At 45.3% G+C, this 70,355-nt stretch overlaps 4 protein-coding genes across 5 annotated transcripts; 3 read left to right on the top strand and 1 right to left on the bottom strand.

The window, feature by feature from the left end:
• The first annotated feature begins 21,339 nt into the window (after positions 1 to 21,339).
• LOC101825570 (transmembrane epididymal protein 1A-like) lies at positions 21,340 to 22,879 on the top strand. The gene has a single exon (XM_005071448.2). The coding sequence runs from the start codon at positions 21,418 to 21,420 to the stop codon at positions 22,330 to 22,332; it is 915 nt and encodes a 304-aa protein (XP_005071505.1). The 5' UTR covers positions 21,340 to 21,417; the 3' UTR covers positions 22,333 to 22,879.
• A 10,499-nt stretch (positions 22,880 to 33,378) lies between these two features.
• Positions 33,379 to 34,904, top strand: Teddm1 (transmembrane epididymal protein 1). Its single transcript, XM_005071300.4, has one exon. The coding sequence runs from the start codon at positions 33,450 to 33,452 to the stop codon at positions 34,344 to 34,346; it is 897 nt and encodes a 298-aa protein (XP_005071357.3). The 5' UTR covers positions 33,379 to 33,449; the 3' UTR covers positions 34,347 to 34,904.
• A 3,305-nt stretch (positions 34,905 to 38,209) lies between these two features.
• On the bottom strand, positions 38,210 to 43,318 carry LOC121137199 (cleavage and polyadenylation specificity factor subunit 6-like). Its single transcript, XM_040739159.1, has 3 exons — positions 42,964 to 43,318; positions 42,085 to 42,585; positions 38,210 to 38,660 (listed from the first exon to the last, which is right to left on the bottom strand). Exons 1-3 carry the CDS (start codon positions 43,316 to 43,318, stop codon positions 38,596 to 38,598), a joined length of 921 nt encoding a protein of 306 aa, XP_040595093.1. The 3' UTR covers positions 38,210 to 38,595.
• On the top strand, positions 42,002 to 51,758 carry Glul (glutamate-ammonia ligase). Of its 2 annotated transcripts, none has more exons than XM_040738926.1 (7): positions 42,002 to 42,159; positions 44,964 to 45,142; positions 46,859 to 47,020; positions 48,494 to 48,640; positions 49,027 to 49,154; positions 49,335 to 49,534; positions 50,007 to 51,758. In XM_040738926.1, exons 2-7 carry the CDS (start codon positions 44,977 to 44,979, stop codon positions 50,323 to 50,325), a joined length of 1,122 nt encoding a protein of 373 aa, XP_040594860.1. In that variant the 5' UTR covers positions 42,002 to 42,159; positions 44,964 to 44,976; the 3' UTR covers positions 50,326 to 51,758. The 2 variants fall into 2 exon arrangements, with proteins under 2 accessions (XP_040594860.1, XP_040594859.1); XM_040738925.1 differs by lacking the exon at positions 42,002 to 42,159 and adding an exon at positions 42,665 to 43,224.
• Positions 51,759 to 70,355: the final 18,597 nt, after the last annotated feature.

Raw genomic sequence — 70,355 nt, 5'->3', positions numbered from 1 at the left:
ATGCAAGCAAATGTTGATATCTAGTAAGTCTAGAGCAAGAGAGAAGAAAGAGAACTTCAGAATATCAAAATGTGTTTGTTCTAGGGCATGAGCTGTTACTATGTCACTTCCAATAGTCTTTCTCTGTTTTATTCCCTTTTATCCATCCATATACAACTCATTTGAGAAAGAACCATGATAAATGGAATTTTCCTCTTTCTCACCCCTCACCCTTGTGCTTATCACATGCTAAGTGCTCTACTGCTGAGTTACATGCCCAGCCCGAGAATTTGATGCCTTCTGTTCCTTGAACGGGATCACTTTAGCCAATGTTGATTTGATGAAAGTGTTGGCGGCTTACTAGTCACTTTTTTTTTTATGTTTTTTTTTCCACTTCGGTTTGATGCTCAGCCCAGACTGGCCTTGAACTCTTAATGGACCTGCTTTGGACACCCATGTCCAGTATTTGCCGGCAGACGCCATCTTGCCCAGCTCCTCACAGTCTATTAATCAACATGTTTTCCTTTCCAAATAACTCTGTTCAGTTTCTTCTGCTTCATCCTCACTTACTTCCCTTGTTTAGGCATCAATGACTCTGTTGTTAAAATATCTCCCAACCAGATTCAAGCCTCCTTTATTCTTACCTCTTGCTGCAGCCAGGTAAGCTTCATGGAAAGAAAGCTAATCATGCCAGCAGCTGATTTGGATTCTCCAGTAGCATCCTATGGCTTCACAGGTAAGATCCACTCCTGAGTAACCTTCAAGGCCCAGGAGGCTTTGACTGGGTCTCATTTCCTGTCTCTTTCCACGTGTGTCTGAAGCGTGAGGTCGGCTTGTTTATTTCTGTCCCTAATTCATTCTGCATTTGGGAAGCTCCTCTTCCTCATTTGTCCTTCAAGACTCAGCTTAAGCTCCACCTCCTCCCAGCCGGACAGCGTGCTTCCCTGTGCAGATTATAGGTGTCTGCATCAGTGCCTTTGTCTCACCATTTCACACTGTGTGTGAGCATCCTCTTGGGCTCTTTAGAATCTACGTCTGGAGGTGCTCATGAATGATGTAAGTAACTCGTCAGGTGGGAACACGTGGCCCCTACCGTAAAGTACCTTGTAGTGCGGGTATAAAGACAGACAAGACGCGTGCATACGGAAACCGGTGGGAAGCTGGCTAGCGGCCGTCCAGGAACCCTGATCCTTAAACAGCAAGAACTTATCTGACTTTGCCTAGTGCTGCCTAAGCAGAGATGCTTTATTCGGGAAAAAATAAGTTCTGTACCACAGAAGTACACTCTTTTTCACAGAAGAGACGATGTGCCAAGCTGTCTTTCATCTGCTGTAGCCCTTCCGTGGGGGCATCCACTTATTTGTATTCCAAGGCAGCATAGACGGATGGGACTATTTAAATTATCCCTGCAATCAAAAGGACAAAGTTAAAATGAATTTAGACGTCTCAGCCAGCTTTTGTTGAGTCTAGAATCTGGGAACATCTCATTCTATAAAGTGGAATGGGTATGCTGGTGAACGAAGCAGATGAAAGGGCTGAGAACAGCAGAAATAGAACAAAAATGGGATTAGTTATTGCATAGTCACTTTGTAAACTTCAGAGAGAAAAAGATCCATTATCATGTTGGCTTAAATTGGTAACGTTTGGCAGTTATTTCTCCAGATCTCTTGGGATATCAGACAGCTTGATGGCATGGAACTTCAGTATCAGTTGACTCCATTTCTGTTTGGTCTGTTGGGCCTGGTGTACTGACTCAGTCCAAACCAGCGGCCTCCTATATGTTGTATTTAATGGTAGTAACCTTGACCCAGGATTTGAGGAGAAGGAAAAAAAGTGTATGGGTATAGGCGACAGGAATTCTCCTAAGCAGTCAGGAGTATTCAACCACTGGAAAAGCATCCTTACTGCTTACAGCCAGTCCCTGTGGGACATAAATAGAGTAATGCTGTAGGGTTTCTGGATCTGTCAAGCAACTGTGCTGATTTTGCTTAAAATTTATGTTGCTCTTGAGAACCCAAACCAGCCTTCAGTCTGACTTTCTGCCGACTCAGTGTAGGAACACGCTGATGCTGTTCAAATAATATATTTTCTTTTAAAAGGGACACTGCAACTCAGCAAAGATGGGCGAGTCACCTGCCATTGGCCAGCACTATGTTGAAAGCTGGTAGTAGACACAGAAGATGTTCCACTTGCCTTTAAAGGAACTCAAAAACTGTAATCTCACCAGGCAAAGAGGTCCATAGGCCTCCAGTGTCGGTATTACCCAGGGTGTGTGGGATATGTAGAATTGCAGACTTAACTGACTCCAAACCTATGTTTGACCAAGTTCTCTAGTTGATTCAGGTATGTAACAAATTTGAAAAGCATTGGTTTACACTGAGTTAAATTAGTCTTGATTTAGATTTTATGGTGGTGGTACATTCAGAACATACAAGAGTGATTAACGCTGATGGTAGGACTCAGGATGATCTTAATGGGTATCTGGTAAGTGGGGAGCAGTTAGGGTTGTTGGGGATGGTACAGGGGCAACAGGTCATGTTGGCAGAATGGGACAAAAGTCTTTCAAGAGCTCCCAGTCGCTCTCTGGCATAGACAGCCCTGCCCAACCCGCCCATATATCCTTGGCACTGACCTGTGTGTTAAGTCCCTCCAGACCTTGTCACCCGACTTCCTCTCTAGTTGCCCACTAGGGTGTGGACAAGGAGAGGCCTCCCAGGTCCTCACCCTCGGTGACCCTTCAGGGATAAGGGACTAATATTCGAAATCAGCCAAGGTACTGAGTCTCAGATCTCATGCCAGGCTATCTGGTCTCTGGCAGCAGCTCTGAAGATGTGGTAAGATGTGGGTGCAGGATCGACGTGCATTCCAGGCAATCCAAAAAAGCCTACGGGGAGAAGACCCTAAGGGAAGGCTGGCCCCAGAGAAGTGTAAAAGAATGAAAAAACATGGGAAAGGGATGTTTGCCTGGGCCCTTGGGACCCTTCCAGGCCCCAGAGCCTAGAGTTTTGGCATCACCTAGACAATTTAGAAAAGGCCTGCCATTTTTTATATTTCCTTTGAATTCATTTATCAGTGCCAAAATTGAAACATTCTCCTTGGGGATGTGATCTCTATCCATGTCACAAGGGTAATGTGTGCAGTGGGGTGTCCATCATGGTCCTCTGTGGGGTGGGATAGTCTATTGGCCAATGATAGGTTTGTTGTTAACTGTCTTGTGAGCAAATCTATTACTTTTCTTCATAAAACTAAAAAAGAAACCCACCATAGTGCATGGAAACTGAGTATGTTCTGGCCAAGTGTTCTGATGCATATTTTTTGGACAGTCTGATACTTATTAGTAAAGAAGCAGTGAAAAATTCCAAAATAAAGTGTTTTATTAATGATTTTAACATTTCACAAAGCTAAACACTTTACAGGAAATGCTTCATTTGTTCCATACAAATCAATGAGATTATTCATTGTGGATGATTTGGGCTATAAATAATAGGAAATCTGATTTCACTGAAGTTTTGTTGTTGTTGTTGTTGTTGTTTTCTTGGGACAGAGTTTTTCTATATAGCCCTGGCTGTCTTGGAACCTGTTTTTTTCTTGAGACATAGTTTTTCTATATAGCCCTGGCTGTCTTGGAACCTGTTTTTTTTCTTGGGACAGAGTTTTTCTATATAGCCCCAGCTGTCTTAGAACCTGTTTTTTCTTGGAGACAGAGTTTTTCTATATAGCCCTGGCTGTCTTGGAACCTGTTTTTTTCTTGAGACAGAGTTTTTCTATATAGCCCTGGCTGTCTTGGAACCTGTTTTTTCCTTGGGGACAGAGTTTTTCTATATAGCCCCAGCTGTCTTGGAACCTGTTTTGAGTGTCCTCAGAGATCCACCTGGCTTTGCCTCCTGGTGGGATTAAAGGCATGAAAACTTTTTTAAAAACAAACATTAATCTTACTCTAACAGGAATTCCAGAGGGAACAAACCACTTGAGCTGGCTAATCTGATGGGAGAAGTGGTTAGGACCCTGGTTATTTTCTGTTTTCTCTCAGAGGTTCATACTGGCCTTTGTCCTCAGATTAGCAAGCATCAGAGTTTCAAGATGGCTGTCACACTTGTAGATACCACAGTCTCACATCTTTATCTTACATATGCTAAGCTGGCTCTATATGGATGCATGTTTCTTCATGTTCCTCATATGTATGATAGGGGAAGACCTCATCCAGAGGCCCTTTAGCAAACTACAATTTCTCTGACAGCATTTTCCTCTTATACCTGTCCCTGAATTCAAACACCAGCTAGGGAAATCACAGGACTGACCTGGTGAGGCTCTTCCTCACCATAATATGTATAGGGTCATCATAGTGCTAAGTAAACGGATATTAGTACTTTCGATGAACTAAATTTAAAATTAAAATCTTGCATCCCGTAAATCGCCGTTTTCAAGGTGCTGGCATGGATTTTGTCAGATCTGATCTTTGTAACAATTGCACCGAGTGAAGGATGCTCCCTCTCCACGACAGCTTAGGAAACTGAGCCTGAGCCCGAGTGTCAGAGACTGACCTTATTCAGATTGCTGCCTTTCTTGCCTGCGGAGTTTCTTTCCCATTTGGGTGTATGCCACCTAACCCTCCTTGAGGATTCACTCTGCCATGGGGGCAGGGAGGAGGGGCGGTGAATTGTATATTCATATACTGAAGTCTCCAGCACTACAGAGGATAATCTTATTTGGAAAAAAAAAAGACTACTACAGATGGGATCATCTAAATTGAGGTCCTATTGGGGTAAGGTGGGTCCCTGATCCAATTTTGAGTGTCCTTATTAAAAGAGAAGAAATGGACATACATCCAGCACACCTGGGCCAGGACACAAACAATCCGGGTAATATTTCTGTAACCTTCAGGAGTCAGGGTGCTGATGCCTTGATCTCTTCATCTTTGCCCCTAGAGCTAAGAGTCATTTCCTGTTGTTTAGGTCACTCTGTCTTTTGTACTTTGTTACAGTGGCCTTCACGAACTCAGTAGGTCGGAGTTGTGATGCTGATCAGGATACCACAGCAGCTGAGGATGTTTTGTCCTCTGGGAGGCTTCTCCATTTCCACAAGGCACCCCAAAATTCCACCAATTAGGCTTTTTATTGTGTCAGATTTTACATCAATATCGATCACGGTTGGGAGTTGTGCACTGCCTGAACTGGACTAGCATGAGTTTGGAGAAGTCCCAGATTCTCACAGAAGCCTGCTCTGTTAGCTTCTTGTTTCCCCTCTTTGATCTTGCTGTGCCTCCAAGGACGACTCTGAACTTCTGCCTCCACCTCTGCAGTGCTGGAATTAGAGGTGTGTGTGTTACTGTGCCGGATTGTTTGTGGAGCTGGGCATGGAACCCAGGGCTTCATGCCTTCTGGGTAAACAAACTACCAACCGAGCTGTCAACCTAGTCCCTTGTTTTGTTTTCTATCTTGAACTAGCAGAGAGAAGCTTCCTTGTCTTTTGTGAGCACATAGGTTTGTTTAGTCTTTCTCATGCTGACTGGCCCACACTTCCAAGCTTCCAAATCCAGCCTTTATGTAGGAATAGTGTTCCCATTCACTAAGACTGTACCTGCTATCTACAGCATTAAACTCCTGGACTTGTCCTGCTCCATTCTATGGAATGGACTCTGGAAAGCGGCAGTGACGAGAGCAGAATAGGGGTGTTCTGTCATTAGCTACACAAAATTCCAAACTTTTAGTAATATTTAGATTTTGTTCTGCTTGTCAGTTTATTCTTTTGTCAGTATATATCTAACTCTTCCTGCTGTAAATTTCAATTTTATTCTTCAATTAATATGCATCTCACAAGTCCCCTAATCTTGGAAATGAATCAGTTGGCTTAACTGGTTAACACTGTCTAAAGAGTCATGTGGTTATCTCTCCGAGTTTCATAGCACTGAAGAACACTGAAGTTTGTTAAGGGTGACCTTCTGTCCTTTCAGACATCCTCAATATTCTGAATAGCTTCCTCTAAAGGGTCTATCAGTTCACAGTAGCAGATAACTGCATTTTCCCTCAAATGCCCCACTATTTAACATCCAATTCTAAGTGCACGAGTACAAATTTGGGATACCTTTTCATTTTCTCTTTCTGTGTGCAATCTATCTTCCCCCTAACACTGCCCCATTCTCTATCATGGTGACATCATAAAATTGGCTATCAAGTTCGGACCATGAAATCCAATTGCTAATCTTTTTTCACTATGTACACAGAAAGCAACATAGCTGGTTTGAATGTCATAGTCACCATCGATTTAAAACGAGTGCTAACTCTTAGTCACTAGGGCATTGTGAAAACTGAGATAGCAGTGCTCACAAAAGCACGGTAAAGATGCTGTGCTCACCTCTTGGTGCCTCGGTGGGCTGTGCACTTAAGAAAGACACACCCAACTGCACTGTGAACAATGGGGCATGGCATTTAAAATTAAATGGTCTGGGCAGTGTGGGTGTAGAGATGACTCTGTGGCCAAAAGTGCTTGTGGCTCTTGCAGAGGACCTGAGTTTGAGTCCCAGCACCCATGTTGGGAAGCTCACAACTACCTGTAACTCCATATATTTTGTGCTTGTGGATTAGTATAATAGTGACAACTACAAATGTCTCAGTCAAACAACTGCTATAGCAGTGTTAGCTCTTCCTCTGCTTCTCATTTAAACAAATCCCCAACAGAACACTCAGACCTTGTGTGGGGCATGAAAGATTGATTCCCTTTGCCTGATACTGTCTCACACATTATGGAATGTTCAATACCTCTAGCCTTGGTCCGTGTAACAGCAGTAACATTTCCCATCATTATGAAACTCAAAATGTCCCTTAAAGCTTTCAAAGGGTAAAATGTTGGGAGACAGTTCCCCACAGCGCCTGTTTATTTCTTTTTTTTAACACACACACACACATACATACACACACATGCACACACACACACACTATATAACAATATGATATATGTATGCAAATATAGGCTCCGCCAATCAAAGAATGCTTGTCATCCTGAGTCTGACTTATTTTACTATAATCATTTCCATTTCTATCCATGTTCCTACAAATGTCATGACTTCATTTTTCTTTTGAAAATGTTTGTTATCACATTTGTTTTGTGTATGTGGATTATGTGCATGTAGAGGCCAGAGGACAGCTTGAGGGAGTTGGTTTTTTCCTTTTACCATCTGTGGCCTTTTCATTAGGTGATTATCTCCTTTGTTGTATGGAAGCTCTCTATTGTTATTTGTTGCTGGAATTTTCTTGTCCCACCAGGTCCTGCTACCACTTCATCCCCAAATAAGAACACAAATAGTTATATTAATTATAAAGCTGTTGGCCGATGGCCAGGACTTCTTATTGGCTAGCTTTGTCTTAATTACTAACCCATTTCTATAAATCTGTGTGTTTCCACGTGGTCTTGGCTTACCGGAGGATGCCTGGACCTATTACTCCTTTGATATCTACATAGTGCCTCTCTGCCTACCTTTCCCAGAATTCTCCTTGGCTCCTAGTCCCACCTATCTTCCTGCCTCTATCGGTCAGACAGTGTTTTATTCATCAAGCAATAAGAGAAACATATTGGATATTCCCAATCAGTTCTTTTGTTTGTTTATGTTCAAGACAGGGTTTCTCTGTGTAATCCTTGCTGTCCTGGAACTCACTCTGTAGACCAGATTGGCCTTGAACTCAGAGAGCTGCCTGCCTCTGCTTCCTGAGAGCTGAGATAAAGGCATGTGTCACCACAACCAGTTAAAACTTTTTTTTTTCGAGACAGGGTTTCTCTGTGGCTTTGGAGCCTTTTCTGGAAATAATGACCTCAGAGCAAACGACAGCATGCTGCTTGCTATTGCAAAAGATCCAGTCTTGCTAAGCTTGGAGTTGCTTTGCGTGCAGCCTCTCGGGTGGTTAAGTGTCTTCTGATGCTCTTCACACTGGCCTGAGAACTGAGGCTGGGAAGTGGGGCAGGAAAATGTGGGTGCTCTGGTTTCTGCTGTTGGCATAAATAAAGTTCATAGTTTGTAAACTAGGAGCCTCTTGTCACCTACAAACACACACAAGAGGGCAGGGCTAATTTTCACTAGGACACAGGGTAAAGCTTCATTCTTTTACACTTCTTGACAACTGCCCCCTCGAAGATCTCCAGAGCCAGTTGTGGTGGCACACACCTGCAGTCCCATATGCAGGAGCCACAAACTGTAAGATCAATGCCAGTTAGAGGTCAGCGTGGCCTATATGGCAAGACCCTGTCTCAGAAAGTCAAAACCTAATAAACAACAAGCAAAAGGAACTCATCAGAAGTATAGTTAACTCCCCCAAGTATATCTTAGTATATCTGTTCCCAAGTTCCAGGCATTCATAGTAGATAGCCATCAAAGCCTGAATGTCAGACTTAGAATATCTCAGGTAACTGGTCTATTTTATAACCTTCCAAATTTTATCATTCTATATTTGTCCCATTTCAATGAAATGCAGATTCATCTTTCCAATTTCTTGCCCTAAAGGCTTTGCCATTTCTTTCCTGTTGTTCTGTCTCCCATACCAAACACGAATTCATTGACACTGCCTTCAAAACACACAAAATTTGAGCACTTCTCTTCCTCATTTCCCTCATCTTGGGTCTTCCTACCCCCAATTCCCTTCTAGATAATTGCCAACACCTCCTAACTGTTCTGCTGTTTCCTCCCCAGCTCACTTAATGCCTTTAAAAATTAAATATAAGTTTTTAGATTTATTTGTTATATTATGTGTATGAGTACAGTGTCTGCATGCGTGTCTGTGCACCACCTGTACGTCTGGTGCTTGCAGAGGCCAGAAGATGCATTGGATCTCCTGGAACTAGAGTCATGGCTGGTTGTGCGCTATGATAAAGCTCGAGGGGAACCTTGGCGGATTCCATGGCAGGCAAAGGTGACCGAGGCGGAGGACAAACACGCCAGGCAGACAGAGCTTAAGTGAGAAGTTTTATTAGAAAGGGAAGGGAGGAGGAAAGAGAAGAGAGGCAGAGAGAGGACAGAAGAGGGAGACAGGAAAAGTCCTGTCTGCCCCAAGCAGGAACAGCAGGAAACAGAGAGTTGGGCCGGGTTCTGTCTTTTAAAGAAAGCATCTGGGCTTGTGTTTACATGTGTAAAGCTCCTACTTGGCATTTTTATTCTGTCACAATAGGAAGCCTCAGGGCCACCTGGAAAGCAACTCACCTGCCCTTCAGTGGTGCTTAGCTGGATACTAGATGGACTGACAAGCCAGCTCTGAGATGAATTTTCGAGCACTATGGCAGAAGGTCTTACTAGAAAGCAGACACAGATATCTTGTGACATGTAAATCTAGTCAGTTGCTTGTATTTTAATGAAAGTTACCATCTCAACTTTGTTCTCTCTGTAACAACTATTGCTATGGGTGTAATGCATAAGGGCAGAAAGCCCTGGGCACTAGATGTCAGCTAGCTGCATACATGGGATTTCATACTTGTTGTCTTCTTTTGTTCTTGATGTAGAGTCTCACAGCATGTCCCTCACCTGGTACATTGACTCAACAGATTCTATATTCTTAAGAGGTAGTGCTCATCTGACTTCCTGCATAGAACTGTCCCAGTCCTCCTAAGTGTGTGTGACTGTGCATTCCTCTACCGAATGGAAGCCTGAATCTCTCTTATGACATACCACAGCCCCCTCTTCTTTGGGAATTATGTGCTATTTGTGCACATACTATTGTCTTTCCTGAACACGGGATTCTTGAGAGCTGAGACAGTGTCTTCCTCATTAAGCACTACCTGCATCACATAGGAGGGGCACTAGATCAAGTTTCTTGCTTGAAGCAGATGTCTGGCTCTTGTTTGCTGAATGCGGCACACAGAGGCATTGCAAAAGATGGAATCCAGTATTCTGGTACCACAGCCCCTTGTTTTCAGCTCAGATGGATGAGATCTGAGGGTTTGCTGTCATCAAAAGCAAACGCTGGTCGACTGCCAGAGGGCATCTACCCCATCCTGGCTTCTGCTTCAAAGGTCCCCCAAGTCCCAGCCGCAGCCCTCTTGATCTTTCTTTGTTTGCTCATTAAAGTTAATTTGGGACATGAAAAGATCCAGGACTGAATATTTCATTAAGGCCAGGTCTTCCTAATTCAGGAACTGCAGACAAAACAGGTAGAAATAGGGCAAAAGTTGCACTCAAGGCCGGTCACTTTAGCCCTCTGTTCAAAGGCTTCATCTTCAGGGATGCTAAGGACAAGGACACTGAGGAACATACTTGTGTCTTCACAGAGACACTATCAGTTTTCAGGGAGCCTCACACTGTCCTTCTTGGGGAACTTCTGTGAAAATGGTCGTGTCCAGCATCCTGGGCTTGGGCTAACATGCTGAATGTTGATTATTGGTCACCATTTCTGGACTTCTTACTATGTGCCAAGGGTTTTGCTGAGTGTTTTGTTTGTTTACAGAGTTTCTGTGATAGAATTGGGATTCCAGCACATGGGCAGACACTCAGAGTATCCACAACTCACTGCCTCACTCCATTGCTTCTTAGGGTGTCTTTCTTAGTGACAGGAAAGACACAAGTGATGGCTGTAAACTGTGCTGTTGCTCTGAGGTGACATAATCTTTCATTTTATTGTTTAAAATCATTCTAAAATCGTAGGTGTGTGAAAGTGAAAGAAAGAAGAAATGAGAAGAGATGGGGAGAGATAGGGACAGAGAGGTGGAAGGGACAGGGAGAGGGAGGGACTGGGGGAGAGAGAGAATGGGGATGTCAAGGATCCTGCTTTATCACTCTCCAACTTATCTCCTAGAGGCAATATCTCTCACTGAATCTGGAGCTAGGCTGATAGCCAACAAGACAGAGATCTTGTCTCCTTTTCCCTAACTCCAAAGTGTTCCTGCTTTTTACAGGGATGATGGGTAGTTGAACTCACATTTGCATATCAACTGCTTATGTCTGCTGAACCGTTTCTGAAGTCCTAAAACTGCATTTGAGGAATGAAAGAAGAGAGACTGTCACACAAATTACTGGTGTTCTGAGAAACCAAGGATAGCTCTGCCTATGGGACATGTCATATAATCTTGAGTGACATGAAGCTTTACACAGATGAGAAGTGATGAACATAAAAAGGCAATATACATAATCTAAACTTACTACACTTTCTTTCAGTGTGTGTGTGTGTGTGTGTGTGTGTGTGTGTGTGTGTGTGTGTGTGTGTGTGTAACTCTGGCTGTCCTGGAACTGCTATGTAGATCAGGCCAGGCTGGTCTTAAAAACTGAGAGGCTGGTTTGTCCCTGCCTCCCATTGCTGGGATTAAAAGAATGAACTAACATGCCCTACCTGGTTTTGTTGTTGTTGTTTTAGTTTTTGTTTGTTTGTCTTGCTTGTTTGTTTGTTTTGGTTTTTCGAGACAGGGTTTCTCTGTATTGTTTTGGAGCCTGTCCTGGAACTCGCTTTGTAGACCAGGGCTGGCCTCGAACTCACAGAGATCCACCTGCCTCTGACTCCCAAGTGCTGGGATTAAAGGCATGCGCCACCAACACCCAGCTTCCACTTGTTTTTTAAAGGAATAATTAGGACTTAAAATTCAACAGTAAATCCAAATGCACAATAATTTAAATAACTTAAATTCTGCCAAAGTAACACACTTGTTTAGAACAAGGAAAAAAATCTCTAAGTCAAAATATATAGTATTTGTGAGATATATGCGTAAAACAATGGAACACACAAGACAGTAGAAATGTAAGCTTTTTAGAAAAATAAAGATATTGCTGCAGCCGGGCGTTGGTGGTGCATGCCTTTAATTCCAGCACTCGGGAGGCAGAGGCAGGCGGATCTCTGTGAGTTCGAGGCCAGCTTGGTCTACAAGAGCTAGTTCCAGGACAGCCTTCAAAGCCACAGAGAAACCCTGTCTCGAAAAAGCAAAAAAAAAAAAAAAGTTATTGCTGCAATAATACTATAAGACAAAAGAAAAATGCAAGGTAAGGACATTAACAATAAAGAAGGACAAAGGCATCATCTTTTTCTATTATGTTCACTCACCAAGAAGATATAACAATTATTAACCTTAATAAATTAACAATCTGGTATGATATTTAAGTACATATGCAGAAAATAAAAATGATAGAAATGGAGGGAATAACCGAGGGTTTATATATATCAGGTTAAAGTAGAAATGAATATAGATGATTTGACTATTGCTCAAGGAACAGATATAATGAAAAGCAATATGTATATCTCAAAAAACCCCAAAGAAATAACATCAACATAAAAAGATTTGAAAAAACAGATGGTGCACTTTATTCTGAAATTAAATATCTCCCTAGGATCTTTCACTGCCTCAGTGGGAAAGGCACCAAGTTTGACCATCTGAATCTGTTCCCCGGGCCTCACATTGTGAGAGGAGAATCAAGTCCCTCAACATGTTCTTTGACCTCCACAAGTGATCTGCAGCATGTGCATACATGCATGTGCACACACGCTTGTGTAGCTCTTATACACACAATCGTGCGTGTATGAGTGCGTGCACACACACACACTAAAAACTAATAAAAAAGACATTCTTCTAGATAGTTTTGGGGTTAAAGAGAAAATACAAACAGAAATGGAAAAACCACCCCTCCCAAAAGAAAGAGAAGAACTCCATGTATCAACACCTACATGCCTACAGAATTGCTCCTCTAACTATACAGAGATGTACATACTATGGGTCTGAGTAATTTTGCTGTGTAATTTTTTTGTGTTTGTGAGCTCTTTATAAGAAATTAAAAAAAAAAACAAGAATCAACCTGTCAGATAAAGTCAGAGTGGGGTCAGAAGAAAAAGTACTACAAGTCCCTTGGGGTGGGGTGAGTGTTGGCTAAGCAGCTTATGTCTTGTAGGCCCCGTCTTCTGAACCTTCCCACTCCTTAAACCACACTGTCACTATCCAGCATTGTAGCTGCTAGACACAGGTGGTAAGAAAATATATTAAGATAAAATAAAATACAAAACGCAATCCCTTAGATGTAATGGCTGCTTTTCACTTGTTCAATAACCATGATATTTGCAAGATATAAATTGCAAGATATAAATACTAGAAAAATTCCCATCATCACAGAAAATTTAATCTGACTAGGGAAGTTCTGACATGCCAGTTTCATTAACTGCAGATAGCTAGTTCTTCTTCTTTTTAAATTTTGTTTTGTTTGTTTGTTTGTTTTTCAGAGACAGGGTTCTTCTGTGTATCTTGGCTGTCCTATAACTCACTTTGTAAACCAGGTTGATCTCGAACTCACAGAGATCTGCTTGCCTCTGCCTCCTGAGTGCTGTGTTCAAAGATGTGTGCCACCACTGCCTGGTAGCAGCTAGTTTTTAAGTGGCCCACTCAATAGATGACTTACATCGTTCTTACATGTCTAAACATATTAAATCGAGAGTTTCAGGGAAAAAAAAACCTCATGTTGACAACTGTGGTTCCCACTCCTTAGTTGCATTGTACACAGTCAAACATTTGTAGAAGTTTGCATCCACGCTGTCCACACTGGTCATCACTGACCAATGAGGTCTAACCACTACTTTGGTATATTGATTTCCTATCCTACTGCAGACCCGGCCTTGTACATCCTCTCCTGGGCCTTACTGGAACCTATTGCTACAGACCTGGAGGTCATCAGAGGCCCTGCCTCTGGGTTATTCCCTCCTGTGGTGTCACTCTCCCATCTGCTGCTGCTGGGACTGGTTCAGCTGGAGGAAGGCTTTCTCTCTCTGGTGGGAGCGGCTCTCAGACAGAAAGGACCCGGGGGAAGGGAGAGTCAAAGTTCTAATCTCATCTGCTCTCCCCTTCCACATATCTTAGGCTCCTCTTTCTTCTCCCACCAGCACCCTTGACTTTATTTACATTAGAGTGGCAGAGCCAAGCACTTAATCGGATCTGCTGTATATACTCCATATAACACGACACCATCCTTTACCATATCCGCCCCACAACTGCAAGAAGTGAACAATTACTCCGACAGAGGCTTAAACTCATTTTCATCCTCTGCCCATCTTCTGAGTTGTGTGTTTGAGACTTTCCGCTTTGTCTCCTTGCTCTATGCACTGTCTTGGGTTGCATTTTCCAGTGTGACTGTCTGCAATAATAAAGATGTTCTATGTCCATGCTATGCTATAGCATGGTGCTCACTTGAATGTCTGTCACTAAAGTAACCGAATTTTTTATATTTATTTCACCTTTAAGTTAATTTAGAAATTTTTATTTACTTGTGTGTGGAAGCGAGAGGACAACTTCCAAGAGTTACTTCCTGCCTTTCTCCATGGCTTCTGGGCATGGAACACAGCACTTGCTTCTATCCACTGAGCCATCTCACCAGCTCTAAATAAACAGGTTAGCGCAGTGGGCTTCCTTATGGTACTTTTATACATAAGCACCACTATACTTTGTTCTAATTCATCCCACTTTCTCATACATTTTATTTGAGTTCATTAATATAGTCACAATTAGTGTCTACCCATATTGGATAGCACAACTGCTGTGCACCAAAAAGCTGATCCCAAACATTTAGAAACGCTGTTGACAGCGGATCATCAAATTGCCGGAGTCGTTTCCTCTCTCAGCCCATTTGCAGTTCTCCCATTTGCAATTCAAGCAATGCATTCTAGGAGTAATCGTGAAGTCACTATGTGCTAAAAGTTAAATGTCTCATTGTTCTCTGAGAAGGTGATTATATGTGTGTTTCTCAAATGCATGATAGACTGTAGTAGCTAGTTTTATGTCAACCTGATACAAGCTAGAGTCATCAGAGAGGAGGGAGCCTTGATTGAGAAAATGTCTCTGTAAGATTCAGCTGTAGGCAAGCAAGTAGTACATTTTCTTTCCTTTCTTTCTTTCTTTCTTTCTTTCTTTCTTTCTGTCTGTCTGTCTGTCTGTCTGTCTGTCTGTCTTTCTTTCTTTCTTTCTTTCTTTTTTTGAGACAGGGTTTCTCTGTATTGTTTTGGAGGCTGTCCTGGAACTCGCTCTGTAGACCAGGCTGTCTTCGAAATCACAGAGATCCACCTGCCTCTGCCTCCCAAGTGCTGGGATTAAGGGTGTGCGACACCAATGACTGACAGACATTTTCTTCGTGATTTATGGGGGAAGATACAGTTCATTATTGGTGGGGCCACTCCTGGACTGGTGGTTCAGGGTTCTATAAGAAAATGTCTGGAAGCTGGGCGATGGTGGCACACACCTTTAATCCCAGCACTTGGGAGGCAGAGGCAGGCGGATCTCTGTGAGTTTGAGGCCAGCCTGGTCACAAAACAAGTTTTAGGACAGGCTCCAAAGCTACAGAGAAAAACCCTGTCTCTGAAAAAAAGAAAAAGTAAGAGAACAAAAAAGAGAGAGAGAGAAAAGAAAAAAGAAAGAGAGAAAATAGGCTGAGCAAGCCATGAGGAGAAAAGCAGTTAAGAAGTATTTCCCCAGGGCCTCTGCATCAGCTCCTGCCTCCAGATTCTTCCCTATTTGAGTTCTTGTCCTGATTTCCTTCAATGATAAACAGTGATGTGGAAGAATAAATCAAATGTACCCTTTCCTCTCCAAGTTGTTCTGGTCATGGTGTTTATCACAGCAACAGTAACAGTAACTAAGACACCGATCTTACCCAGAATTCCATCTTTAGGGTGACTCCTGAAGCCACTCTTGATCTACTACTGTATTTTCCACTGATCCAGAATCCCGTGTCCCAGTGAGATAAAAGTATTGAACACCTTAACTAAAGAACCATTTAAGACATGCTGGCCTGGATGCTAAAAGCACTCAAGGATTAGCAATGTGAAGAGCTATTAACTGTGTCTATCTGATGTCCAGGGAAATGGGCAGCTTGAGCTATGGGAGCTAGCCTCCTGTTGGAGTTAGGGCCTATTGTAACGAACCAACCAACCTACCATGAGAGGCTCCAGGGACAGACTGCTCACCAGGGTCCTGCCAGTCCTCTCATTAGCAAACCAAAGCAGAAGCACAGAGTGAAGGTCTCCACTGTTGTCCATAAGCGCCAACAGATAGGGTGGAGAGGGTTCTAGAATAGTAAGCAAGACAGCCCTCATGCTTTTGTTTAAATTAAGAAAAATCTCGGCTTAGAATCCTCATCAAAATACCACCTGTGTCCCTAGCTAAGCCTTGGCCACACAACCAGTCTTCTTCCCATCGGAACGATCTCCCAGGGAAACAAAATGGGTTGTAATCACTAATGACGATGGGGTAATGACGGCAGGCCAAGCCACCGAAGACAGACGACCGAAAGATGATCCTGAAACTGCCTCGCACTACAACTCCCCCAGTAATTGTCACTGTCCTCTGGCGGCTATTCTAACCTTGCCTCTCTCCCATGAATGACTCTGGCCAGTGCAACACTCTTCAGGTACGTTCTAGACTGCGCTCACAACGTTCTCTGATTGCCTTCCCTTTCCTGCTTGTTTTGTTTTTGTTTTTCCTATGCTAGCCTACACCTCACTGTGTAGTTGTCCTCAGACGTACGTCAATCTTGCTGCCTCAGCCTCTCAAGTGCTGGGATTATACACAGGAGCCACCACACCCGGCTCCCTGGTCTCTAATTCTAAGAAGTCATTGTTAATGTACATTTATGAAGTGTATGTGTGAATTACGCTTTTAAGCTCTGTGAGGAGTGTGTCACCACAGTTAACAAACTCATTTGAAATGAATTCTTAGGAATTTTTCCCCTTATCACCTAATGGAGTCAGACAAACGGCATCGGCTATGCCTGGGGTGCTCAGAAATGCAGGGGTCCCCAGATGAGGGAGGCCGGTCTGAGAGGAGTGAAGGACTTTCCATGGGTTTCTGTAGTCAGGCTAGTTTCCCTCTTAAAGTGTCTTTCCACCTATCCTGCATCCTCAGATTTAGGAGCTGTCTGGTCATTCTGCTAATCATTCACCATGTTTGGCTTCCTCCTCCGTTTCTGTGGGTAGTGTCTGGTTTGGGATGAGTGATTCCTATCTTCAAAGTCCTAAGATCAGAATGCTCATGTTTTAATGAACAGCACGCAGCCTTGATGTTTAGCCAGCGTGGAGAACTCAGTTTCACAAACGGAACATTATGTGGGCTCGCTTGTTCCGCATCCGTGCTGCTGCCAACCTTGAACTTCAGGTGTCCCGGAGAACGTTGTGTTCTCCTCCACTGACTGCTGATGCCCCGTCTCAGTTTCCAGGAGATCAGGAGATAATGGCCAGGACATGGATGATATTTGCTTGGGCCCCCACATTCATTGTGTCCCTAGACCCTACGGGCCCGGGGCACAAGAAGTGCCATTGCTAATGGGAAAACCCCGTCCCAGGTAGACGCGGGACGCACAGAAGCACGTCTGGTCGTGGAAAGCACTTAGTGGAACCGCAGACCCGGTTACAAGGGACCACATTTACCCACAGTGGCTCAGGATTTCCCAGAGCAAAGGTGGCTACCTGGAAACTTTCCTCTCTGGTCCCCTCTGTCATCATATTCTTAGTTTCCCTTTGTATCTCTTCGGTCTGGACCTTCACCCTTTGGAGCTTTTCGGTTATTATAATCATGAGGTTTTCCTAATATCTTTTTATTGGCTAAAAAAGAAAACTTGTGTGGGGGGAGGGGTGGTAAACACTCCATTTTATTCTCTCTACACACACACATACACACACACACACACACACACACACACACATATATACATATATTCCCATGTGGTTGCTGGGAATTCAACTCAGGACCTCTGGAAAAGCAGCTAGTGTTCTTAGCCTCTGAGCCATCTGTCCAGCTCTCTCTATTTTTTTTCTTAAGGACACTTAAGAATACCTTCTTATATAGCTGGGCACGATGGTGTACACCTTTAATTCTAGCACCTGAGGGCAAGGGCAGGTGGATCTCTGTGAGCTGAAAGTGGTGGCAGTCTGGTTTACCCAGTGACTTCTAGGCTAGCCAGGACAGTGAGACCCTTTTACAAAACAAAACAAAAATGACTCTCACTTAGAGAACAAGATGTCAAAACCCTTACCTTTCTATAGTAAAGAATAGACTCTTTTAAAAGATAAGAAAAAGAAACAATCTGTTAGAAGTTGGAACTGTAATCCTGATCTTAATTAACTCTAGTCACTTTTTTTTTAAATTCCACAGCCCTGCCATGCAAAAGCTGGGTTCCTACAACAAAAAAACTAACACTGGTTATCATCAGCTATAATTTTTCAAATGTTTATCTTTTAATCACATTTTTGCTTGTGCACTTGTTCATATTTTTCTAGAAACTGTGTAAGTTTTGCACTAGCTTTAGTGAGCTCCCAGTTCCAGAAAAATCATAATTTCCACTCCTTAACAATCCTGACAAAAACGTTAATTCACATGTATTCATCAGACTCTTCATTGCTATGGGAAACATCTGAGATAAACAATTTAAAGGAAAAACATTTTTAGATCATGTTTTCAGAGGTTTCTGCTTAAGTTTGACTTGACAGGGGCAAGGCAGATTATGTGTTAATGGGGATGGATGGTAGAAAAAAATTGCTCACCTCATACCTCAGGAAGCAAAGAGGAAAACCAGGAAGGGAGCAGAGATAAGACAGCCTCTGAAATATCGGTCCCTGGGACCCACTTCCTGCAATGTGGCCCCACCCTACCCAACAATTGTATCCATATTTTATAAATTCATCAGTGAACTAAAGCATTGATTAGGTCAGAGTTCTCATGGCCTAATTGTTACTGGAAATGTCATCACATGGATGGTGAGATGGCCCAGCAGGTAAAGGTAAGGGCACTGAGCCTGACTTCCCACGTTAAATCCCTAGGATCCACACCATGACACTCGGATGTTCACACACAGACACACATGCACACACTCACTCACTACTAAATATTAGAAACGTTACCACAAACATACCTAAGGATACACTTCACTGATTTCCTAAGCATCTCTCAGTTCAATTTAATTGACAATCAAGATTAACCATCACATCATATATAACCCAAAATATGAGCTTCTGTTACCATCCTCAAAACACAGAACTCATTGTTATTCTTGTCATTATTATTAATAATAATGAAGATTCCTATGTAGTCCTAGTTTGACTTGAACTTACTATGTTGCCCAGATTGGCCTTGAACTTACAGAGATCTACTGCTAAATGTATGCAGCACCATGCTGAGCTCAACATTTAACTCTTAAGTACGATGAGATCCTCTGTCTAGAGCTAAAAGAAAGGAAAGTGTCATGGAATGTGAGGGAGGGTTGTGTGGCTGAGACCAGACAGTAATATGTATCACTCGTATTCACGTTCTATTGGCAGGGACTCAGTTGTGAGTATACTTCCAACTGCAAAAGGGAGGGGATTTGGACAGTAGGTATACAAAAGAAGGGAAGAAATACTGGGCCAACTAAATAAAGACCTTTGCTGCCAACCCCATCTGAGTTCAATCTCCCGAAGTGATGTGGTGGAAGAGGACTGTGAGCGACCCTCTACGCCATAGCATGCACGGACCTCCCCAGTACACTGTTTTAGAAGTAAGGGGCTAGAGAGGTGGCTCAGTGGTTAAAAGCACTTGCTGACCTTCTAGAGGACCCAAGTATGGTTCCTAGCATCCACGTTAAGTGGTTCACAACCATCTATAAGTTCAGCCATCTATAAGTCCAGGTCCAGGGAATTCAACTTCTCTGGGTTCTGTACATACTCACTCTGTACATACTCACATCCAGAAGACACACATGCCTACACATAATTTACACATGCCTACACATAATTTAAAAGCATAAAAATAATTTTCTTTAAGAAAGGAAAGAAATCCTGTAGCTTTCTCGCCAGTCTATACCACACTTGAGTAGAAAAAGAAAGAAAAGTAATTCCAAACTACGTTGGAATAAGAGCGGTGAGTTCCTCCGTAGAGCAACCTGGAACTCTGCAATGGTATTTTCACACTGAGATATAATTTCACTGGTGAAAAGGATGGCCCAGATTTCCCTGATATAGCCATTTTGTCTTACCTATGGGGGTCTGCTCCAGTGCTCTTAGTGGATGCCTGAGCCTGAGAGAACAGAGTGACGCCTTATGCATGCTAAAGCCCAGTGTACAGAGATGCTGCATAGAATGCTATCTTACTCAGCCCTAAAAGAAGGAGCTCTAATGTACAGCATACTGATTATAGCTTATAATATTGAATCATGAATTTGAAGTTTGCTGAGTGTAGACTTAAGTGGTCTAGCCACAAACGAATGTGACTGTGAGAGATGATGGACAGGTTAATTATTTTGACTATAGTAAATATGCCATAAGGTCTATGTATATAAAAACAACAGATTATATACTTTAGTTTACACACACACACACACACACACACACACACACACACACACACACACACACACACAGTGGTGCATGCCTGTCCCCTCAGTACTTAGAAGGCAGAGGCAGTGAGTGGTAACAGGAGTTTGAAGCCAGCCTAAGACTCTATCTCAAGAACAAAAGAAGTCAACAAGTATGAAGACTCAGCTTGGTTGAAATCCCATGTATGCAGCTAGCTGACATCTAGTGCCCAGGGCTTTCTGCCCTTATGCATTACACCCATAGCAATAGTTGTTACAGAGAGAACAAAGTTGAGATGATAACTCTCATTAAAATACAAGCAACTGATTGGATTTACATGTCACAAGATATCCGTATCTGCTTTCTAGTAAGACCTTCTGCCATAGTGCTCGAAAATTCATCTCAGAGCTGGCTTGTCAGTCCATCTAGTATCCAGCTAAGCACCACTGAAGGGCAGGCGAGTTGCTTTCCAGGTAGCCCTTTGGCTTCCTATTGTGACAGAATAAAAATGCCAAGTAGGAGCTTTACACATGTAAACAGAAGCCCAGAGATGTTATTCTGGCTGTGGTAGTGCACACCTACAATCCCAGTACTGGAGAAAATAAGACAGGAAAATCATGAGTTAGAGGCTAGTCTGGGCTACATAGCAAGGCCTACATCAAACAGCAAAACTCAAATATTTGCCTTCAGTGTACAAGCCGATAAATGGGCAGGAGTCTTTAGGGATGCATGAACTTATAAGTTAGCCAGTCCTTTCCTAGATACTCTCTGTGATCAGGCACCACCTAGCTCCAGGAACTAGATGGGCCCAGGAGAAGTCAAGCACGAGAGAGGGGACAGGGTTGAGCAGAGGCTCTTGCAGGGTCCCCAAGCAGAGCTAGTGAGAGCACACAATCCTGCAGGCGCATGCACTCTCAGAAACATTCACGCCCCCTCCTCTGGCAGCAGTCAGTCAATTCACTGTGTGTTAGAAGGGAATGAGACAATGAGACGCCCTTCACCCAAGGTGTAGGGCTCCTTTCCAGAACTTTCCATTCTGTGGGAGAGAGAAGTGGGCAGAAGGAGACGATAAAAGTAGGTAGACACTATCGCTGTGCATAATACCAAAACTTAATGAGCCCACGAGGGAGAGGAAGGCCGAGAAATCTCGAGTTCTGTTCTTTACTTTTTATACAAATAGACCTATCATTTCATGGGGAATGGAAAGTTCGGTGGCCATTTTTACCCAGGGTTATACATTTTCTTCTATGGATTGTATCAGGCAATAGTGGTCTCCAAGGCCATGATAGCTAATGACTCTACTGTTCATCGTTCATACCTTCCCAAGAATCAAAAGAGATGTTCCAAGCTGTGGAAAATAGCCTTTGGAGGCTGGCTGAAGATAGTGACTGGGTTCCTCTTAACACTGTATGTGGTCTTCTGTCTGGATGATGGGATGGTGCTGATCAACAAAGAGACGCCTCCAAGGTTTATGTACCCTCAAGAGTGGCAGCACCTCACCATGTTCATCCTCCTCACCCTTGACGGCTGTGTAGACGTCTTGAGCAAGAACGTGCTGCAGCAGAGGTGTGTGGCCCTCGAGAAAGCTTCCATGGCCCTGGGCATCTATGTGCTCCTGCTGCTGCTGCTGTCACATGTTCAGGTCTCATCAAAGGTGGAGCTGCGCGTTCACTGTCTCCTCATCCTGGTGGTGTTCCTGCTGATGCTGGTGTTGACGGCAGAGCTGTGGGCTAATGGGTCCTTTTACCTCCAGCTGATCAAGAACTTCCTGTTTCTGATGATGGGCTCGTGGCTGATGCACACAGGCTTTATTCTGTTTAGACCCATCTCTGGCTACCCGTGGAAGGATGATGATATCATGTTTGTCACCACCTTCTTCTGCTGGCATGTGGTGATCAATGCCTTATGCCTGTTGGGAGTCTATGGCGGCATCTCTTCCTTTTGGTGCCGTTGTTACAGTCCCAGCTTGAGGCTGATGGGGTCCAAGGAAGTGCTGTATCATGGGAGCTCCTCAGGAACATTTTACAGGCTGCTGCGGGATGCAGAGCAGCAGGAAAAGGATGACTGGGCTCTTCTTTCAGAGAGCCCTGGCTGTGACAGGCCCTAGAATGCATGCAGTACTCCGTCTTCCTCCTGGGGGCTCTCTAGGGCATTTGTCATGCACCCTTTGTTCCTCACTAAAGGTAATGGCCCTGGAGCATGCTCACTAGTCCCGCCTGTTATGCCTAGCATTGACTCTCTAACTGTTGAGGAGAGGAAAGGATAGCCTGGAAGAGTGGCATAGCCCAGGTTATGCTGGTCAGGAGAAGTGAGAAGGCAAAGTGGACTAAGAGGGTTGAGAAGACTGGGCTATAAGAGCTGCCCATAGTGGGAAGACTTGACAGGACACCTGCGAACAGAGGAGCCAAGTTCAGTAGGGATGCCACCTCTAAATGCTTCTCAAAGTTCTGGCCAAGGAATAAAGACTTCTCACAAATGGAAATGGAAGTGGTGGGTGCCCCTGTTGGCCAGTTAAAGTGATACTGTGTGGAAACAGCATAAATATGTGTATAGTACAATTCACTATTCCGTTTGGATGGAATGATAAGAATCCCATGTATGTACAATTTAATGTGGGTGGATTAGCATTGTTTTAAATATAAATAAAGAATTAATACTTAAATATCTCATTTTTTAAGGTTCACATGAACCAAATTTTCATGAACCCCTACCATATCTTTTATTTTTAACTCCTAACCCAGGCAAAGCAAATGTTAAGTGATGCATTACTACCAGCTCCACCAGAGCTCACTAAAATATAATTTACTATACCTTACATGTGAGTCTTTCATGAACAACCAAACCTGCTGCTGAGTCACATTTACCCCACAGTCACCCTATACCTAGAATCAGCTTCCCCTATGCTGCCATTACCAGGATGAACAATTACACAAAATTCTCACACTCCCTTGATCTGGACCCCTGTAGTAATTCTCCTAAATCCACTGTCACTTTTCCCATGCTACAGTCACATCCTTCTTTGTCTTGTATCTCATATTCTTTCTCTTGGGAAGGTTTTGTCTCACTGCCTAATATGTGGACCCCTTCCAAGTAAATAAAGTAGGGTATCGTTACCTAATTCCCTTGTGATATTACCTTTTAGGGGAGCCATTTGAGTGGAAGAAGGAACAAGAGAGAGGTACGAGTGGGGAGGACAGTAAGGAGTAAATATGAGCCAAGTACAGATGTTTCTATATGAAAACTTTATATTGTAACCATCATTTTCTATGCAACTAAAAAATTAATTTAAAAACACATCTTTCTAAACCTGGAATCAATCAACCTCAAGATTCAGCAATACCACTCTTGGGTATATACCCAAAGGATGCTCAATCATACCACAAGGACACTTGCTCAACTATGTTCATAGCAGCATTATTGTAATAGCCAGAACCTGGAAACAACCCAGATGCTCCTCAACCGAAGAATGTATAAAGAAAATGTGGTACATTTACACAATGGAGTATTACTTAGTGGTTAAAAAAAAAGACACCATGATATTTGCAGGCAAATGAATGGAACTAGAAAAAAAAACATCCTGAGTGAGGTAACCCAGACCCAGAAAGACAAAGACAGTATGTACTCACTCTTGAGTGGATAATAGATGTAAAGCAAAGGATAACCAGGCTACAATCCACAGCCCCAGAGAAGCCAGGTAACATGGAGAACCCTAAGAGGGACACATGGATTGCCCTGGGAAGGGGAAATAGAAAAGATCTCCTGGGTAAACTGGGGGTGGGAGAGAGGGGAGGGATTGGGGATGAGAACATGAGGGAACAGGATGGTTGAGTTGGGGGAGAGATGGAGACGGACAGCAATGAAAGAGACATCTTGAGAGAGGGAGCCATTGTGGGGTTAGGAAGAAACCTGGTACTAGGCAAATGCCCAGGAATCCACAGGATGACCCCAGATAAGACTCTAAGCAATAGTGGAGAGGATGCCTGAACTGGACTTCTCCTGTAATCTATTGGTGACTGCCCCAATTGTCACCACAAAACCTTCATCCAGTAACTGATGGAAGCAGATGCAGAGATACTCAGCCAAGCACTGAGCAGAGCTCCTGGAGTCCAGTTGAAGAGAGGGAGGAGGGATTATAGAAACAAGGGGGGGGCATGATGGGGAAACCCACAGAGACAGCTGACTTGAGCTAGTGCGAGCTCATGGACTCTGGACTGACAGCTGGGGAGCCTGCATGGGATGGGACCAGGCTTTCTGAATGTGGGTGACAGCTGTGTGGCTTGGTTTGTTTATGGGACCCCTGGCAGTAGGACCAGGATTTACCCCTGGTGAATAAAATGGAGTCCATTCCCTTGGTAGGATACCTTGTTTGGCCCTGACGCAGAGGTGAGGGCTTGGTTCTGCCTCAACTCAATATGCCAGGCTTAGTGGACACCTCATGAGAGGTCTTACCCTCTCTGAGGATTGGATGGGGGTGGAAAGAGGTGGAGGGGAGGGAGGGAGAACCATGGTTGGTTTGTAAAATGAATAAAAATTTTAAAAAGCACATTTTCTATATAGTTTATGCTTAATACAGTTTAGCTTCAGAGCCCTCTTTACTGTCCCTTATAAATATAGTGGCTAACTGCTCTGTGAACTCTCTTCAGCAACATTAAGCATAGATCATGTAAATACTAAGCCCATTTGCTTCCTTGTTTATGTGTAAAATGAAAATGGGTTACCAAAAAATATGTATTGGAAATGTATTGGAAAAAAGGGTCCCAGAGGCAACTGGAGGGACATAAGAGAAGGCCATCAGGATGTGTGACTATGATCAAAATACATTACATACATGTATTGAACAGCAAAATAATAAATATATTTTAAAAATAAATTGAGTTTTGATTAATATATGTAACTATTAATAAATATAATAATCTCAAAAAAAGATTAGAAAACTTTATTTAAATCTCCTATGGTCAGAACTGGGTGTGGTGACACATGTTTGCAGTTACAACACTTGGGACACAGAGCAGAAGGCTTGCAGGCTTGAGGACAGCCTGGATTACATGGTGAGTTTGAGGGCGACCTATGCTACATAATGAGACCCTGTCTCACAACAAAAAGATAATGGGGGCACTGTGAAGAAATGCTTTCACCATACACAGCAGGCACAAAAAGATTTTCAGCACATATAGATATGTTCAAATATTAACAATAAGAAAGGAAACCTAAGAAGAAGAAGTGTCGTGGGAACGGTAATCTTAGGTGGCCCTTCTGCTGCGATCATGAGGGAAATCAACCCAGGACTTTGTGCAGGTCAGGTTCGCAAGCTCTCCATCACAGAGGCACATCCCCAGCTCTTCCTATGATGTTTCTGAAGTTTTATTTTAAGAACGCGTTTGTGTATAGATCTGTATGGGGTTATGCACGCGAGTGCAGAAGCCTATGGTGGCATGGGCTTTCTGTAAGAGCGGAACAAGTCATTAGCTACTATGCCATCTCCCCCAGCCTACCCTCATCCCCAGTACTTTTAATCTTTTATTGTTATTGTTGTTGTAAGGGTTTCACTAAGTTTCCTAAATTGGCCTTGCAATTATCCTGTAGGACTTGTCTTAATTTGTGATTTTCCTGCCTCAGTCTCTGGAGCAACTGATATTATAGTCCTGTGTCACCAGGTCTGGCTAAGAATAGTAATTTTAACTTAATTCATTTGGGGAAAAAGAGATTCTAATAAACTTAGATCTCCCTTTTCCCTATCACATTGTCAAAATAACAAAGAAATAATATTTATCATTGGAGAAGATGTATGGAGAGGGAATCATACAGTGTAGGCAGCAATGGAAACTGGTCTGTATTTTTTGAAGTTGATGTGACAGCGTGTCAAAATGTTAGGTACGAATATCTTCTGAGCAAGCAATTCAACTCCACACTGTCAGGCCCACTTTCCCAGTGCTATGACTATGATGTGCCTACTCTGTTTTGGGAGTTGTGAAATCTTTAAGGAAGTGGAGCCTCAATGGCATGGCCCTCAAGGTTATATCTGACCTTCGGTTCCTGTCTGGCTTCCTACTTTCTGTCCATCATGATGTGAATAGCCTTCTTTCACTGTGTGTTCCTGGCACCACGATGCTTTGTCCATGTTCATGAGGATCAAGTAACTGTGGACTGAACCCTCTGATACTGTAAGCCAAAATAAAGCTGTCTTCCTTCAAGTTGTCCTGTCAGGTATTTGGACAGAGCAGTGGAAAGAAACAAACACACTGGTAGAATTTTATTTTTAGTAAAATAAAACTATCCTAAGCTAGTGTAGAGACACATGACCAATCTGCTTATACAACCTACTCAAGACTTTGAGGAAACTGAGCCTGCATGGAACTTCCATTCTGCCACACAAGAAGTAGCAAAGGTGGCAGCCTCTAGAGGTTCTTTCTTGTCAAGTTGTCTTGTCCATAGTGCATACTGGTCCATGGGTCCAGAAGAGGAGTCAGCTTAAGTGCATTCAATAGTGAGGTGCTAGGCATGGGTCTTTCAAACTTAACCCAGAATCCTTATCTCACCCTTACAGTGATGCTGTTGATGACCCTGTTTAATAAATTCCATTTCTTTCGGAATGTTCAAGGGTTAATCTATTAGAAAATCCTTAAGAGCTATTTTCTGGGTAATATTTAAGGAACAAAGACATCATATTGCAAGTTATAACAATGAATAGAGAATTGGATGGTGCAGCCAGTGTGGGTCTAAGATAACCTGCACTGTTCTTCCCCAGCAGACACACTCCATGTAATCTTCCTTCTTGAGTGTGGGAAGATTGTTGAGATGGAGCATAACATCTTTTTGATGAGGAGGATTGAGACATGGTATCAGATAATCCAGGTGGGCCTCAAACTTTCTATATAGTACCACTCCCTATGAGATTATGGGGGCTAATTACATTTAAACTACCACAGTAGCCAAGGATGAGCCTGAATTTCAATCCTCCTGCCTCCACTCCCTCCAAGAGATGGGCCTGGAGAGATGCATTATTACACCAAGTTTATGTGGTTTTGGTAATCAAACCAACTTCTTGCAAGCACTTTACCAACTGATCTATACCCCCATTGCCTGGAACGCCACTCTTTTAAGTAGTTACTAATCAGCTAACTCTGAATTAGGAGGTTGGGGAGACACAGTCCCTGCTTCCCAGCAATAATACCACCCCATGGGAGGGACTGAGAATCCTTACTGGTAGGAGGGATGTATTTCCCTTAATGGAGTTTAAAGTTTAGGGTTCCCAAGTTGAAGAATTAAGACTCCTGTAAATGTCCCTGAACTCTGAATTTGTATTGGGGCAGACAATCATGAATCAGGACTGTTAGTGTATGTCAGTAACAAATATATTGGCAGTACAGGAAGGACAAGATTTGGTTGGTTAAAAGATGTACCAAATCTGATAGAAAACAAGGCCAGAGTGTTGCCATGGCAACAGGAGTAAGTTTTGTTATGTTGTGATTGTGTCATTGATCCATATTCCTATTACTAACACCATTTTCTTTGGTAACTGAGTACTTTTCGGAACATCATGTTTTAGTTTGGGGATTGAAAAGTTAATAAGCAAAGGAATACACATTTACTATTTAATTTGCGATTTAAAACCATTTCCTCCTAGTTTTTCGTTGATTTTAAATAATTTAAAAATTGAATGGAAAAGGAAAGCCAGGCATAGAGGTTCATGCCTGTAACCCCAATGCTAAGGGGGATGAGGCAGGAGGATCACAAGTTTGAGGCTAACTGGGTATGGGGGCACATACTGTTAATCCCAACACTTGGAAAGTAGAAGCCTGTGGATCTCTCTGAATTTTGGGTCAGTTTGGTTTATATAATGGGTTCCAGGACAGCCAGACCTACTTCATAGAGACCTTGTCTCAAAAAAAAATGGAGGCTAGCCTACATACATTAAGCTCTTTCTTAAGAACCTAATTATGGCAAAACCAAAAGGAATTCTACAAAAGGAAGAAAGGATAACTCCTAATATTGAAGTGTATACCCTGCTGTATTCTTGTATCCATGGGATGATGCAGCCACAGGGGAGAAGCAGGTATACAGGGGGAGGGGAGTGTGCACTTCTAGTTTCCAGAAGTAAAAGAAAGTTGCAGCTGTTGAAATGCAACAGTTGGAAAGTACTTGATATCAACAACACAGGTGGGCAAACAGTCTAAGTCATGGTTATGCAATGCCTCACAGGCTCGCCTAGAAAAGTAAAGAGAGTTTGAGCTGGTGTGTTGGGGAAAATCAAAGCTGTAGATCCTTTTGAACCGGGAAGTTAGAATGTTGTTTGCCACATCTTGTGAGCCTTGGTTTGGTGGACCAGTAACAAATCTCACAGCTTAGTAACCCTTACTTGAAATAACAGCTCAGACCATTGGCAGAAGGGCTGCCTCAGACCCTGTGCTGAGAGTTCTAAGGACTCCACTCTGCTGCGAATCAAGCGTGCATCTTCTTGTCTTCTTTTTCCTGGGGTGTATTTCTTCCTTGTAGCATGCTGGACAGCAATCAGGGTTATTTGTTTGTTTTCATATAATAAAGATGCGCCTCCTAAACAGAAGGGGGTTAAATTAAAATTTATTTTGGGAAACATACTAGAATCCTACAACCATTAAGTTTATAGTCTAGTTCTCAAGATGCTATTCTGACCAACCAAACTTCTACCTTTCCAACGAAGTGCTCCTTTACTAAATTCTTTGTTGTTTTTTGTCATTGCTGTTTTGTGAGGCAGGGTCTTATGTAGCCCATGCAGGTCTAGACCTCGCTGTGTAGCAGAGGATGACCTTAAACTTGGGATCCTCTCCTTCTATTTCTCCAGTGCTAGGATTACAGGCACACTACCATGCCCAGATTATGAGATGCTAGGGGCAGAACCCAAGCCTTCATGCATGCCAGACAAATACTCTACTGACCGGGCTAACCCCCCAGGCCTGTTAACTAAAAAAAATTAATTTCTGTTTCTCGGTTTTTTGTTGTTGTTTGATTTTTTTGAGACAGGGTCTCTTTACATAACTCTGGCTGTCCCAGAACTCAGTGTAGACCAGGCTGGCCCTGAACTCACAGAAAACTGCCTGTCCCCACTTCCTTAGCGCTGGCTTAGAGGTATGCACCACCATACCCTGCTCTATTAACTAAAAATTTTAAACACACATTTCACTTACTATGTTATTCTGTCTAAGTCTGTCTAAGTGGCAACCACTCTTAATATTGCTTCTAGCCTTGCGGTCATGGTCCACATGAATGGGTATCAGAACTTACCCCTGTCCTGCCCTCATTTCCCAAACTGTGTCTGGCATCTGTGAGGTGAGCATCAGTGGTCAGATGAAGAAGAACAGCCTTGACCTCATAGCAATGAGAGGCTGGAATGGGCGTGTGTGCAAGGCATGCCACCCTCTGAGACTGCTATCTGGATGATCAGATCCCCACTTTAACCAGATGTCAAAGGATACATTTTTGGTCACTAGCACTTGAGCGCAGTCACTTAGTCACATGCGTGACTGGAATACCGTGACCTAACCTGTCTTGAGACATGTGATGAGAATAAAATAGAAGCCCTGGAGTCCAGAAGCTTAGCATTAACCGGTTCATTTATATATACATTGCTGACATGTTTTGCAATTAAATATACGATAAATACATCCTATGGCATATCACTATACCCCTAGATCCGTGCGCATACCAGTCCTCCCCACAGAAGACTCTTCTTTCAGTAGATGAGAACTAACAGGCACTCCCAACTGGGCAACGGACAGACGGTGAGATTGTGGATGTCTTTATCAACCCCTCATCTTGAGGCTCAGGCATCTGTGCAGAAGAGGAGACTAGAGGATTCAAGAGCCAGAGGTGGTGGATAGCTTCAAGGAAACAGCCTCTTTCAGACACAACAATGCAATGCACATAGGAACTCACAGGGACTATAGCAGAATACACAGGTTCAAGCCTGATGCGGTCCCAGCACTGGGAAGGGGAAGTGGGTATGGAGGTCCCATTCCAACCAAGAATCTATTTGCAAGTGACAACTGCTGATAAAGGAAAAGTCAGTTTTCTCCAATGAAATGACACCAGGCCTATCAACAACACTCCAGGGCAGGCCCCATAGCTAGGAATAGTTGGCCAACACAAAACAAACTCCATGTATTTTATTTGGGTTTTGGGGGGGGGATTTTTGCTTTGTTTTAGTAATTTTTGCTTTTGTTTAATTTTTATTTTTTGTTTGGTTTTAGGGAGAGAAAGAACATGACGTTTGATGAGTAAGGGGGTGGGAAGGATCAGAGAGGAATTGGGGAAGGGGGAATCATGATCAAAATATAGAATATAAAACCTTTTTCAATTTTTAAAATAAAGCAATTATAATATCCCACTAATTCTGTCTTCTCTAGTTATCTAATGCAGTAGTTAGAAAGCTAACGTATTTTAACTCTGTGGTGTAGAGATGGCCTAGGAGGTATTAGGGTATGCACATTTATAAATGGATAGTGCTTTCAGCTGAAGTGTAAACTCTCTGGCAGTAAGAACTATGTCATCTATGTGTTTACATGCCTTCACACACACAGCAGGACCCCAGCGATCAGTAGCTCGTGAGTGTCCTCCTGCTCACCCTGGAATCTGGTGATGTAGTTAGTACAAATGGCACAAGCCACCTGAGGGACTCTCAGAAGTGGAGACCCTGTGATAGAAGTATTGGGTCTGCAGTGAGTCTCAGTGCGGAGCAGCTAGACCATGGCCAGACCTTCACAGGCTTCTGTGGTTAAGCGAGCTTCCCCCAGCTGAACAACTCCTCGGTTTCTCTGCGTTCCCAGACTGTGGAGCTGTCTGGAAGTTCTGCTAATCATTCACCACACTTGGCTTTCTTCCTTTGACATGACTGTGGGCAGGTCTGGTTTAGGATGGACAAGTCCTATCTTTGGAGCCCTGAGACCAGGATACTCATGTGTTAATACAATATCCTTTGATGTTGGGCCAAAGTGGGGGTCTGATCACCCCAGATGGGAGCCTCAGAGAGCAAAGTGCCGGGCACACATACCAGTTCCAGGCTCTCGCTGCTGAGGCCAGGCCTGTCCTTCCTCCTCTGACCATTGGCGTTCAGCTCACAGCTGCCAGGCACAGCTGGAGGAATGAGTCATAACCAGGTTGTAGGATTACAGGTGATTTTTAGTTTGTTTTTTGAAAGGAAAGCAAGAAAAGTTTATTGAGAAGAAACAATTCCCTATAACCAGGAGGGGAAATGGTGGGGGGGGGGGATTACCCTATGGGTTGCAATGTTCTTTTTGCTTATATAGTTTCCTTGATTTTCCTACAGGGACTGCACACTAAGCAATTTTAAATTCAAATAAGCAAGGTAGGTTCATTTGGAAGGCAGAATGAAGCTTTATTTTCCCAATTTGTCTTCACACTCATTTCCCCCAGCCTACCAAATTTCTCAGCAGCCAGAAGCAATCTGAATTACTGCCATCTTTAAGAGCAGAGGCAGAGGTTTCAGTTTGCTGGCATTAAGCCACTTTGCGAAAGAACAAAATTGCAGAGGTCCTGTCCTAGAATGGCGTGTTTTAGGATTTGTTTTCAATACTGGGTAGACTCACAGCTGCTAGTAAGCTTGAGACCACAAGGTAAAACAATGATACCTACAGTGCACTTTGTTCTGATGTTCCGTGGGGCGTGTGTGTGAATGTGTGAATGTGTTGTGCATGTGTATGTGCGTGTGTGTGTGTGTGTGTATGTGCATGCGTGTGTGTGTGAGTGTGTATGAATGTGTTGTGTATGTGCATGTGTGTGTGCATATGTGTGTGTGTGTGCATGTGGCTGCCTGTGTACAAGTGCATGTGAATGCCTTATTGGGTATGCTCACCACATATGATGAGATAAGCTGACTGGCCAGTGAGCCCCAGGGATCTGCCTGCCTCTACTTCCACAGTGTTGGAATCACAAGCGCATGCCACCATGACTGGATTTTTCATGGATTCTGGCAATTGCACTCATAACTTCTGTCAAACGCCTTAGCAACTGAACTGTCTCCCTAGCCTGGGTTCCGTAGGTTGGGTTCACTTGTGCTGTGATGGGTTTATCACGACATGACTCCATCAGAAGCTGAGGAACATCATATCTGGGGAGGAGTGGGAGCTCAGGAGTGGTGCTGTGATTGGGTATAGATGTCCTTTCTCCTCGCCTGGACGCTGTTAGCGCGCAGATCCTCTGCTCTGCATTTCCTGGCGGCCTGAAGATGATTATGCAGAAGACTAATATTAGTCAGCTTGGCTCATGATCTGTGATGGGTGTCATTGTTCCCTCAAGACACCCATTTTCCCTTGTGCTCTCTGCAATAAATCTAGAGCCATTGTGTGCTGTGCACACACTTTCTGTTTCTTATACCTGGTTCTCCACAATCCCCTCTCCTTATGCTCACTGGCACTAACCAGTATCAGAGAGAGATGGAGCAAGTGAACCGTTCCCCATTACACTATAAGTGACTTTTGTAAAAACTACCTGGAGTCAACCTTTGCTTGGAGCCATGTGGGGACGGAAATTCTGGGAAACACATTCAAACTTAGTTTTGCTGGCATATGTACACCCCCCAAAAAAAACCCTCAAAATGTACCTCTGAAAGTTTGTCTACAGGCCACAAATATGGTGATGGGTTGGTGGTAGTCAGGGAGAGGTGGGGGAGGGGGAAAGGAGAGGAGGAGATTTCTAAACAGTCTTTAAGCTACATCTACTACAGAAGACTAGAAAAGCCAGGTGGATGCTATGATGTGGTCTCATATCTAAATGTTTAAATGTCCATGCCCAGAATGAAGGCATCCACCTTTACAAATAGAAGTTAGGTCTGAGAATTACTCCAAGGATGCTTGGGAGTTTAAGCAAGCATAGGCTTTCTCTGCACACCACAGCAACCCAACCCACCATTTCCTGCCCCGCCTTTCCACATGAGCACCAGGCTGGAGGAGAAGAGGGGAACTTGAGCCAGAAACAAGCATGAGCCAAAGACCCTCAGAAGCTGTGGAGAGGAACCCCGGAAAGCCCACTCAGTTCCCAGTGCGCCAGAGTGGAACGGTCTAATGAGGCTGCATTTCCACCCAATGTGTAGGCTTGTCTCAAGAGATGTTTCCTCTCTGTGGGTAGTAGTGGGTGAAGGGAGATGATAAAACCGAGTGGAAGACAATTCTTCCCAAAGCCTGGAACTTGAAGCACCTGCACCTGAGTTTTGCATTGTGTTGGATTAGTAGCTCAATGGGAGATTTTATTGGTCATATATGTCCCGGCCTGTTTCTGGTCTTATATGGACTGTATAGAGCAATAGTAGTCTCCAGAGCTATGATATTCAATGACTCTCTTCTGAATCCTTCATCCCTCTCTAAGAGTAAGGGAAGGTGGGACAGGCTGTGGCAAATAGCCCATGCGGGCTGGTTGAAGACAGTGACTGGCTGCCTCTTGATAGTTTATGAGGTCAACTGTGTTGACGGAGGGTTGAAATTTATGAACAAAGGGACGCCACCCAGGTTTATGTACCCCAAGGAGTGGCAGCATCTCACCATGTTCATCCTCCTCACCCTTGATGGTTGCATAGAAATTGCAAGCAAGAATGTGCTGCAGCAGAGGTGTGGGGTCCTAGAGAGAGGTTCCACTGTCCTGGGCTTCTACGTGCTCCTGCTGCTGCTGCTGTCACACATTAAGGATTCATCTGGGGTGGAGCTGCAGGTCCACTCTCTCTTCGTTTTGGTGGTGTTCCTGCTGATGCTGGTGTTGACGGCTGAGCTGTGGGCTCCTAAGATGTTTCACCTCTGGGTGATAGAGACCTTCCTGTTCCTGATGATGGGCTCGTGGCTGATTCAGGCAGGCTTCATTCTGTTTAGACCAGTGTCTGGCTACCCGTGGGAAGATGATGACATCAGTGACATCATGTTTGTCACCACCTTCTTCTGCTGGCATGTGATGATCAATGCTTTATGCCTGCTAGGAATCTATGGCGTCTCTTCCTATTGGCACCACTTTTACAGTCCCAGCTTGAGGCTGATGGGGTCCAAGGAAGCGCTGTATCATGGGAGCTCCTCGGGAACATTTTACAGCCTGCTGCGGGATGCAGAGCAGCAGGAAAAAGATGACCAGGCTCTTCTCCCTTCGCCCTGACTGTGACAGGGCCTAGAATACCTGGGCGTATTCACCACCCCATCTTCCTCCTGGGGGCTGTTCTAGGCGCTTGCCATGCACCCCATTCCTTGGTGAAGGTAATGGTCCTACAGGACAGCAGTTGGTTCCAATTTGTTGGAGCAAAACTCCCCATCTCTGAGCCTCCAGTTGATGCTGAGGAGAAAGGGGTCAAGAAAGGGATGCTGGTGAGACTTGTGGAGAGGGAGGGCAGAATCCAAGCCAGGGGAGGAAAGTGCAACAGAATGACTTGAAAGGGAGGAATCTGCAGCAGAGCCCAGAATTCTGTGGTCAGAGCTGTTTCTCTGGGTACCACTGATTGCATTCACCTGAGGGAATAAAGATTTCTCACCACTCCAAACCAGAATCAGCTGTCTCATTCTATAAAGTAGATTTGATTCTTTCTGTTACTTTGAATTTCAGACAAGATCTCACGACATTACCCAGTCTGGCTTGGAACTCAATATATATGTAGACCAGGCTGGCCTCAAACTCAGGTCTGCCTGCGTCTGCTTCCTGAGCGCTGTAATTAAAGGTGGGTGTTACACAGGTTGAGATTATACTCTTTTGGGCTGGTACTAGAGCTCTGGTGACAGAGAGCTTGCCTAGAACGTGCATAGCCCTAGGTTCAATCCCCAGTACTAAAAACCAGGCATGGTGGGGGCACGTTGGCAATCCCAGCCCTCTAGATGGAGGCCGGGGGATCAGGAGTTCAAGACCATACTTGGTTACATTATGAATTTTAGGCCAGCTCGGGTAATTCCTATTTCAGAAATTAATAAATCTCATCTTTCTTTTTTTTGACCCTCTCCCCTGATCTTTAATGACTGACTTCATTTTAAATTTTTAGTCATTTTTTAAAATAAATTTAATAATGGTATAAATTTGCATAATCCAAGCTTTTATGGAGTGAGTACCCATGCTTGGTAATTTCCCAACTCCATGCTTCAGGATGCCTACTGTATCAAAGCTTTCTTTCCCCCCTTACATGTGGAACTTATTACACACCATCCCTGGGTTTTCAATTTTTCCCCTCTTGCATCTCACATTCACAATTTTGTCTGTCACTTGATGTACAGACTGTAACCCCTTCTGCCACCAAGGCAACGAGCACCCAAAAGCAGCTTTCCCTGGGAGCTCACGTGGACTTCTTTGTCGGAGCACTGGGGTACTTACAGAAAACCTGCCTTATTTTTCCGAAACAGCTGGCACATCTCGCTTTGTCCTGGTTTTGAAATATTCTCCCTTGTGGAGTTTTCCCTCACCAACTAATACATAGGTTTCAGAAGAATGGGGATTTTGTGGTATCCAAGTTACACAACTCCTCCTGTGAATTCCCACTGTGTGACAGTTCCTGGTTACTAAAGGCTGTCTGGTCCCACTGCCCACCCTCACCACTCCTTCCTTCTAAATGCGTTGCTCAACAGGTAACCTCTCGGCAATGCCAACCACCCTAAAGCCTGACATCTTCTTCTCGGTCATGGCCCGCTCTCTTTGTTCTTGAGGAGAATAAAAAGTCCAAATCAGTTCCCCAATTGTTTAGTCTTTTGATGCTAGTGGTGGTACTTTGGTTGTATTCTTTAGTCCTGGGGGTCAGACGGCAGCCCGCTAACACTCTCCCACACACCCAGCGCTCACGATCATCACTACGGTCCTCAGTGCTTCTGTACGGAAACTCTAGAAACCCGGTTCTATTGTGTGTCCACTTGCTGGAGACAGGAGGCAAGCCAGCGATTTAAGCCAGGTGTCACACTCAAGTCTGTGAAGGCGTCACCCAGGCAGCCTCCCTAATGGCAACGGACAAGGGAGTGATGCCCAGGATTAAAAAGGACTAAAGGGAGGTGTGGGGAGGGGAGGGGCGAGGTCAGGTGGGACCAGCCACAGTCCCCGTAGAGGAAGTGGCAAAGTGTGACTACCCCAGACACCCATAAAGGCCTGGTTTATGCTAAATTCTCTGATCAACTCTGATTGCCCCCAGAATAGAGTCTGGCATACTCTCAACTTGGTGTAAGTTTCCGGGCTCAGAGCCGAGTGAGGGCTGAGGGTGAAACATGTTTATGGTCAAGTCCTCGAATTCATTGGTCATTTGTTCTTGGTTCCTGGACTCTCATCAATTGATTTTGCAGCGATCTTTTCTCTTTACTTACCTTGCACACTGATGTAGAGTGAGGCACAAGTAGAGTTGGCAGCCCATTTCTGGGAATCTGGCAATTAATTTCATGATAACCCTCTGGTAATGGACAGTAATACAAATGCAATATCTTTCAAACAGCCAGTGTAGACAAAGCATTGGACATTATTACCATATATCATGTAACAGAGGCAAGGTAAGAAAAATGTACCTTCACAGGCAAGCCTTCTGGGGAGAAGTCGGAAATACCTACAGAACTCCACCAGAGGGCGCTCTGTCACCATCACCAGCCCAAACGCCAGTGCCTAGTCCTGCAGCCCCAGTAAACAAGCCTTTGAAGAATCAGTTTAAACAGAATGGGGGAGGGGAAAAGAGAATAGAAGAAGTTCAGAAGCCGGCTAGATGTTGCCCAAGAATCCAAAATACATGCCACAGGACTATGTGTTTCCTGTTAAAGCTTGACAAACATGAAATAAACAGGGATCCAAAACAGCTAATGAGGCCAGGGGTGAGGGATAAAAGGTTGTGTGCAGGTTCAGCTGAGGATTCCTTTGAGAAAAGTACCCTCTAAAGGACACATTTTAATCCAAGTCGATTTTCCACAGAGCAACTTTTCCTACATTTTCAAGTAAGCATCAGTAAGGTTCCAAACCCTCTCTAGAGGTCGACCTAGAGACGACAGAGCGGTATATAAACCGGGAAATTAAATAAATAAATAAAATAAAAAATGTATGACAAGTGAGATGGCTCAGTGGTAAAAGCATTCACTGTGTGAGCATGACAGTTTGAGTTTAGCCCTGAAAGTTGTCCCCCAACTTCCACACATGGACACGTGTGCCCCTTCAGTGTACACACACACACACACACACACACACACACACACACACACACACAGTAAATCAATTGACAGTAATTAGTGACAAATTATTGTAAATGAAAATTTATTCAAAATTCAACTGTTCTCTAAGCTGGGTGGTGGCACATGCCTTTAATCCCAGCACTCAGGAGGCAGAGGCAGGAGGATCTCTTGAGTTCGAGGCCAGCCTGGTCTTCAAAGAGAGTTCTAGGACAGCCTCCAAAACCACAGAGAAACCCTGTCTTGAAAAACAAACAGACAGACACAATGAAGGTGGACTAGGAATACAGCTCAGCAATAGAGCAGTTGTCTGGCATACCCCATGGCCTTGGGTTCACCTTCAGACAGGAAAAAAAAAGTAGGATAGAAGGACATGAAGGTCAATTCTAGAATCGTATTTGTGGCTCCAGGTCTTAGTAGGACTTGCTTTCCTGTGCTGTCAGTGAGCTCGGTTCTTCCAAGCAGAGATAAGATTTGAGGAAGAGCTCAAACAGGCACAAACCTTCCACCCAAATGTGCAGCTTGAGAAATGGGGTGCTTCCTCTCTGTGAGTGTCTTCACTGAGCACTTGGCAAAACTCCCATCAGGTGAAAGTCAGTTGACAGTCCAGCTTTGAATTTCTTCTCTGGAACTAAAGAGTATCAAGTAATTAAGCTATGTAATGACAGCTCCCTCAGCCAGTCGGTAGTGGAGTACACCTGAGACAGTCGGATCTCTGTGAGTTCAAGGCCAGCCTAGTCTACAAGAGCTAGTTCCAGGACAGCCTCCATAGCCACAGAGAAACCCTGTCTCCAAAACAAAACAAAAGACAGCACCCTCCCATGCTTAGGTTACTGAATTCAGTCTTGGGTTATTGAATTCAAGTGGAATTTGCTCTTTCCTCCTTTATTATGTAGATTGGAATTTGAAAGGCTGACTAATACAACTTTCCAGAGAAACACCTTTACAGGGTCCAGGAATGCTGTCAACCTCCAGGGCTCTCCCTTTATTTTTTTGTTTGGGCTTGGCTTGACATCTGTTAGGCTCCATTATTTTGGCCAGAACTAATTTGGGTTTCTAAAAACAAAACAGGTTACATTCTGGGTTTGGTTTTCAGGGTGACTGCAAATCGAGTCCCCAACTGTATTTCTCTAGCCTGGTTTAAAGTTTTCACTGCTTGCCCACTGAAGTCAGCCCATGTGCAGCAAGCTCCACTTCCCAACAGCCTGTTTCAGTGGAAGGTTTGGGTTCAATGGAACCACATCCTAAATTTGACGTGTGAATGCAAGACGATCAGGCAGGCTGCACTCTTCCGACTCCAGAAGAAGAGCTGCAGACAAACAGAGAAAGAAGCGGTAAGAACTCATTGGAAAGGCCTACCCAAGACAAAGCCGTCAGGGCAGGCAGCCAACCACTGATGAGATGTGTTTAATTCTGGGTTATTTCTGCAAACTTGGTCCAAACTCTTTCCCTGCAATATTTCTCTCCCACTCCACCCAGGGACAGAGGAGCCCCACTCAGCAAGAACCTCAACTTCAAAGCACTTACTATCAGACTCCCGGTTAGCTTTGATACTGTGTGGGCCTAGACGGAAAAGGTTCAACCATCTTGCTGCTTTCATGGAGGGGGCAGAAACAGGGGTGCTGGCGATTCAGGAAGAACAAAGGACAGACACAGCAAAGGGGATGAAACAGGCTGTTCTAACTTCTCTGGAGCTGCAGGTTACTTTTCTGAGGGCAAACTGATTAAGGGACTCTGTTTTGCGTTTTTTCCCACGGTACACTCAAAGTTCTCCAGTCTGGTCCCTGGACTTGTCTGGCTTCCACTTTGGTTGCTTTAAACATATGTGGGGCTGACCAAGGGGGCAAAGCCTCTTGTTTACCCCTGGAAATCGGTGGTCATGTGAGATGTCCCTGGTCACATGTAAGGATCAAAGCAAATCCACTTCTATTCTTGGAAATAGGGCACATGTTCTCTTGATGCTGCCGCTGACATTTCTGTGTGGTCAATAAATGTTTATTGAACACTCAGTCTGGACACTATTGGGGACTATGAAAATGAATAAGCAGCAAAGGTTAATATGTCTAGCAAGGGGAGTAGGCACTCACCTAGCAGAAATGCAAGAAACCTAAGAAAAACAACCCAGTTGCTCCTGAGTATTGAATTTTCTACTATGTTCTCTGGGCACTGGTGAAGAGTCCTGAAGGCCGCTGGCTTATACTTTGGCAGCTGGTATCTGGAATTCACTATTTCTTTTTTTTTTTTTTTTTTTTTTTTTTTTGTTTTTCGAGACAGGGTTTCTCTGTATTGTTTTGGAGGCTGTCCTGGAACTCGCTCTGTAGACCAGGCTGGCCTCGAACTCACCGAGATCCGCCTGCCTCTGCCTCCCGAGTGCTGGGATTAAAGGCGTGCACCACCAACGCCTGGCTGAATTCACTATTTCTTAAAATAAGAACATCGTTTCTGCCTTTTCTGATTCCTTTTCCACCACCTAAGCTGAAGAGTTAAAAGAAAGCAATGGGAAGACGGCTGACCTTGTTACTGGGACTAAACCTCGCTTCCTTTATTAAGGCAATGGTGCAACATGACGAGGAGACACAAAATTGCATTTCAGGAGTGATCGTGGAGGGTGGTGAGACGGCTTAGCTGATAGAGGGCCCCAGTTCCATCCCAGCAACCCTGTAAAAAGTCAGGTACAGTGGCAGGTGACTGTAATTCAAGCTCTGGGGAGGTACATACAGAGAGATCCCTGGGATTCGTTGGCCAGAAAGTCTAGCTAAGTCTGTGAATTACAGGCTCAGTGAAAGACCGTGTTTAAAAAAGTACTGGAGGGGCTAGAGGAAGATATCCAATATCAGCCTCAGACTGACACACACACACACACACACCCACAGAGACAGAGACAGAGACAGAGAGAAACTGTGGAGAAAGAGATGGTCCAATCTCTTCCGATTATATTGACCTATAAAATGATAATTAGTGTTTTCTAATTATCATGTAGGACCTCATGTACCAGGTCCTACTGTAATCCCTGCTATAAATGCTACAACAGAGGCTTTGTATGGCCAAGTAATTTGGCTATTAATCAAGGTGGGCCAGGGCTGAAGTCCAGATCTGGTCTTGGGTCTGTCTGATCCGAATCTCCACTATTGACCATCACTGTGAAATACTTCACACAGCACCGAATGTGACACGGAATTTGCAAGGTGCCTTTCCAGCCCAAAGCATACGGAAACCCCCATCTGAGATGAATGGTGGGCCTGTGTGCCGGTGTTAGACACACTTAGAGGGAACAGACAGAGGTTGACCCAAGAAGCCAAGTTATGCGTGTGTGGTCACAGGCAACATTTCTTTTTCATATTTGTGGTGCAAAACATAACCAGAAGAACAAACTTCTTCCCTTCCTCTTCCAAAGGCTCTGGAGAGCATGGATTTCCGGTATTTAAGCAGAACATTTCCATCTCAAACACCAAGGGTCCTGAGAGGTTAATAAAGCCCGGGTAGATCTCATGCACAAAGAAACACTGCTCGGGACACAGCAGTGATAAGAGTCTTAGGCCATGTCTATTCTTACAGGTAATTCTGTGCATACTGTCAGTTAATCTTACAATAGTCAAACTATCTCAGCCATCACCGCGGGTTGAGAGCGAAAAGACACTCAGTTTTCTGACTTAAAAACAAAACAAACCCACAGTAAGCAACTTTGAATTTTTTTCTTTCTTTTCTTTTCTTTTTTTTTTTCAAGACAGGGTTTCTCTGTGTAACCCTGGTTGTCCTAGAACTCACTCTGTAAGCCAGACTGGCCTAGAACTGGCCTCTGAGTGTTGGGATTAAAGGCCAGCACCACCACAGGCCAGCTAACATTTTTTTAGGGACTCCTAAATGTTTGGTGAATCCCAGGTTTCAATGGGGTCCTAGAAAGAATAGTTTTCATGTAGCAAGCGGTGTACACCCTGACTTCAAGTCTGGTGCACCGCTCTGAAAGTCCTTCCATCTGCTTTATTTTGCAGATCCAAGGAACTCGGGCTTTGAAAGGCTGAGAGACTTGCCTATGGCGGGAACTAGGCAACACCAAACAGGTCTCTTGTCTATGGATCTCCAGAATCCTCTCCATGGAATTATAGAAACATCGCGCTTGTGCTTAAACCAAGAAACCACAGTTCTGACCACTTTCCCAAACTCACTCAGGAAGCCAGGAAGATAGGTTCCTCTAGGCCTTGGGAACTCTGTCTCTCTCCAGGTCTAACCAGGGCTTCCTGGCTCCCTCCACCCCAACTCGCCCCTGAGATCTCGTTCAACAAACAAAGGGTAAAAATTCGGTTGTGGATTTTCACCGGCAACTCTGAAAACCTTTGCACCGTTAGGCAGCAAGAGCCGAAGACCGAGTGACTGAGGAAAGCTTTAGCGCGGGTCGGAGGGTCCAGAGGTCGCTAAAGAACACAAGCTGGAAGAGCTTCCAGCACCTTCCGCCCCCAGCCCTCCTCGGCAGCCGCTGGCTCCCCTCCCCCACTCCCCTTTCTCTTTCTTTCTTCTCCTGCTTGCTCGCCCCACCCCGCGGCTCCTGCACAGCTCCTCGGCCAATGGCCTCGGGCCCTGGACTCGCAGCAGCTGATGGGCGCGGGTTTCCTGGCCCAGGCCAACCAATCAGAGAGCCAGGGGGCGGGCCCGACCTGCCAATAAAAAGTACCGAGCAGGCTGCGTCCCTGCAGAGCCGAGAATGGGAATAGAGTCCACTGTCTGAGTCCCACACCAACCTCCTCGCCGCTCTCTTCGCCTCCTTCTCGTGGCCCTGTCCGCCCTGTCCATCATCCCCGCCGGCCACCGCTCAGGTAAGCGCACGGAGGGTGCGTGGCACGGTGGCTGCCGCACTCTACCTCCCAGCGCCAGTTCGCAGCTGCACGGCCCGGGATGCTGCGCTCGTGTCTCCCGCGTGCTTGCAGCGTGCGGCCGGGACCGGCTCCGCTTGGCTGTCTTGGGGCGTGCTGTGGACCAAGCTCCGGGAAGGGCGGGGTCGCGGGTTGTTTTGATCTGCTCTCCCCTGGCGGCCCGAGGCGCCGCCCCGGGAGGCGGGCGGCCCCGGGTTGGCAGAGGTTCCCGGATCGGGCGGCCGGGTGGTCCCTCCCGGAGCGCACTCACGCCTTCGGTGGGCGCAGGCGCGCCTGGAGCCTGTCTCCCTGGTCGCGCTGTGGGTGGTCTGGCTGAGGCCGGTGGTCTTGTGTTGGTGGCGCCACTCGTCGGCTTCCCAACGCGGGGTCCTGGGCCGTTTTACAGTATGACCGAACAATGGAGAGCCAGTGCCCCGGAGTGGCCGGAGGGCTCCGCAGTGGAGGGGCCGGGCCGGGCGGAGGCAGCAGCGCCGCGCGGTGCCTCCCGCGGTCGCTCCACTCTCCACCCGGCCGCTGCCCTCGAGGGACATGGCCCCCTGGGAGAGGCCTTGAGGTCAACGCGGGCCCGAGGGTCGGGGCACCGACTTTCCGGACATTTAAGTGGGAAAGGGCTGCTCTCAAAGTGGATTACCCCAACTCCTCCGGGGGCGGGAAGCGGGGACCCTCCCCCAGCCGCAAATCCTCAAAGAAATCCTCGATAGAAGAGGAGGAAGAAGATGGAGATTCTCGGTCCTCAGAGTCCCCTACCAATTGCTTCGGCTTCGTTGCCTACTCTGTGAACTCCGGGGAGAAATCGCGGGTTAAAGTTAAATCCCATCAGCCTCTTTATTCCAGCACCTCCCCCTCCGAACGCTCTGGGTCCCCCACACCATCGCCCTCGCCCAGAAAGCTCCGTTGCTTGGACCAGCGAGATACTACTGAGTCGGAGGAGAGGCACGAACACAGCTCTAAAAAGAGGAGGGCTAGAGAGGGCAACCCCAACTGTACATTTAATTCTCTGTGGCTGGGGTGAGTAAAAGGGTAGGGAGAAGGCCCCTGGTGCCTGTGGCGAAAGCAGGAACGACTCAACTTCAGAACCCATTCCACGTGAACTTGGCACCATCGGTCGGTGCAATACACTCTAGCTGAGTGGCACCCAGCTGGTCTCGAGGAACAGGGCTGGAGGAGGGACCCAGGCTCACCTAGCAATTGGTTAATGCTGGATTTATAACCCAAAGGAAGAGAAGGCTGAGGGATTTAGTGTTGTAAGCTGAAGGCCTTCTAGAACCACAGTCCTGTCTCTAAGGGTAGTGTAGGCAGAGGTTTTAGTTCTGTGTAGGACTTGACAGGGCAGCTTCATCTGTTCCCCAGGGGAAGGGTGAGGCTTTTGGAGGGAGAAGCAGTTGTTTTCACTTGGGCAAACATGGACAGTTGCCCGTAGAAACTTTTGCCACTGTACTTCAGAGAGTTGCCCAAGTCATTGGAGGAGAACAATATGTTCCCTTTCCAGCCATCCTGGGCGATTAGGGAGGGGGGACATTTCCTCTTGTGTTGAAGCTGGTTTTGTAGCTTCGGATCCTTAGGATTCCCCCCTCCCCGGGTGGCTGAGTCTTTCCCCACATCTTTATTAGAAGTGGGAAATTTATACTTACCAGAAAATATTATCCAATGAAATTTTCAAATCCTGCCGTTTTTACATTGTAATGACTTTTCATCTCACCAGTGAAAAGTCAGCCCAGACCTGGCCTGGAGGAACACAGACACCTTCTTAATCCCAGCACTCAGAAGGCAGGTGCAGGTAGATCTTTGCAATACATACCTGGTCTACATAGTCAGTACCAGGATAGTCAGGGCTATGTAGAGACCCTGTCCCCCAAAATAAATAAATAAACAAATAAATAAATCAGCAGTGTGCTCCTTGGAGTGTGGCTTTACTGTTTTACCACGTTGGTGAAAATAGCACAGATTTTTTTAATCCCTGGAATATGTTAGCCTTTTAAACATTAGTCCCCTTGTCTCACCTGTATGGAGTCAAGGAGTAGTGGCAGCACACCTTTATTTCTAGCATTCAGGAAGCTGAAGCTGGCAGATCGCTGAGTTTGAGGCAGACCTGGCCTGAATAGAAAGTTCCAGGGCTACACAGTAAGACCTTGTCTCAAATAAATAATCTAAATGTAGGAACCTGGGAGGTGGGGTGTATGTCTGTTAAATCAAGAATAAAAGGCAATAAATTACTCGAGTTTTGATGGCAGGGATGTAGTTGTATTGGGATTAAGACATTTCTATTTAGCCGGGCGTTGGTGGCTCACGCCGTTAATCCCAGTATTCCAGAGGCAGAGGCAGGTGGATCTCTGGGAGTTTGTTGGTGGCTCACGACTTTAATCCCAGCACTCCAGAGGCAGAGGCAGGTGGATCTCTGGGAGTTCGAGGCCAGCCTGGTCTACAGAGCAAGTTCCAGGACAGTCTCCAAAACAAAATGGAGAAACCCGGTCTCAAAAAAAAAAAGGCATTAGTGAATGTTTTTTATCTTTTATTTTCCTCTTGTCACCTTTCTCAAAGTTAAGGGATATTAAAAATTCCTTAACTAACCCATCCTGGGGAGAGAGGGGGATGATCTTTGTCTAATTATGAACTTTAAACTTCTTGAAAGCAGAGTGCGTTGACTTCCAAAGGAGAGAGTACCACATCGCTTCCCGTGCCTCTTAAGCCATTCCTGCAGGGGACCCCCTTCAGAGTAGATGTTAATAAAATGACTTTTGTCTCTCCAGAACACCTTCCACCATGGCCACCTCAGCAAGCTCCCACTTGAACAAAGGCATCAAGCAAATGTACATGTCCCTGCCCCAGGGTGAGAAAGTCCAAGCCATGTATATCTGGGTTGATGGTACCGGAGAGGGGCTGCGCTGCAAGACCCGCACCCTCGACTGTGAGCCCAAGTGTGTAGAAGGTGAGCTTGGCGGGAGCAGGGCATGTGCCTGGAAGCGGGCAAGCAGCCTCAGAATGACCTTCCTTCTGTTTTGTTTGCAAAGTCTTCCAAAAGCAGGCCTCTTCAGACCTCAGTCAGTCACCCGTAAGCTGCTGGGTAGTCTGGAGGCTTAGCAACAATGGAGGCCTTTATTTAGATGGAATCTTGTATGTGCTGGTACATTGAAGAAAAATACTGGGTCACATTGGTAGGGGGTGAGAGGTTGGAGTGTCGCTAACCTGGCCAACCCCAGGAACCTAGTTAAAGAACTGTTAGAACTGCTATCAAGTTTATAGGGCAGTGTTCTTAACCCTTCTGATGCTCTGTCACTTGAATACAGCTCCTCATGTTCTGGTGGCCCAGCCCTCACCCCCAGCCATTGCTAACTTCTTAACTATAATCTCACTGCTTCTATGAATCATAATGTAAGCATCTGTGGTTTTGGACGGTCTCGGGTGACCCCTGTGAAAGGGTTGTTAGGCCACCCTCAGGGGTTGTGACCCACAGGTTGAGACCCTTTTGTGTGCTGTATTTAGTATTTATACAGTGGAATTCTGTATGCAGAGCACATGTTCCAAAGAGGTTTCTCTAGGACTGGCCATTTGTTTTTAGTTGGAGGTGCTTTTAAAAACTTTCAAAGGAGACCTATTTTAGCTGTGGCCCTTGTCTTTGGCGGGAGGGCAGCTGGTTTAGGATATTATTCTAGAGATGTCGCTGTTGCGGGAATGAATGACTAGATGACAGCATGTAACGTGTGCTTGTTTGGCAGAATTGGGTAGGTCCTTCGGTCTCTGTCTTCAAGAACTCATAGGTAACTGGAGAGACAAATTGACCACTGAAACAAGGAGAAGGAACAAGGGTTAGGGAAACAAGTGAGTCCTCATCGGCAAGCGCACACCCAAAGCTGTGCCAGTCAGGCCTGGTGAGGGATGAGAGAGGGGGATGACGGCCTCGTGAAGGGTTCAGTTTTTGCCCTGTGTCGCACTCACTGGAAGTGGTGTCAGAATGCCTGGGGCACAGGGGACTTACTGAGAAAACTCGTCTGTTTGTTGTTTGGGTGGTTCTTGTGAAGCAGTGCTCTTGGAAACCTCAGGGGGAACATGGGTGGGCACAGACGTCAGGTTGTCCCTAAATTAGTGATGATGCATTCACAAGCACGCCCTCAGAAGGACAGAGTAGATCTTCAGCAATGGAAAGATGAGGAGAGACTGGCTGTCTGTGTGTACTAAAAAAACATTATTTCATGTGGATGAGTGGTGTGCGCGTATGTTCATGCAGTGCCTGCAGAGGTCTGAAGACGGTGTGAAAATCCCAGGAACTGAAGTTACAGTTGCTCTTATAGATCCGGGTTCAGTTAACCAGCACCTATATGGTGGCTACAACTATCTGTAACTCCAATTCTAGGGATCTAACCCCCTCTTCTAGCTTCTGCAGGCTCCGGGCACACACCTGTACAGATATACGTGCAATTAAAACACCCCTACACACATAAAAATAAATAATCTTTTGGTGTTTTTGAGACAGGGTTTCTCTGTGGCTTTGAAGACTATCCTGGAACTAGCTCTTGTAGACCAGACTGGTCTCGAAGTCACAGAGATCCACCTGCCTCTGTCTCCTGAGTGCTGGGATTAAAGGTGTGCGCTGCCACCACCCGGCCATACATACATGGAAATAATTTTCCATCTTTATTTGGCCCAGAGTTACCTGAGTGGAATTTTGATGGATCTAGTACCTTTCAGTCTGAGGGCTCCAACAGTGACATGTATCTCAGCCCTGTTGCCATGTTTCGGGACCCCTTCCGCAAAGAGCCCAACAAGCTGGTGTTCTGTGAAGTTTTCAAGTACAACCGGAAGCCTGCAGGTATGTATGGGCTGGGCTCGGATGTCTTAAGAATCTAGGGATGGATGATTAGATGTCCATCCTTCTACCTCGAACTCGCCTGCTGAAAACCAGTGTGGTCCACCCTTCCTTCCATGGTCCTTTTTATTGGTTGTATAAACAGTGTGGAATCTTCTTCAATCTGTTTGCTGATGAGTCCCCGTGACAGTCTTGACCTGTTTGTACATTTATTTTTTAATTTTTTATTTTTATTTATTTTTTTTTTTGGTTTTTCGAGACAGGGTTTCTCTGTATTGTCTTGGAGGCTGTCCTGGAACTCGCTCTGTAGACCAGGCTGACCTTGAACTCACAGAGATCCGCCTGCCTCTGCCTCCCAAGTGCTGGGATTAAAGGCGTGCGCCACCAACGCCTGGCCTGCTTGTACATTTAAAAACCTATAATCCCTACTTAAGAGTTTTGGGTTTAAATACTAGATCTGCCATTTATTGCCAGTGACCTTGGCATACTTGCCCCCATGCTTCTGTTTTGCTGAATTGTGTGTGGAGAGACAGAGCATGCTTAAGTGGAGGACATACTGTGCTCCGTGTGTGGAAGTCAACTGACAGCTTGCGGAATTGCTTCTCTCCTGCCTGTGTTTGTGGGTTCTGGAGGTGGAGCTCAGGTTGCCATGAGTGTTATTTCCGGCTAAGCTGTTTGCCCATGAGGCGTTCTGCCTGCACATGGAATTTTGTTTGTGCCCTGCTATCCTACTCAGTTTTCAGATAGCGTCTTAAACCTGGAGAACTCTCACTTGTGTGAAATCTCTTCTAGCACTGCCAGGAAGGCTCGGTGGCCCTGTACCTTCAGTGCCTCTGTTTTGAAAAGGAAGCATTGTTGGTCAAGGGTGTGTACCTCAGCATGGCAGCCATGGGGTTCCTGGCTCAGCCGCTTGCCCTATAACCTGGGCATGTGACCAGACACCCTCTCTCAGGGCTTCATTTTCTCATTTGTGAACGTGAAGAGTGCTGATACTCACCTCACACTCAGCTAAATGATTAATTTTTTTCTAGCTTGGGCATTGTTTCCAGTTACACTCACCTCTCCCTCGCTTTCTCTCTCTTTTGTACCAGCCAATACTGTGTAACTTAGCGCTTAGACTCCTAATGGACAAATTATTCTGGGTAAAATGACAGGTCTGGCCGTAAGTGCCTGGGAAGCTGGGGAGCGCATTGACAAGAAGCAGCTGTCTGTGGATAGAGGGTAGAAGCGTCTGGCATGTACTCCTGCAAGGTGGCCAGCGTGCAGATAGCATGAACACTTGTTTTGCTCTCACTCCATTCCCGTGAGATTTCGTAGCTGACTTTAACTATAAAAAGTCTCTCAGCCTGTTCCTGCAAATGTACAATCATTGCTTCTTACAGTGGTTGGGCCTGGGTCAGTCCAGCCTAGGATGACTTCAGCTGTGTAAGAGTTGAGGACACCACTCCTTACAGCGCGCTGATGCTTTATTCCTAGAGACCAATTTAAGGCACACATGTAAACGGATAATGGACATGGTGAGCAACCAGCACCCCTGGTTTGGAATGGAACAGGAGTATACTCTCATGGGAACAGATGGGCACCCTTTTGGTTGGCCTTCCAATGGTTTCCCTGGGCCCCAAGGTAAGTTCCCCAGGTGAAATAAAACCTTTCTCCCCCTAAGTTCTTACTGACTGGCAGCAGAACATAACAGACTGCCCTTGCATCCCTCAAATCCAGGTGTGGTTAGAATTTAAAGTGACAGGAGGATGATGAGGTGGCTCAGTGGGTAGAGGTGCTGGCCACCAGGCTTGACAACCCGAGTCGAAGTTAGCCTCTGGCCATACTACACCGTGTATATACATTAAGTAGGCAGTGGCTCTGCTGAGCTGTGGCAAGGAGGAAAGACCTATCCTAGCTGCAGGTGAAGACAGGAGCTTGGGAAAGCAAGTCTTAGGACCCTGTACATTTCTGGCTTTGGAGGTTTATGGACTCTGACTCTTCACTGATTGGCCTTGATTCTCCTTCAGGACCGTATTACTGTGGTGTGGGCGCAGACAAAGCCTATGGCAGGGATATCGTGGAGGCTCACTACCGTGCCTGCTTGTATGCTGGGGTCAAGATTACAGGAACAAATGCTGAGGTCATGCCCGCCCAGGTAAGCGGCACTATTCTGCCACTTTCCTCCCCTCTGAAGACTTGGCACCTGGGAACTTTGGCTAACAAGGGTGGTGACTTAAGAGTGGTTCAGGGCAGAGGTAAGTAGAACAAGCTAGGAGCTTGAGTTGGCTTGAACAGTTAGTTGGCATTATTCTAAAGGTCAACGTTTTCTTTCTAGTGGGAATTCCAAATAGGACCCTGTGAAGGAATTCACATGGGAGATCATCTCTGGGTGGCCCGGTTCATCTTGCATCGGGTATGCGAGGACTTTGGGGTGATAGCAACCTTTGACCCCAAGCCCATTCCTGGGAACTGGAATGGTGCAGGCTGCCATACCAACTTTAGCACCAAGGCCATGCGGGAGGAGAATGGTCTGAAGTAAGTAGCTTCCTCTGGAGCCATCTTTATTCTCAGGGAGTGAAGGGCTTTGTGTAAGTGTTGGGAAAGTTGGACTTGTCACAAACTACATGCCACACTCTTCATATTTGTCATAAGCCTGTCATTTGTACCCTGTTGGAGAAGTGGCAGTACTCTAGGAGTAGAATTGCAGCTGTGATATGGGAAAGTTGTCACGTGGGTTCAGGCATTTAAAAGGTCTTCAGTGAGAACTAAGTAAGCAAGTGGGTGACTTAATTCTTACTGGTGGGGAGAGGAGAGTGATAGGGTCTTACCATCCAGCAGATAGTTGGTACTACATGTTAAGGACTAGTCTGAGGCACTAGAGACACAGGTCACAATGCAGACACAGCCCTGCGTCGAATATTTATTGATGCGGGATTCATACCTGCTGCTGCCCTTGAAGGACAGGTTTCCAGTGACAGGTCAGACGCTCACCTTACTGCTTCCCTAGGCACATCGAGGAGGCCATTGAGAAACTAAGCAAGCGACACCAGTACCACATCCGAGCCTACGATCCCAAGGGGGGCCTGGACAACGCCCGTCGTCTGACTGGGTTCCACGAAACCTCCAACATCAACGACTTTTCTGCTGGCGTTGCCAACCGCAGCGCCAGCATCCGCATTCCCCGGACTGTCGGCCAGGAGAAGAAGGGCTACTTTGAAGACCGACGCCCCTCTGCCAATTGTGACCCCTTTGCAGTGACAGAAGCCATCGTCCGCACGTGCCTTCTCAACGAGACTGGCGACGAGCCCTTCCAATACAAAAACTAAGTGGACTAGACTTTGATCTTGAGCCCTTCCTAGTTCATCCCACCCATCCCAGCTGCCTCACTGTAACTCAAAGGATGGAATATCAAGGTCTTTTTATTCCTCGTGCCCACTTAATCTTGCTTTTATTGGTCAAAATAGAGGAGTCAAGTTCTTAATCTCTATACACCCAACCCTCATTTCTTTTCTATGTAGCTGTCTAGTGGGGGTGGGAGGGGTAGGGGAAGGGAAGGTAACCACTGCTTCATCTCATCAGGAATGCATGTCCAGTAGGCATAGCTGCCACAAAGCAGGTGTGTTTGTGGAGGAGGACTTTTTCTTCAGGATAGTTGAAAGAGCAGGTCCACTGCTTGGATTGATTGACATTTCCCCGTAGGTAGAGAGCTGTTAGTTCTTCAGGTAAAACCACTTTCTATTCCAAATGGAAGTTAGGTGAGGAGGAGTTGAGGGAGTTCATACCCTCCATGAAGACAGCTCCATTTATCACCTGACAGATGGATAGCCCTACTGTAAAGGAAGGAAGTTATTTCTGGGTCCTCCGTTTATAACACAAAACAGAGTAGTATTTTTATATTTAAATGTAAAAACAAAAGTTATATATATGGATGTGTGGATATATGTGTGTTTCTAATTGAGAAAACCATCCTAGTCACTGGGTTTGCCAAGTTTAATGAAGAACTTGGTTACAAGTAAGGATTTCTTGAGTAGGGGTGGGGGGGTGCAGTACCAGGAAAGGTGGTTATCTGGGGCTCAGCTGCTTCATTACTATGTGGGGTTTTCTTGCCCACTCTGCAGGAGCAGATGCTGGACAGGTAGCAGGTGGGACACCAGTGCTTGCCACCACCTGTCCCCATGCATAGGCTAAGATGCATATGTATCCACACACGAGTTAGCAGAATGAGTTGACTGGTCAACTTGAACATTGTTACTGATAGGGGTGGGTGGGGATGATTTTTGGTGGGACTAGCATGTCACTAAAGCAGGCCTTTTGATATATTAAATTTTTTAAAGCAAAACAAGTTCAACTTTTAATCAACTTGGTAGGTTTCTAACTTTATAGAGTTGTCTGTTTGTTTCAGTGTCTCCTTCCACTTTGTCTTGGAGGAATGGAGGACAGACGGGCCTGAAGTTAAAACATTTGTCATTTTGTGTCCTAGTGTCTTCTTTCTCCCAACAGAATATTCCTTTCCTCCTTAGCAGTCCTCTGGAGTGTTGTTGTTGTTGTTTTTCTTTTATAATAAACATACCCCACCTCCATCCCGGCTTGCCCTGCTGCTCTCTGGTTGGTCGTGTGCCGTCCGCAGCGGGCTGCCTGTGGTTTTCTCTTGCCATGACGACTTCTAATTGCCATGTACAGTATGTTCAGTTAGATAACTCCTCATTGTAAACAGACTGTAACTGCCAAGAGCAGCGCTTATAAATCAACCTAACATTTATAAGATTTCCTCTGACTTGTTTCTTTGTGGTTGGGGGAGGGAAAAAAAACAGCGTGCAGTATTTTGTTCCTTCATTTCCTATCAAAGGGGGGGAGTGGTTCTCTCTTGTTTACTACCAAAATAAGCTTATCTATCTGCTTTTAGTTTTTAAAATGGAGTACTGTAGACCAGCTTCTTGTACCTAAATTTGGGATAAGGTGTGAGTTTTTGGTTTTTTGAGACAGGGTGTTGGTGTATACCCTTGGCTGGCCTGGAGCTCACTATGTATGTAGATCGGGCTAGCCTTTAACTTGCAGTGCTGTTTGCAACTAGGGCTTACACATTTAGTCTTGGCAATTCCTAGTTCCATGTATAATCTCTTTACATTTCAAAGCAGGCTCAAGAATCACTGCAATCAAGTTGCACAAAAACCTAAACTTAAGGTTTAAATACCAAGTTATGTTGACCTGGCCACTTTTCGCAGCTGTCCACAGCTCAATGTGACAACGCTACAAGTTGGATGTGCTAGGATTTCCTGGCGATTTGGAACCCCTGCTTCACTTCCGGGAGCCAGGGCTTGGTGACAGCCCTAGTTTATCAGATTATTTTAAGCAGTTTCTCTTCCTGCCCGTTCTTGAGATCTTCCTTTCTCCAGCTGCCATGAGCCATCTACACAGTACAGGCTTCCCTGTTGGAGCCACTGAAGGCTGGTGTGCCCCGGGCATATATGCTTGTCCCAGATTTCAATTTGCCAAGCACTAGCCTGGTGAACTTGTGGTTCTCTGATGTTTGGTCCTGTTTTGTTGTGGTATAGTCTCAAATTTGCCAGTCTGGTCTGAAAATCCTGGGCTCCCAGCCTTCGATAGCCAAGACTACAGATGTGTACCACTGAGCCTTGATTCCAACCTCCTGTGTTTACACCTCTGCTCAGCTTCATGAAGGTTCCAGTTTAAAACTCAATAACCCAGGGGTCAGAAGGTCTTGAACCTGCCCCCACAGCGTGGCACCAAGCCCGGCTGAGCCTTTGGACTTAGTTTGCCCTGTTGCTATTTAAGCACTTTTCCTCACAAGGCTAAAAATAAGAGGCGCTTCCTCCTTCGCCGTGGTGCTGTGCGTATGCCCAGCTAGGAAAATGAAGCTATCTACTGGAATATTAGCTCCACTGTTTTTGCTTTGTGTGTTTGGTTTCTGAGGAAGGGTCTCAACTGTATCCCTGGCTGGCCTGGAGTTCTTTATATGGACCAGGCTAGTCTCAGAGATTTGCTGGTTTCTGGCTCCCAAGTGCACCGCGGTGCCATGCTAATAGTATCAATAGCACCATTACCATGGTGGGCAGTAACCATTTAAGGATGGTACATGCTACCACGCTGCAGTGAGAGGCCTGTTGTAACAGTACTTAAAGCGACTTTTCTTCAGGCAAGTGTTTTCTTTTATATTATAAAGTAGATAGAAACCTAGTAGTTTGCCCAGCACCGCCCTGCTGTTTACCACCTGTTAATCTGGCGTGACTGAGGGCCTTATGCCGCAGAGATGACGGCTCATCAGTGAAAGCACGGATGCACTTGGGAGGACCCCGCTTCAGAGATAAGACAGCTCACAACCACTTGTAACTCCAGTTCCGGGGATTTGGTACCCATTTTTGTGGCTTTCCAGGGCGTTGGGCATGTAAAATGCTGCATATACGTACATGCTAACACACAAAAAATTTTAAGTGCCTTAGCATTTTCCTGGTTGTCATGTTAAAAATAAAAGTTACCCTTCCCTCTGCTTCCTCCAGCTGCAGCTTCCCTTTACTGGGCCACTCCACAGGTGGACTGCAGAGTGTGTTTGATGGTAACCAATTCTCAAGATTACTCGGAAAGGAATCTTCACAGGATCAGGATTTGGATGGGAAGTATTTCCTCTGCCCTGGAGCCTAGAATTAGGTTTGCCCTCCAGGTCATAGTTCAATCCCTTTGTATTTCTAAGTTTTGGCTTCTTTTTTTTTTTTTTTCCTCATTTAACAGGCACAGTTACACGATAACTATATCAGTGATAGATTAAACAGAATGAGGGGCTATAATAAACAATGTTTACCAAGCCTTTGGCCTAAAGAGACAGACTGGGGCTCTGGCTCAACGGAGTAGCACCTTAGGGTGTTTGAGACCCTGGTTCTCTCAGTACTGTGAGGTATTGGATCAAAATGCTTCACAGTTTAATCATGAATTCCCAGGCCAGAGCTGGAGCCAAGCTAGTGGATGCTTGCCTAGTAAGCCCAGCAGAGACAGACTGTGATCACTAGTTCATTCCAAGGTCAGTCTCCACTACTTGGCCAGTTTGAGGCCAGCCTGGGCTACCTGAGACATTCACTCTGAAAACAAAAAACCAAACCATGAATTAGTGTCCAGTCAGTTACCAGGTAAGGGTTGACAGACATCACAAGTTACCAGGGTGATAAGGAGTTCCTTAGCATCTGTAAGTCGGGGCTTTCTGTCTGGGTAGGATGGAGCACTAGTGGATGAGGGAGGGGTTTGACCTGATGCTTGGTACTGGTGCTCCATATAACTCACCGAAAGTTTCACAACTCCAGCCACTGCTTGCCCCCTGTTCCAGCATGGTGCAAAGTCTGGAGAGTAAGACCTGACCTCAGAGAAAGCAGATGCTTCACTCAGAAGGACTTTTCCCTTGTGAACTTCATGAAAGCAGAGGCTTGCTTTTCTTGCTCACCACAGAGTCCCAAGACTGGTCACATTTGCCTACAGTGGTTGTTTTAAGGATTTCTGTTTAAGGGTTGGTCAGTTTTGTGAGCTTTAAGTCTACAACTTGACTGGATGGTTGTCAAATCCTTTGTCTGGCTGTGTAACTCCAGGGCTGGAGTCACTATAAGGCAAAGCCCTGCTTTAATGAACTTAAAAAAAAAATCGAACAACATCAGGGCCCAACTGAAACCTGGGCAAGCATGTTTTGAGGGAAAGAACGCCTGCCTGCCCTTGATTCTGGCTGGAATGAAGCTGTCATGTACTTCATGTTGCTTTAAAGATTATAACTAATATAAAGTGGCCATTCATCGTATAACCCCCAAAAGCTTGCCACTGTAAGGAAAGTGATCAGATTAGAGCCTTAGACTTAGTTCACTCACCAACCATAAAAGTATAAGTACTGAAAATATGTGAGGAATAAAAACATCTCACAGCCGGGTGTTGGTGGGGCACACCTTTAATTTCAGCACTTGGGAAGCAGAGGCAGATGGATCTCTGAGTTTGAGGCCAGCCTGGTCTACAAAGTGAGTTCCAGGACAGCCTCCAAAGCCACAGAGAAACCCTGTCTCGAAAAACCAAAAAAAAAAAAAAAAAAAAGAGAGAGAGTGGTGGCACGGTGCTGTGTGACAGAGCAACTGTCCATCTAGTTCCTATTGTTGTTCTATGATTTGCTCTTCTGGGGGCCTTGTCACTCAGCAAGTTCCTTGGCTTGTCTTGGGATTGCAATGTGTCCCAGCTTGGCTAGCTCCTCTGCAGCCGAGGCAGTGTTTGAACTCAGTGGGCACTCAGCTACTGCATGTGACCTGTTTGAGGACTCTCTGCATTTGCTTTCCAATTAAGGTTTAGGATAACTCGTCCCCGTGACTCTTATCATCCTGCCTGTTGATGCTAAATTAGAGGGGCATTCACAATACTGCCAAAGCTCTAATAAATAAACGGGGTGGGTGGGTGGGAATAAAACCCAGTTTATAGCATGCAAGAGAGCTCTGAGCACCACATTCAAAACTAAAGGCTCACACCCTGATCCCAGCACTCAGGAAGCCGACAGAAGGCTCAGATTCAAGATTCAAGTTCTTCCACTACACAGTTAATTTGAAGTTAGCCCGGGCTACATGATACCCTGTCTCAACTAAGCAAATGAAAGCAAACCGGAGTCCAAATAGGCACTATTTGATGTTTTGATGCAAGCTTGTGACTGAGGAGTGGGGGATGGAAAATGAAGAATGCACTTTTTCTTCCTCTTCTTTACTTCCTCTTCCTCCTTAGGGTGTTCTTAGGGTATGTATGTCTCATTGGCACTGCCAAGGGATGTGGGGTCTAGGGAACTTCCTGCTATGTATATAAGCTAATCTTCAAACGATTGTGTGGGCTGTTATAGTAACTACTCAAATAATGCTAAAGAGAGTAGTACAATATACTGGGGAAGGAAGGGAGTTTTACATAGGAGTCAACATGACTCTTGTCTCTGGGAAAGAACTTGTGATCCAATTAGGAGTTAAATTTAGAGATACAATTCAGTAAGAGAATCCAGTCAGAGCTTCCTTGTAAAGCAACTCACCTTCACAAACAAGCTCGTCCCTAATAGAATTTAAGGTCTAGATACTGCCAACCTATTAATGTTTCTATAAATACACTTGCAGTCAACTACTTAGCCAAGGAAATCTTTAGTAACCTGAACACAAACTGTCAGAAGATTATCGCCAGGACAACTGGAAGCATGTACAAGCAGTGTAGGGGTGCACATAAGTGTTGGGGGTCAGTTAACTCAGATATTAGTCTTAGATATTAATGGCTTGTGTGTGAGCTGTCTGTCGCACTTAATGCCGGTTACCTTGCCTGGAACTATTTTTCTCCCTGATTCCAAATGTAGCTATTGATCTATTAAATGATTAGCTTCCACAGAAACTGATAACATCCTTATGGAATCTGACTGTGATAATCCTGTATACCCCCAAAATTCCTTCTAGATTTAGAATTCCATTCCATGAACCATCACACCCATGCTGAAAAAAGAAAAAACAGTTGAATCAAATTTGTGTTTTGGAGGGTAAGAGCACCCTTCCAATTTATTTAATTATTTATTTTTTGTTTTGTTTTTCGAGGCAGGGTTTCTCTGTATTGTTTTGGAGACTGTCCTGGAACTCGCTCGCTCTGTAGACCAGGCTGGCCTCGAACTCACAGAGATCCACCTGCCTCTGCCTCCCGAGTGCTGGGATTAAATGTGTGCACCACCAACACCCGGCTCACCCTTCCAATTTATAAGGCTGTCTATTTCTTTTAGGGAAAAAAATGAACCAGCAGTATCCTCTATTATTACAAGGAGTGTTTGACCATGGGAGGTCCATTTCTCTCTGAGAACTCTGCCTCTATGTGCTGGTGCTACAGGAATTTTTGTTTTGTTTTGTTTTGTTTTTTTGTTTTTACGAGACAGGGTTTCTCTGTATTGTTTTGGAGGCTGTTGGTCCAGCCTGGCCTCGAACTCACAGAGATCCGCCTGCCTCTGCCTCCCAAGTGCTGGGATTAAAGGCGTGCGCCACCACCGCCCGGCGCTACAGGAATTCTTAAACTCAACTCTCCAGTAAGCAAGCTAACCCAACACTTTCCAGCTCTGACGAATCTACATCGTTGATGGAATCATTATGTGCCCTCTCTCACTGCCAAACAGGGTACCCTGCCAAAGAAAAGCAGCTTAATGCAGCATAGGTGCATCATCTGATACTGCTTCCGAGGATGGGGACTGTGTAAGGGCTTTGCACGGTGGCTCTGCCTTGGGGTCCCTTAAGAGGCTGCAGGTTATCTGGAATGGAGGTACACACTCGCTGAAGGTGGGCTGGGTTCAGTTTCTTGCTTCAGAGGCCCCTTCATAGAACGGTCCCCTGATAAGTTTCTGCTCAGACTGATGATCAGGAGGAGAGGATGAAATGCTAAATTCAGTCCATTAAAGGGGAAGGGAAAACTCCACCTTGAGATGGAAGATATCGGGTCCCAAGGAAACCTGGGGCAAGGCTCTCTCTGTGGCTTCTCCCAGCACAGCACGTTTCTCACCCCACCCCAACCCTCAGTTCTCTAGCCCAGAGGCTGGGCTTCCCTTCCCCCAGCTTCTCTTTCCTACCTACATAAACCTGCCGTTTTAGCTGCGAGCTCTCTCTGTCCTCCGCTCCTCTACTTGTTCCTCTTGCCCTGGCTTTTCTCTCTCCTTGTAACCCCCACCTCCACCCCCCGTCTCTTCTCTCATGGTCTGGTTCAGTCTGGACCCTTTCCGATGCCTCTGTCTGAATTCTCCCTCCTTGTATCTATAATAAAACCCTTCTCTTCAGCCACACCTTGGAGAGGTCATGGGCTCGTTTTCATTCAGAAGGCCTAGCAAAGAATCTGTGGCCTTATCTTTACATTCGCAATAGGCAGCTTGGCCCTGAGACCATAGTCCAGGTTGAAGTGTTACCCTGAAAAGAAAGTCTTTTATTTAAGGTGTCTGGTTTCTTTTGATGTCTTTAATTCCTTTAATCCCATACTTCCTTTAAGTATACCCTCTTGTCCGTCAGGGAAAGGCACCAAGGATATCAGATATTAGTCTCAGATATTAATGGCTTGTGTGTGGCTGTCTGTCGCACTTAATGTCAGTTACCTTGCCTAGAACTATTTTTCTCCCTGATTCCAAATGTAGCCATTGATCTATTAAATGATTTCCGATGTGGTTCGGTCACAGAGTGCTTGCCCAGTGGCCAGAGTCTGTCAGATGCCCAGCACCACACACATACAAAGCATTTCCAGGTCTGTGTCTGCACAGAGAATGTTGATTACTCCTGTCTGCTTCTCCATCCCCAGACACCAGGAGGGCCCACGAGAAGCTACTTAACACACTTGGAGCAGGGAAGAATAAAGAGACAATATCCATAGACACACAAAGCCTCCAAAGTACTTATGCATTGAGAATTAGCAAACTAGATTCTCGCAGCTCACAAATCTAGTCCCAGTGTCTATCCTCATGTTAGCCTGATCTCAGTCCCCAAACTGTACGTTCTCCCATGAGCTCGCTCCTTTCCCATCCGAGACTCCCTTGATAATAGTTGTTATCAGACTTCACCAGTATTAAAATATTTGGGCCGTCTGAGAGCAATAGCTCACGTCTATAATCTAGAACCCAGGAAGCTAAAATAAAATGTTTGCTGCAAGTTTGATGCCAGCCTATGCTATATAGCAAATTCCAGAACATCCTGAGCTACAGGGCAAAATTCTATTTCAAAAAAACAAACAAAAAGTAGACAGTTGAGGTGTTTTACCTCGTCTCAAAAATGCAAAAAATATTTTTAATTGTAGAAATGTATACTTTAATTTCTTTGGTACCCTAGGCCAAGTGACTCCATAGATTAGTTTTCCTTCTAGTCCTCACAGAAGAAAGTTAAATCCTCAGCAGGAATAAAAAAAAATTTAAAAATAAAAAACCCAGAAGCTTCAAAATTCTGTTGTGGTTCTGCCAAACTGTTCTCAGGAGCGAGAACTTACTGGGATTTAGTCATTTTGCTCAGAGAACAACCACCCGCAAGGGTAGGGAGGTAGCTCTGTGGTAGAGTGCTTGCCTAGTATACAGAAAGTCTCTCCCTCTCTGTCTCTCTCTCCCTGTCTCTCTCTCTCTCACTGTCTCTCTCTCCCTCCCTCTCTCTCTCTCTCTCTCTCTCTCTCCCTCTCCCTCTCTCCCTCTCCCTCTCTCTCCCTCTCTCTCTGTCTCTCTCTCCCTCCCTCCCTCCCTCTCTATCTCTCTCTCTCTCTGTCTCTCTCTCTCTCTCTGTCTCTCTCTCTCACATACACATACACATGAAACTTCTAGGTGCTACTGAACTAATGTAGATCATGCAGAGCTCGTAGAGAATTCCACAGCTAGTGACACGATGGCCCAAACACAAGATTCTGCCCTAGTCCTTGTATTACGCAGTCCCCAGTTTCTCTTTACTGTCACTGTCTCCTGTCTCTGACAGGCTCCCTGTTTGCAGATCTGACAGAGTTACTGGGCTTCTAACTGCTTTGGTAGACTATCCATACAGCACTGGCTTGGATCCCCAGCACTGCATAAATCAACTTTGATGTCACACACCTATAATTTCAGCACTTGGCAGGGGTGGAAGCAGGAAGATCAGAGGTGAATCAAGGCCAGCCTGGGCTACTTGAAACCCTGGGGAGGGGGAGGGAGAGAGAGAGAGGGAGGGAGGGTAGGAAGGAAGGAGAGAGGGGGAGGGGGGAAGGAGGGAGAGGGAGGAGAAGAGAGAGGAAGGGAAGGAAGGAAGGAGGGAAGGGAGGGGAGGAGGGAAAGAGAGAGAGGGAAGGAGCGAGGGAGGGAGAGAGGGAGGGAGGGAGAGAGGGAGGGAGGGAGAGAGGGAGTGTAGGGAGGAGAGACTAGTGTAGGCAGAACCTGTAAGTTCTCTCCCCCTCCCCCATCCCCCCTCAACCCCCCCCCACAAAGCCCCACACTCTCCCTCCATGCAGGGCTTGGCAGCCTGGCAGGACAGGCAGCAGGTTGTTTTGCTTTCATAAGCCATGTTACATAACTAACTAATGCCTTGAACAGTGGAGCTGAACCAACCTAGGTCACATCAGGAGGGAACATCAGGGGAAAGAGGATGATCACGGAAGTGGCCAGAGAATGAGGAAGGGGAACAAGAAGGGAGGAGGGGAAAAAAGAGGCCAGAGTAGAAATGGGGTTCGATTATTTAATATCTGCTGCCTGTTCATAGTTCCCGGTCCCCAGTGACAGCACATACTATCCTGAAAAGTCCTCTCTCCATTTCACCTAGGCGTTCAGTCACCTTCAGCTCTCACTCTGGAAGGCTGAGCCGTGTGCCACAGGTATCACCCCAGGGTCTATTCCTTATTGGAGGCAGTGGCAGGCTGGTAGGAAACAAACAGGCCTGGAGTTGTGGAATGCTGTCCTTCCGGCATGACCGCCATTACACCTTATCAGGGCTAGGGGATATTGTCCTCCTCCCCAGGCTCCTGCAAGCCCACTCAGGTCACTGGTTCCCCGGGCCAGACTTAGGCGCAAGAGTTGCTTTGTTTGTTATTGGTAAGCTGTGTAGCTGAGCAGACATCTGTTCACCTACATGATGGCTTGCAAGCTTCTAAAAGTTCAGTTCTAGGAGATCCAGCACCCTCTCTTGTCCTCCATGGGCACCAGACTCCCATGTGGTACTCATACACACATGCAGGCAAAACATTCATGCATATAAAATAAAAATAAACCAATCTTTCAAAATAAATCAAAGGAGCTACAGAGATGGCTCTGTGGCTAAGAAAGCTCCCCACCTGGCCTCCAGCTCACCCACATCCTCACAACTGACTGAACCCATCTGAGGTTCTCTTCTGACACCGCATCCACGAGGTATACACATACACAAGATGGGTATGTAAATAAATAAATACTTAAATTTGGGGCTAGAGATGGCTCAGTGGTTAAGAGCGCTGGCTGATCCTCCAGAGGTCCTGAGTTCAATTCCCAGCACCCACATGGTGGCTCACAACCACCTATAGTGGGATCCAATGTCCTCTTCTGGCATAAAGTCATACATGTAGATAGAGGGCTCATATACATAAAATAAATAAATAATTAAACCTTGATAAATATTTAAAATTACCCACATTAACAGAAAAAATGAAGCCAGGCAGTGGTGGTGCACTCAGAAAACAGAGAGGCAGGCAGATCCCTGAGTTCTAGGCTAGCCTGGTCTATAGTGGGAGTTCCAGGACAGCCAGAGCTACACAGAGAAACCCGGTCTCAATAAAAAAAAAAAAAGAGACAGAGAGAGAGAGAGAGACAGAGAGAGAGAGAGAGAGAGAGAGAGAGAGAGAGAGAGAGAGAGAGAGAGAGAGAGAGAGAGAGAGAGAGGAGAAGAGGAGAGAAACAAACAAACAAAATAACAAAAACAAAACCACAACATGGCCAGGCATCAGCCTGTTTGGTAATGATCAGGGCACCACACACCCAGTGCATCGTACCCTGGCCAATCTTCTGTTCTTGGTGTCACCACCATGTTTACTAAAGATGGTTTCATAATGGCATTAACAGCCCCACGCCCCAACTGCAGCTAGCAGTTGGACACTGGAGACTGCTGCAAACCTCTCTCCAGTAGTCCCTAGAGAAAGCACAAGCATGGAGATATACGGGGAAGGACTAGGAAAGGGGGTGTCTAAGAAGCTTTGGAGCTTATTTTTCAAGTCAGAAAGGACACAGACATGTTTTGGGGACCCTCCTAAGGGAAGGATTGTAGGGTTTGCCTGAAGGGGCTAGAGCAGACCAGTGAGCAGGCCAGACCACCAGCAGCTTTTGAGAGGTGGCAACCCTGCAGTTGAAGCCACTGGTCACCGTCCCAGGTAGTTCTTTACCCAGCTCTCTCAGGACTAGACAGCCTAGGAACTCCCAGATAGGATCTGCTCCCAAGCTGACAGAACGTGGGCTCAGAATCTGGGGACACCCCAGGTTAAGGACAGGACCGTTCTTGATTGTCAGCACTGATAGACTTTAAATAGAGAGCAATGACACGGCAGATAAACAGCCCTTATCTAAAGGGGTACATCCCGAGCGCCTGGAGGACTCTCGAAAACCCAGATAGGAGCTAGCTATGGTAGCATATACCTTTAATCCTAACACTGGGGGGCTAAAATAGGAGGATCTCTGTGAGTTTGAGGCCAGCCTTGTCTCCAAAGTGAGTTTTGGGGCAGCTACACAGAGAAACCCTGTAAGAAAAAAAAGAAAAAAAGAAAGGAAGGAAGGAAGGAAGGAAGGAGAAGAAAATTCAAATAGGAAAGAATCCCATAGACACCATATTTTTCTTAAACATACACAGGTTTATTCACTCATTCTCTCTGTCTCTCTCTGACTCTCTTGATATGGTCTCATAAAACTCACACGCAGGGACCGACCCAGAATATGTCTCAGTGGTTAGGAGTGCACACTGCTCTTGCAGAGGACCTAACTTCGTTCCTAGGGCCCACCCAGGGCACTCACAACCACCTGTAAGTCCAGCTCCAGGGAACGCTCACCTTCTGGCCTGTGCAGGCACCTGTGCGAAGGAGCACATATACCTCCCCATAATTAAAAATCAATTATTGAAAATGAAACTCACCCCTCCCCAGGAATCAAACCTGAGGCAGTCTCCCTGCTGTAGGCTCTCAGAAACTGGACTTTCAGGTGTGAGCCTTGAGGCCAGGCTGCTTTTCTTAACTGCCTACCGTGCTTTTGTCTGAAACTTCCAGCCTGAGACCTAAAGAGAACACACATTTCTTTTGTCTGTACTATTTCACAGATGGCTGACTTGTTTTTACCACATATTTTAGCAATTTCAGCACTTGGTATATTTTCTGTCATTAGTTATTTGAGAACTTTCACCTTGCCCCTTAGGGCAGTCCAAGGCTTCTCTTAGATATATCCAAATTATCAGTCACCATTCCTGCCCTTATAAAGTAATAGAGGCTACTTAACACGGGGTACTTAACACAAGCACTGTGATCTGAAGGTGGAAACTGCTACTCAGTCACAGCTCAGTATTGCTAGAACAAATACTGAACAAAGGGTAATTCATGACCCAGGCAGGGCAGAGGCGGATGGCTGTTCTTGCTCCTTAGAAATCCCTGTGTGTAATTTCAAGCTTAGTAGTTGTTTGTCTTTGGATGGAGAGGGTCAAACCTAGGGCTTCACTCACAATAGGCAAGCACCGCAGATCTACCTTCGAAGTCAGGAATTGTCACTGAGCGTGTTCAGATATGGGTTAACCTCAGCAGGCTGAAACTTTGAATAAGGGAGCAACTGTGGGGGTGGGGTGCATATGCATGCATTCATATGCAGTAGCATTTATTTATGTTATAACATCTCTTTATACATAAATATATCATGTAAGTATATTCTATTATATATAAATATATGCACACTCACATACAGAAGTCAATCACATAATTTATGCTTTTATTCATAGATTACCCCTGGGAGGTGTGCAATTCTGACAATACCTGCACATGGTAGTGCATGTTGTTCTAGTTAGGCTTCTCTTGCTGTGACAAACACCACAACCAAAAGCAACTTGTAGAGGGAAGGGTATTTCAGCTTACAGTGGTTTTCATTATGAAGAGAAGGACAGGAACCCGGAGGCAGGGACTGAAGCAGAAACCGTGGAGTAATGATGCTTACTGGTTTACCCACCATGACTCAACCTGCTTACTTATACCACAGGACCGCCTGCCCAGAGATGGGACCACACACAGTGGGCTGGACCTCCCGCAACAATCACTGATCAAGAAATGCCCTACAGCCAGGTGTGGTGGCAAGTGCTTTTAATCCCAGCACTCGGGAGGCAGAGGCAGATGGATCTCTGTGAGTTCGAGGCTAGTCTGGTCAACAGATCAAGTTCCAGGACAGCCAGAGCTACTCAGAGAAACCATGTCTCATGGAAAAGAGGAGGAGGAGGAGGAGGAGGGGAAGGGGAAGGGGAGGGGGAGGGGGAGGGGAGATGTCCTACAGACTTGTACAGGACAATCTGATAGAGGCATTTCCTAATTGAAGTTCCCCCTCCAAGGTAACTCTAGGATGTGTCAAGTAGACAAAACAAAAACCAAGACACATGTTTATAATCCCAACACTGGGGAAGTGGAAAGAGAGGCTTGGCAGTTTACGGCTGTTTTCAGCTACATAGGGAGTTCCAGACTAGCCTGTCTACATGAGACCCTGTCTCAAAACACCAAAATGCAAAAGAAAAACAAAAAGCAAAATGACAATTATGGATAACAGTGACATTCTGGGGAGACAACACAGAGAGGGGGATAGAAAATAATTGCTTATTATTTCTCCCTACAGTTTTTAAAATCATGAATTTATGATCATCTCAGAAAAAAAGGCTTTGAGGTTCTGGGACACTTGGTAGTAGAGAAGAACATCTGATCCTGTCACCTTTTGGGTACGTCACTTTATTAATCTCCCTGAGATTCGGTTTCATCACCTCTGAAGTGGTTATGTCGACGTACAGTCCTCAGGACTAAGTAAGGCCATTCTGCGGCTGTGCCAAAGCACTGTGTCAGGGACATGGCAGATGTCTGATACTTCTTGTTAGACTCTTTTTCTGTCCTCCACTCCGCTACCCCAGAGGTGGGTAGAGCCCCATGGCACCTCATCTTTAGTGGCTTGGGTTTCTTTTCTCCAGCCAGGAAAGTTGTCGCTTTGGTGACAGCTATTTTAAGTCAACTGACCTTTCCTGCAAACGATCCAGATACCTCTCTATCTTAGGCTGGTGATGACGAAGACGGCCGGCCTATGACAGAGGTTCCTGGGGGTGTGTTGGGAGGTGGGGCAGGGGTGGGGCCCCGCGTTTGTCAGACCCATATGATCTCCTGGCTCCTGGGCTCCGCAGATTTCTCCTGCTGGAGATGCCTGCCTGCCAGCAATCTTGGAGAAGACAGAAATAGCAGCTTTGGGCTCCAGGTCCCCTCCTCCCTTTAGCCCAGTGTAGCTAGAGCTTTGGTTTCTTGATGCTGTCTTGCTGCCTCGAGTCCTCTCCGGAGGGTCATGGAGAAGCAATTTTGGGCTGGCAGACAGGCATTCCGGAAGACATGATCTGGAAAAACTGCTTCATCATTTCCTTCAGAGGCACTGTCCCAAGCCCGTTTCCTCGTCTGGTTCCTGCAGTCTCAGGGAAGCCATCAGAAGAAGGGCTGGGGTTCTTTAGTTTGCTTTGGACATGGTTTTCTGTAGTGCAGACTGCCCTTAAGCTCTACATTGCTGAAAATGACCTTGGTCTCCAGACCTTTTGTTCTTACCCCCAAATGCTAGCATCCTTGGGAAATCCAGGGTTCTGTGACCCTTCCATTACTGTCACCTTGACTCACTGCACCAGCATCAAATAACCTAAACAAACCCAGTGTTTAGCCAAATACAGCAGTGCATGTCTGTAATCCCGGCTGCCTGAGAGACAGAAGCAGAAGGATTAAGGGAGCTGGAGGCCAGCCTGTGCAATTTAGCAGGACTGTCTCAAAACAAAATTTAGAAAAGAGTTAATGGTTAGGAATGGGGGATGTCATTTATTTGTCTCTCATCACATGAACCAAGGTAAGGCGGTACACACCTGTAATCTCATCACGCAAGGAGAAGGCAGGTAAATCAAAAGTTCCAAGTCATCTTTGGCTACATAGCAAGTTTTAACCTGACCTAGGGTATGAAAGACCTTGTCTCAAAAGCAAACAAACAAACCCCAAATAATAATAATAACAAAACAAAAACAAACAAGGAGGGGTTGTATGGCTAGGGATGTAATTCAATGGGAGAGGGCTTACCTTACATGCAAGAGGCCTTGGTTTCAGCTTCCAGCTAAAATGTAGTTTAGTGGTAGAGTTCTGTGCAGGGCTGTAGGTTCAGTTCTCCATACTGCAAACTGGAAATAACAACAACAGTGACAAACAAAAACAAAAAACCCACATACAATGTGTTTTCTCACTCAATAAAACCACCTCTATATACAACTACAACTGCGAGGAAAGTCCTTCAGCATGCTGGAGTCTGAATACCTCAAATGGTTTCTACAAAGCTGCATACAAACACTGATAAGGCCAGAGAAGCAACTATACAAAGTACCCTTTGAACTTCATAGTTTATCTGTACCGAGCTTTTAGGAAAGTGTGCGAGGAAAATTTTATGTTTCAGCCTTGTGGGTTTGTCCAATAGTTTTAGATTTTGCCAGTGAAGGTGGAATGTTTTTTATTTATTTATTTATTTTGGTTTTTTACGAGACAGGGTTTCTCTGTATTGTTTTGGAGGCTATCGGTCCAGCCTGGCCTCAAACTCACAGAGATCCGCCTGCCTCTGCCTCCCGAGTGCTGGGATTAAAGGCGTGCGCCACCAACGCCCGGCTTGGGCTTTATTTTTTTTAATGAGATTAACATTTGTATCAATGGACATTGAATTAAACAGTTTTCCCTTCCTAATGTGCGTGGGCCTCACCCAACCCATTGAAAACCTTAGATAAAACTAAGCTGAGTGAGTTGGCCCACACCTGCAGATGGAGGGAACATGGCCATGAGTTTTGGTTTATCCTAAAGAGAACTTGACCCCCACAAACACCAAACTTTCAAACCAAACCCGAGCCTTCCCAGTGAGAAGGGATGCTGTCACCTGACCACCTTTGGACTCAGACACCCACTCTTCCCTGAGTCTGCTGGCTTACCCATCAGAGTCTGCTGGCTTACCCATCAGAGTCTGCTGGCTTACCCATCTGAGTCTGCTGGCTTACCCATCAGAGTCTGCTGGCTTACCCATCAGAGTCTGGGCTCACAGAGCCTCCACACATACACAAGCCTCGTTCTCCCTACCCTCCTTTTGTGGCACTGAGGTTCAAACCAAAGACCTCACAATACTCTACTACTGAACCATGGAGTCAGCCCTTGTCAGTTTCTTAAAAGAAACTTCTTTTTCCTCTTGTCATAGATGTATATGCATATGTATGTGTCCATGCTACCAATTCCATTTTCTCAGAGAACCAAAGAACACAGCAAGTATTCACATTTGAAATTCTGTTCTGTGATTAAATAGAACCTGATCAAATGTGAATTCTGTCCACTGCCCCGCACCCCTTTCCCTGCCACCACCATGATGCTATATAGACCAGGCACAAACTCTTCTCCTGACACACATGCTACACTTGTGCTTGGCTTTTGTAGTTAGAAGGCTGGTTGACTTTTTTAAAAACTTTAACATTTAGTCATTACCTTTTAGTAAAGATTTGCCTTGCTTTTATTTTATTCATGGATAGGTGTGTGTATCTCTGTGAGTGTATGCCACGGGTGTTTAGGTGCCTCTGGAGCCTGGAAGAGAATGTCAAAATCCCTGGACCTGGAGTTCCAGGCAGTTGTAAACTTCCCAATGTGAGAAATTATAATTAACTTGGATCCTCTAAAAGAGCAGAACTCACGCTTAACTGATGAGTTATCCCTCTACCCCCTAATTTCTTTCTTTCTTTCTTTTGAGAGAGGGTCTCACTGTGTAGCTTTGAGGGTATTAGAACTTGCTGTGTAGACCAGACTTGATAAATGTCTAACCAGAAAAAATAGATTTGTTTTGACTTTATGTATGTACCATTCTCTACTTGAATATATATTTGGTATCTGTGAAGCTAGATAAGGCTGTTGGTTCTCCTAGAACTGGAGTTACAGACAGCTGTGCGCTACCACGTGCATGCTGGGAAACAAAGTCAGGTCCTTTGGAAGAGCAGAGCGTGAGGCAGTGGTTTGAATGAGAATGGTCCCAGCAAGCAGAAAAACGTGGCAGCTTTGGCTACAGGGTTCTGGATTAGGAGTCAAAAAGGATACAAGGAAGGGGTTGTGGAATCTTCCTCTGTGGTTAAGGAAAGCCACCAAAGCCAGGCTTGTGGCAGGGGAGTCCCCACACAGAGGCCAAGAGAGGCCACTATGTCAAGCGGTGAAGGTGAAGCCTGGATTGCGTTGGAGACATAAGAGATGTGGGATAATGCCAAGGAGAGCTGCAGACAGGGCATGGAATCGGGCCAGGAGAGAGGAGTATGCTTCAGTCAACAGAGCTGGGAGGGAAGAGTCATCCCAGTTCTTTGCCATCAGACAGAGAGGTACAGGATTTGAAATTTGCTCTGCTGGGTTTTAGTCTTGATTTGGCCCAGGATTCCTGACTACGTCCCCTTTCCTCCCTTTTAGAATACTAATTTATATTCTGTGCCATTGCCGGTGGATCAGGATGGTTCTCAGCTACTGTTCTAGTCCCATGCCTGTCTACTTCCGGTCATGATGGTCATGCACTCACACTCTAAAACTGTAAGCAAGCTCCCAGTTAAAGTTTTCATTTATAGAGGTGCCTTAGTCACGCTGTCTCTTCACAGCAACAGAACAGTGACGAAGACAGCTGCCGAGCCATCTATCTGGTCCCAGAAGTATGCATGCGTGCATTCCAGAGAGAGAGAGAGAGAGAGAGAGAGAGAGAGAGAGAGAGAGAGAGAGAGAGAGAGTGTGTGTGTGTGTTTAGTGGACATCTTACTAAAGTTAAAACAGAAAAATATGATAAAGATAGGAAAAAATATACTAAATGTTAAAATTAAATTCTAGGACTACAACTTATTTTATCATTTCCTAAATGTTTAAAAACATTATTTTATAATGAAAGCACTTAAAATTCATTTTTCTCTCTCTCTCTCTATTTTGAGACAGGGTCTCAGTGTCCTGGGACTCACTTGGAACTCACAGAGATCTTCTTGTGTCTGCCTCCTAAGTGCTGGGATTAAAGGTGTGGGCCACCAAGCCTTAATTAAAATACATTTCTTTTTGTTCTTCCTTCGTTTCTTTCTTGTGTGTGTGTGTGTGTGTTGTTTGTTTGTTTTGTTGTTTTTGTTTGTTTTCAGACAGGGTTTCTCTGTTAGCACTAGCTGCCCTGGAACTCACTCTGTAGACCAGGCTAGCCTTGAACTCACAGAGATCTGCTTGTCTCTGCCTCCTTAGTGCTGGGATTAAAGCTGAGCTCCACCACTGACAGGCCTAAAATGCATTTCTTAATAGAAAGTTTTATGGGAAAAGAAAGTCTCCTCTTCCTCCAAGTAGACTAGGTAAGTATCCTGCTACTGAGCTCTATCTACACCCCTCAAACTAGACAAAATGACAGAGATAGTTCATCTCTGCCAAAGGCCCTGTCGGGGTGCTGAGATTTCTGGTTTTGTTTTTATTTTGAGACTGCACCTCTCTACGTAGATAGCCCTGGCTATCCTGGCACTCACTCTGTAGTGCAGACTGGCTAGGAACTCATAGATCCATCTGCTTCTGTCTCCCAGGTTCTGGGACTAAAGGTGTGCACTATCGCTCTTTTTAAGTAACTGTGAGTTTCAAAACAAATTAAAGAGCATCGGTAAAGTGGCTTGTTGTGTAAGCCTAGCTTCAAGTCAAAGGCCTGAGGTTCCCTACCCACCAGCTGCTATCACCTAGACACTGTCTGTAGATCTTGCACTGACTCAAAACTGTGGCCTGAGGCCAAAATAATGGCCTTTCTGGATTCTTTTTTTTTTTTTTTTGGTTTTTCGAGACAGAGTTTCTCTGTACTGTTTTGGACACTGTCCTGGAACTAGCTCTGTAGACCAGGCTGGCCTCGAACTCACAGAGATCTGCCTGCCTCTGCCTCCCAAGTCCTGGGATTAAAGGCGTGTGCCACCAACACCCGGCTCTCTTCCTGGATTCTGATGTGAGTGAGACTGTATAGGAGGCTGGCTGCTGGCCTCCTGGCTTGAGTAACTCGCAGCTGGTTTCATCCCATTCCTGCAACTCTGTGTGAGAGGTAGATTATCTTTGCTTAACTGATGAAGAGACCAAAGCTGTAGAAAGGATGATTTGCTTAACTCTTCACAGATGGGCAAGAGGCAGAATCAGGATTGAAACCATCACTTCTGCTAACCCCATCCTCCTGCTAACTCCACCTTCTTCTAAATTCTACTCTCCTGCTAACTTCACCCTCTTGCTAGCTTCGCCCTCCTGCTAACTCCACCCTCTTGCTTATACTTGACAGTAGAGAAAAAGCCACTGAGAAAATTAAAAGTTGTTGGTAATGGTCAGGAAAAAAGGTGAACAAAGGAGATTAAATTCAGGGATCTCTTTCTGAAAAGAAAAGGGGGGATATAGTATAGAAATGGTGAGATAAAAAGGTGGATTACCATGTCTATTTTTTTCTTTTTCTTTTCTTTTTTTTTTTTTGAGACAGGGTTTCTCTGTATTGTTTTGGATGCTGTCCTGGAACTCGCTCTGTAGACCAGGCTGGCCTTGAACTGACGGAGATCTGCCTGTCTCTGCCTCCGGAGTGCTGGGATTAAAAATGAGCACCACCAACACCCAGCCCACATCTACTTTCAAACTAAAG

Source organism: Mesocricetus auratus, unplaced genomic scaffold, assembly GCF_017639785.1.
Source record: "Mesocricetus auratus isolate SY011 unplaced genomic scaffold, BCM_Maur_2.0 Super-Scaffold_100676, whole genome shotgun sequence".
NCBI classification, from domain to species: domain Eukaryota; kingdom Metazoa; phylum Chordata; class Mammalia; order Rodentia; family Cricetidae; genus Mesocricetus; species Mesocricetus auratus.
This window is presented reverse-complemented; position numbering and strand designations above follow the sequence as displayed.

What these genes read in the sequence shown, in the direction of transcription:
- LOC101825570 (XM_005071448.2), top strand. Translation starts at nt 21,418, where the DNA reads ATGGGGAATGGAAAGTTCGGTGGCCATTTTTACCCAGGGTTATACATT.
- Teddm1 (XM_005071300.4), top strand. Translation starts at nt 33,450, where the DNA reads ATGGGAGATTTTATTGGTCATATATGTCCCGGCCTGTTTCTGGTCTTA.
- LOC121137199 (XM_040739159.1), bottom strand. Translation starts at nt 43,318, where the DNA reads ATGGTGCCAAGTTCACGTGGAATGGGTTCTGAAGTTGAGTCGTTCCTG. An exon ending in CAACGAAGCCGAAGCAATTG is followed by an intron (nt 42,586 to 42,963) that starts GTAGGGGACTCT and finishes AAAACGGCCCAG; the next exon opens with GACCCCGCGTTGGGAAGCCG. An exon ending in GCGAAGAGAGCGGCGAGGAG is followed by an intron (nt 38,661 to 42,084) that starts GTTGGTGTGGGA and finishes GTTTGTCTGCAG; the next exon opens with CTCTTCTTCTGGAGTCGGAA.
- Glul (XM_040738926.1), top strand. Translation starts at nt 44,977, where the DNA reads ATGGCCACCTCAGCAAGCTCCCACTTGAACAAAGGCATCAAGCAAATG. An exon ending in GTACAACCGGAAGCCTGCAG is followed by an intron (nt 47,021 to 48,493) that starts GTATGTATGGGC and finishes CTTTATTCCTAG; the next exon opens with AGACCAATTTAAGGCACACA. An exon ending in TGGTTTCCCTGGGCCCCAAG is followed by an intron (nt 48,641 to 49,026) that starts GTAAGTTCCCCA and finishes ATTCTCCTTCAG; the next exon opens with GACCGTATTACTGTGGTGTG.